The following is a 72,089-nucleotide window of genomic DNA, read 5'->3' on the forward strand; positions in this document are numbered from 1 at the left end:
CAAAATGGAATATATGAGAATATGTAATACAAATTATAATCGTATTATAAATCCAAAACAAAGCAATTTTTTTTTAATTGTCTACTATATCTAGTATCTAAAAATGTGAGGCAATTTTGGGTTGAAAATGAGATTATATTTCTTGAACTTGCAATCCTTTTATTGAGAAGTTAACAGTTTAGCCTTTTTTTACATACTACCAGAAGTCCAACACCAAATGTTTTAATATTTAATTATCCCTTGTCATTGCACAGTAATGAGGGGAGCAGGAAGGTGAGGTTATTAAAGTAATTAGCACCTGTAAGAATGAGAATCAGGAAAATATAACACTGGAGCATACTGAAACAAGAATAATAAACTAAAGTGGCTGATGAAATCACTCTGATTTGGAAAAAAATGTATCTAAGGAAAAAAAATATTTATCCTTTTGTATGTTTTAAATAAAAATATAACTTATGCATATTAATAATATTATTTTAACAAAAAACATTTTGTAACTGGAACATTATGCCATGAAAGCTCTCAGAATATTGAATCTGCTCTACTGAGTCCACTAAATTGTTTGTACCTTTCTTTTGCTCAGTTTTCCGATAGGGTTGAAAACGACTGAGTTTTCAGAGTCATAACTAATTATTTTCAGAGATTTCCTTCTATTCCACAGGTCAATTCTGTCATCTTCTTGGAATGGAATTTTATATGTGTGTGCCTGAGTATAGAAGTATAACCTATTTGCTGGAGCATCTTTTTTTAAATGCAGTAGTTTAAAATATCAGCTCTTTTTGATTATTATCAAAGTGTCAATTTGAGGATCCAATACAATGGAAATTAACACAATATTATAGCTAATTTGCATATGTGAATTGAATTTTTATTTGCTTAACACAAATCAGTTTGGATATCACAGTAATTATACTGATTTATTAATACTGGATAGTACGAAGAAATTCTTTATTGTGAGGGTGGTGAGGTATGGAAACAGGTTGCTCATAGAAATTGTGGATGCCCCGTCCCTGGAAGTATTCAGGGACAGGTTGGATGGGGCTTTGAGCAACCTGGTCTCATGGAAGGTGTCCCTGCCCATGTCAGGGAGTTTGGAGCTAGATGATTTTTAAGGTGCCTTCAAACCCAATCCATTCTATGATTCTACTATGACATTATATAATACATAGATTTATGTATTACTATAAGTACATTACAGTTATAATAAAGTGGTCCATTTTGTCCATCTGTAGTGATATCAGGGCTTGAAAAAAATTCGGATTTTTCATTCTTTTTCTTTTTTTATCCTGTTTTGCTTTTCTACAATAAACAGAAAATTATTTAGAAACAATAAAATAGCTTGCAATAAACATATCAGACTTAAAATTATGTTACTTAAAGTGGTGAAAGACTTGGACCACTAGTTACTCCTGTAGTAGGAGGGAATATCTTGGTCCCACTGAAGTCAATAGTATCTTTGCTATTCATTTCAGGTACAGCAGGAATTCTCATATAGTCTTTTAGAGCTTTGCCAAGTCCTATGACATGAATATTATCTCAACAACCAGACCAAATTTTGTTTTAATTTTTTTTTTAATTTTAAATTTTCTCTTTGCAGAAAGATATTGCTTTTTTCTTCTTCCAGGTCAGAAACGTATTTCCTTGGATATGACAGATCTTAGACACATGCTAAAATACAATAGAGGAATTAAATCACTTCAACCTTGGAAATCACTTACCACTTTTGAAGGTGATAAAGTCAATGCTAAACCCATTGTAAGTAATATCTTAATGAATTTCTGGCACACCTTTATCTAGTTTGCAAAATAATATTGTCTAGAGTGTTCTCTCCTTGAAAGTTTACTTTTCAAAAAAATGTGTCCATTTTACTCTTTTTTTTTTCTGTATGTTGTTTTTTTAGGGAAAAAAAACCCCTTACACATATTTTCATAAAGATGAAGGAAAAAAGCTTCTTAAACTAGGTCTCTGAAGACAAAACCACAAAAATCCAAAAACTACTTCAGTTCATCAGTTTCACACATTCTGTAAATAATCAGAGATGAACAGAGACAGAATTTCCTCATCTATCTTTGACATTTTTCCAGGTATATTCCACACATTTCGCTGCATGTATCCTGGTTTTGATAACTATGCTTTGATTATTTCTTGTAGTTAGTTGGTTCTTTGAAGCAGTGACATTTTTAGTTTCTAAATTACATTATTAATTTAGATATATGTATATATTTAAAAATATATATTTATTTTCTCTTTTCTTTATGACTTAGGGGACAAGAGGATGTTGTTTGTTTAAACTACATGCCCCCATGAGTTTGTTCTAATGTCTAGCATTCACTACAAAAAATATTAATCTAAATTTCCTTTTTCTTCCTACTATAGATCTCAAGTATATGGAGACTTCATTTCTCTAGGCACTGAATACTGATTATCATTGCCTATTATAAATAGCAATCACTTTTATACCAAAGAGACCAAAAATGTCTTTTTCATTTTCTTGTCTATTTTCTTAAATCTCATCAAAGATTACCAGTATGCTTTTTATCATTATTTCTGAGAGACTGCTAGATATGATGCTATAATGATTGCTACTATTTAGTGCTTCAACTGCAGTTACTGTTACTTTAGCCACCAGTCTCTCTGGATTACTCAAAACTAAATGACTTAGGACTGTTTCACTTCCCTTGGGCTGTTTTACCAAATAGCTAAAGGGTTTGAGAAAATAGCTCAAGGGGTTGGAAAATGTCTCCTCAGAACTCTCTTATATTCTGACATTAAATCAGTTTGAATTTGAATTAGTGTCATCACTTATTAAAAGATAATAGATATTTCTAGAAAACTAAACACACAGAATTTTATTTTTTTTTAATTGGTGTTGAAGAAAATAGCCCAGATATAGATAAACTACAGTAGGTTCTCCACAGCAGTGTACATACAAACAAATTAAAAACTGAAGGGCAATATTTTTTTATCATAAGATGAGGGAATACTGGACACTGTTCACTGGCACATGAAAGGAAGCCAGAGTCACACAGGGCCCAAGAAGGAAGAAATTGAAACACTTCAAGAGCAATTCAGAAAATTTGTGTGTTAGAACAGCATTTCCTTGGCTTTCATGTTTGATTCAAGGCATATTCATACAGACATAAATTTGTATTCATACTGTTGAATTACAGACATGTAACTGAACCCATCCACTGACATCGTGCAGTTTCTGTACATGACAGAAACAGATAAGCATCCAGAGAACCATTCAGATCCCCCATGGTCGCAGCTTAACGTCTGCTTGAAACACTGATCAAATTATTGAGTCCTTGTAGACATCTGCCTAGCTTGAATTCATTAGATAATTCTGATATGCACTGGAAAAACAAACTGAACACAGGTGCTTCTTACGAGGAGGCCTACTGCAAAGCACTGCCAGTCAGGTGTGTACAGTCTGTGCTGCACTAATGCCTTAGATATGTGTAGGGGGAAAAAAAAGATCAACAGCAAAACAGAACACAGATGAGCTGCTAACAACTTCTTTGTAACACAACTGTGGAGGGAGATGACTGGAATCCCAGTAGCAGCTTCTAAGAAGTTTTTAAGATGTGGAGAAAATCGAATAAGTTGGCCTGAAGTGATGTGATTAATGAGGTCCTCTGTATCTAATCATCTAAATTAGAAAAACAGTTTGCAGTGAAGATGCTGCAGTATCCCTACAGCAGTAGTGCCGGATTGTGGGGAATATCCAGCATGGGCATTCTACACCCTGTGCATATATGAGCCCCTGGTGGAACTTCTGCATGACCTGTCATGGAGTAGTCTAGGCAGGATAATGTTTTCTTTTCCTATGGGAGCTGGACCACTGAATTTCAGAAATATCAGTCAGTGGACAATGAGGAAAAAAGAAGTTTGATTTTCACAGTGGATTTGACACAAATTTAGGGAAAGCACTGCCCCAATTTTGGGAGTAGAATTCCTATCCCTCCTGTGTCATTTGGTTGTTTCTTCAAAGACTGTATAAATGTTCATTATAAATTTGAAGCCATTCTCCCTTCTGCTGTCACTACATGCCCTTACCAAAAGTCCATCTCCAGCTCCCTTGTAGGCCCCTTTTAGGTACTGTAAGGATGCTATAAGTTCTCCCCAGGACCTTCCTTTTCTCTAGTTTCATGAGATCTGGTGGCTGGATGGCCAGTGTTCACTTTTGTCTGGCTCTTCTCTGGATTGTGAGTGAGTACCTTCCTTGAATTCCTGTCATCTTAAATTCCTTTCATTTAAGTGTCCAGGTTTTTTCCCATACAATTTATCTGAATCTATTCATAAGCCGTTCCCAGACTGTCCAACTTGAATTGCTCTCTAGTTAATTAAAAAAAACCAAAAACCAACCAACCAACCAACTGTAAGAGACGGTCCAAAGATCCCTCATCTGCCTCACGATCATCGCCAAGGACAGAGACTGAGCACAGGAGTCCTGGCCTGGCTGAGGTGGGATGTCTGCCAAAGTGTTGCCTGCGGGTGTGCCCACTGGGAACTGGTACGCATTCCTGAGGAAATTAATGCAGGTCCCAACGGACTGCGCTGTTCTTGCTGCCCAGGCGGGAAGGACTGCGCTGAAGCAGAAAGGAACGACCTGTCTTGTACACCTGTCCTGTACCCGTTTTCCCAAAGCAACAGGCCCCATAACAATGGGTGGAGATTTCCCCCACCTCTCGGCCAGTTGCCCCTCACTTTTGAAAAGGACTATAAAGGGACTTTCTAAAATAACTGAGACGAGATCTCCCCACGGAAAAAAGACAAATCTATTGGCAGAAGACCACAAAGACTTCATCTCATCCGCTGGTAGATATTCCCCCCTTCTTTCTTCCTCTCTACCCTTTTTCCTTGTTTTCTTTATCTCTCTCTTTCTCTATCACATTACTGTGTTGTGGGCACTTAATAAAGGTGCACTGTTTTGATTAAAACTGAAATCCCTTGTGTCCTTTTGCACTCCGAGATCTATAGAAGAAACATCATGACGCCTGCTTGTATTAGTGGATCATGACGCCAACCAAAACCAAAACCAAAACCAAAACAAAAAAAATTACTCTCTAATTTGCTAGGCAGGCCTTAGTCTCATAGTTTCTGCTATGGTTTTCTGCTTCCTTGCTTTGGCCATTTCTCATTTAGTCAGTGTCATAGACCTCTCAATAGGTTGTTTCCAGAGCTGTCTAACTCAAAATGATTCAACTATAGAAGTGAATAGGAATAAAAAGCATTCAATGTGGATCTCTATGCTTAGCAGCGCCAGATTACTTAAAATTTCCCTTTTCAAAAAGATATACTACTTTTCCATATTTGTTCACATACTTGACATTCAGCATGGGTGGGGTGTGCCTTATGAAAGGTCCTTTTCTTCCCTCTCTGTGTCCCTCACTTTCTTTCTTTTTCTCCCTTCACCTCCCCTTCCCCACTTTTATTATTAAATCTGGCAGGATCAGAACAAAAATTTAAACTGTCCCCAGCCAGTTCTATTATTTCTTCACCTCCTTAAAGCTGGTTCTTACATTTTGAAATTTGACATGTGCAAAAGCCTATAATCACCTTATTACATGAAAAGAATTTCTGCAAGTAAGCAGCAATTATCATCTACTTCCAGTCATAGATATCTGGTGCCCTTTAGAAATACTTTATTCTTCTATAAAAGGCATTAGAACCATTAAAATATGTTCCAACAGCAAAAGCTTGAGGGTTAGTAGCATTTTTATATGCATGAGAAGAATTATTTTCTTATCCTGACCATATCCTAAAATTTCTAAAGAAATTTATAAATTTTTAAAATATTATTAAGTATATTATTAAGTATACTTTTCAGTGTGCTTCTGGCAGACCTTTTGACTTCCTAAATTCTACTTTAAGTGTATTGTTGATTATCTACATGTACACATAATTTTCTCTCTTGATTACTAAGCATAGTCTTAGGTATGCTGAGCTCCACAGAACTTGTAATATAAAACTTATCAGATGGAATTCACATTGCAAACACAAATTTCTTGAGATTAAATGATATATGTTACATAGAGAGGAAGAAAGCTCTATGGTGAATTATGATTAAAACCTTTAAATCATTTTCCCCACCTCTCTTGATAACTAGCTTTGCAATTTACTGTCTGTCTTGGTTATGTTCCCAGCAGGTTATTAACAATTAATTAGCAATACATCTCAAATGCTCTCTGCTCCACTGTACTAATTGCATGGCACCAGAATGGGACTCCACTTGGTAAATAAACTGTAGCCATAACCATTTGTTTTTAGATGACACATATACACAGTTTACATACATTTTTCTTGTTATATTCCAGTCTTTACCCAGATGTACTGCTAGGACACATAAAGACTATTTATGAGCTTTGGGTGAAACTATTCAACTGTTGCACAACATATAGAAAATTAAATTTCGCTTGTGTCATACCCATCTCATCATTCCCCTGAAGGTTTCTTTCTCCCTTTCATTTTCATTCTATATCGGGAATCTTGTTCTTTGCATTAACAAAGAAACTAGGAAAAGTAACATCCCAAGCTACTGCTGGATGATTAAAATAAAGGCACAAAACTGCAGATTTTGAGCAGGGTCAAAAATAACATTTAACTGATGAGACATTGTATTACAGGAGGGAAATAGCACAAGAAAATTTACTTTCTTTTTTTTTCCTGTGAAATTTTCATCACCCTTTCTTCTATATTTTTCAAGTTATATAAAACCACTTAATCTTCAACCAGACCAATATTTGTCTCTTTAGTAACAAGAATAGCAGAAATAGATGCAAATGGTGCAGACTTAGATATATGCAACAAATGCTTAAATTGAATCCAAGAGGTGATTTGTATATTTCTCTTCTTTAAACTCATCTGGCTACAAGAAATATAATCAGTTTAAATACTTAATTACTTCATTGTAAAATATTGAACTTATTTTAGTTTCATTTATCACATATTTAATAAACTACATTTTTCCTTATGATATTTAATCATTAGATCATCTTCAATTCATGTTTTGTCTTCTATATATTGAATTCAATTGTATTTATTTCATTGATGTCAGTATCAAACGCTTCATTTTTATAAATAATAACAATGAAAGATTGAAAGAAAGGCAGAATACATGGATATGAATCCTGGTTTTTCCAAACCATGTTGAATGTGTTAACTTGCATGTGTCTAAAAAAAAAATCCAGAATATCCCAAATAAATAAAAAAACCTGACAACAAAACCCCATAAATGTTAAATACATGAAGATACAGAAAAAATGGATATCTGCCACCTTAACATAAAATACAGGGAGCACTTGTGATTCATGTAGCAGCTTACTCTTCTGTTGACCTGTTTTTGGTATTTAAAGTCAAGTGTAATTAGTCACCTTTTTTATTAATGAAAAATTTTAATTTCCATACTTGTGCCTCAGGCCATTGACTTTGATACTAAGTCTGTTCTTCTGGAAATATTACAGGCTTTCTGCCCAAAGTACACAAAAGAAGATCAACAACTTCAAATACATTTAAAAGTCTTAGCACTCTAGTATGTCCAGGAAAATAAAATCTATCACTGAAGTGTTTTAAAAACCCTATAGCACTTAGGAATCTTCCTACATGACTTCATAAAGATTGGTAATACTCAAAGTATAAAAAGTATCTTGGCAATCATGAAACCAGCTATTGAACAGATTTTTTTTTTAATTTTTTTTTTTTTTTTATTAATGTGTAGTTTGTCATAATTCTCTGCACAAATAAAGCTGCTTAATTGTTACAAGGCTTTTGAGAATAGGATTTACACTTTCATTTTCACATCCTGGTCTCATGAGAAGCTCATGGAAGTTCAATTTTAATATAATTTGAATATATTTATGAAGTAAAATCCTGGCTCCACTGACTTCAAAGATGATGGATTTCACCTGTAGCCTTCTCAGCAATTTAATATTGTCCAGAGGTTTTTGCTTTTTTAACAGTAACACAGCACATTCATCCCATACCCCCTAAGTGGAGCACAGAAATTACAAAGAAAGCTAACATTTTGGTGATTATTTGCTGTTGTTTTGCAAAGTTTCTGTAGAAAGCAACCATATAACAAAGCTTTCACACTAACATCTTCCCAGAGTCAACATCCTGATGTAACTTCCAAAGCAGCCATGGAATAATGATATTTCTTCCCTGTAGACCTTTCTTATTTTTTTCTGTATCTTTCAAAAACCTTATTTTACTTATTCTAGTAAAATTATATGCTCAGTAAATTCTTCATAGCTTTGTGATTAACCAGTAAATAATTGCACTTGATGAATTTTTTTAAAAAATATCAGAATTTGCCAACGTATTAGGTTCTAAAACTCAAGATGTGCACATTGCTTAAATGGAATGACCTTTTGATCTCCAAGACAGATTGAGATTACATTGAAAACCCATGTTCTGTTGAAAGGATTGATCACATTTTGTTTAACTTATGTAGAAATTGAAAACTTGTTTTTAGTCTATAGTGTATTACTTAATACTGGTCAGCTTCCACCTCTCACCAATCGATCCCATACATTAGTGAGCTCGTGACAGAATACAAATTCTAAATTTGTGGTATTCAGGATGTTAAACAAGATGATGGAATTCATTATACATGGCCTTAAAAATAATAAATAAGCTTAGATTTTTATGTATGTAGTAGTGTACAGACATACTTGTAGTATGTCTAGAAGAGAAATTAGAAAATGAAGAAAATATTGATTTGAATCAAAAACATATTTCCCTCAAATACTATTTATAGAAATAGTAAGGGGCGAGGGGCTGTGTTAATAATTATGGATGAAGGGAGAATACTTTTACTTCTGTTTTTCTGTGAGAAGGCTATCATCTGCAAATCTTCTAACAGCACTAGTGAAAAAAGTTCTCATCTGTCCATTTCATCTTTGATCTTTATCTGGAGGGATAAAACAATACTTCCTTAAGGCTGAACACATCAGAAAAATCTTTTTCTGGTTCTTAGATATAGTTTAAATTTCCTCTGGAAGTTGTTCTCTAAAAAAATTATAACACCAGTCCAAATAATTTATGATACATTCATAATTCTGCTTAGAAGAAGGCAAGGATGAAACACAACAATTGTTATACATTTTCCTAAGGGTATGGTGGCATCTTAATTCTAGCAAAGGGCAAGGAATGTCTGAAGCCTTTATTTCTTTGCTGCATGTGTTACTTACTTCTCATGAACATTCAGCTGGTCACAGAGTTTAATTTATCTTTTTTTGTATATAAATAGAGGTATTTAAATTCACCTCCAAACAGTGAATTTAATGACAAGCTACTAGATGTCCAGGCATAGCAGCATGTTTTCATTTTAAAGGAAACAATATTTACTGTTAGCTAGTTCTATCAATGCTGTTGTTCAAAGTGCTTCTCATTTTAATTAAGGGAAATATTTTCACAAGGTCTGGGAGTAACAGCAGCATTCTGTTCTGCTAACAGAAGGATCAAGAGTGTTGGCACTTAATTCTACTCTTCTTAGTTCCATAGATTTCCAGTACAACAAAATGAGTTTATGAATACAGTGTGATTCCAGATGGTAGTCCAAACTTTAGGCTTAATTGAGTAGTCTAGACACAAATCTATGCTGTCATATGAGACCCTTTATCTTGTCAGAGACATCTACATAGAACAGGAAAATGAGATGCAAATCCATAAGGACAATGCATGTTGAAGACTGGTAGGTTAGCAGAGCGAATATTGTGATCAAGCTAAATTAAAAAACAAAACATGTATTTAGCATGTTTTTAAGTGCAACTCTTGTTCCCCAGACAATAATAAGGAGAACAACAACTTAGTAACTAACAAACAGTGGCCATAGGAGGCCTGTATGGATGAACAGAGAGATTCTGATTAAATTCAGACCTAGAAAGAAAACACGCAAGAGGTGAAAGCATGGACAGATGACCCAGGATGAATAGAAATACTATGAACATCAAGGCATCATTTTAGGAAAACCAAAGGCCATCTATCTGATGGATGAATCTGATAGATGTGAAGGCCAACAAGAAAGGATTCTACAAGTATATAATTAAGTGTATATATATATATCAAGCATATATAAAAATCAGGTATATATCTATATAAAGTATATACATCTTTGTATGTGTATATTTATATGTTTATATATCTATATATCTATATATTTTTTTATATATTGTTATACATAAAAAAGAAAGACTAGGGAAAGACTGTACAGCAGTACAGGAAAAGAGACGTAGTGACAAAAGTAATGGATAAGAACAAAGTACTCAATATATTCTTCAAGTTAGTCTTTACTGGTTAAGCCAGTCTTCAGGAGTCCCAGGTGCCTGTAGCCAGAAGGAAGGTCTGGAAGAAAGCGGACTTATCCTTTTTGTAGAAGGATGACCTTAGGGAACATTTAAACAAATTGGACTTATGAAAGTGCTCAAGGCCTAGTGGGATGAACCCACAAGCACTGAGGAAACTGGCTGTCCTGATTTTGTCTGAGACAGAGTTAACTTTGCTCCTAGTAGCTGGTACTTTACTGTGCTCTGGATTCAGGGTAAAAATAATATTGATAACACACTGATGTTTTAGCTGTTGCAAAGCAGCACTTACCCTAAGTGTCAAGGAATTTTCAGTTTCTCCTTCTACCCTGCCAGCAAGGAAGATGGGGGTGCACAACAAGTTGTGAGGGGACACAGCCAGACCAGTTGATGCAAACTGGCCTAAGGGATATTCTGTGCAAGAGGTCATGATGAACAATGAAACCGATGGCCCACTGCTCCGGAACTGGCTGGGCAGTGGTCAGCAGATGGTGACCAATTGCATTGTGCATCACTTGTGCTGCATATTTTTTTTTAATTACTTTTAATTTCCCTTTCTTTTCTGTCCTATAAAATCGTCTTTATACCAATCTATGAGCTTTACCATTTTTATCCAATTCACTTCCCCATCCCACTATGGGGAGAGTGAGTAAATGGCTAAGTGGTGTTTAGCTGCCTGCTGGGTTAAATTGCAACATTAGCCAATAAAATTTTGAGGCAACTTTCCATAACATTTTTAAATTCATGGTGATCAGGACAACATGCTGAGAAGGGGAAGAAAGAAAATATCACTGTTATCTTGAGGAAGGACAGGAAGAAGGATCTGGGGAAATAAATGACAGTGACCCTCACCTCAGTTCCTAGGAAAGGGATGCAGCAAAACACTACGGAAACCATTTCTAAACAAGAAAAGGACAAGATGGTTGTGTGGCATGGATTTTTAAAGTGGGAATGATGTTCAACCAAACCAATGACTTTCTACAATCAAATGAGTGATGTGAAGGAGGAAACAACAATAAAGGTTGTTTATGTTAACCTCAGCAATGCCTTTGAAACTTTCTCCTGTGAAATCCTCACAGACATGCTGATAAAATATGTACTACACAAATGGACAGTGAAGTGGGCTGAAAACTAGATGAACTTCCAGACTCAGAAAATTGTGACCAGCAGTGTAAAGAGCATACGAAACCCAACCAACAATGTTGTAGCCCAGGAGCTGGTACTGGTTCCAAAACTTTTAATATTTTATTTACAGTGTGAATTCATAATGAAATTTTTGCATCAAAACAATTATTGTAAAATGAAGATATATTATGTAAGGAATTTTGATAATGTTATTATAAGAAAGTGTGTTCTGCAAATTCTACTTGATCAGTCCTGAAAATGGTCAGACATCATTAAAATTATTTGTAAAATAAACTATTTACATACTTACTATTTGCTATGTAAAAAATCATACCAAGCAACTTAACTCATAACTATCAGCTGATGCAGATGGGGGAAAATTCACACCATACCAGGTATTCAAGAAAACTCACTACATTTTTTCTGTATGTTAAGTTCTGTACAATTGTCTGCTTGTAGAAGACAATTGTATTTTATTTATGGTTAAAAGCTCAGTGTAAGAAAGCAAATACTACTATTTTTCTGCATTGCACCAATGTTCTCAAGGTTTTTAAAATTACTTTCCTTCCATAATTCAAATATGGGATCTCATCACTTTACTTTTTTGGAGATGTATTATGTTGAGTCTGAAACTGAACAGTGTTACACCTGAAAGCCAAAGCATAACTGTCTTAGTTTTTGACATCTTTATGAGCACAACTGTTTTCATTGGAGAGAAGAAAAAAAGTTTTCTCTGAATAGAAAAGGCAGACTTTGCTTTATTTGTTCCTGATTCTCATGGGTAAAGCAGTGAATGGACGGAGGTTTATGACACAGTTTCCTAAGCATATATTCCTCTAAGGATGTAGATATAAGCCTTTTGAAGTCAAATCCCAAGGGAAAAGTATGTCAGAGGACATTAGAAGCAGCTGGCTATTGTTCATACTTGATTTTCAAAATAAAACAAAATTGTAACTCAGCAAAACCACACAAACCCAGTAAGTTTATCAGACATTTTTTTCTTTTTCCTCCTGATAATATCTAACTTTTTTTTTTTTTATATGGAAGGTCAATGTATTTCGACACTTATCCTCTTCTGATTTACCCAGGTAAAAAACAGGAATAACTTCATCAAGATCAATAGTCGTACTATTGTAGAATCTGAAACATATTATATCCCATAAAGGATATTCTACTGCATACACAGGGCACTATTAGTTAAACACACTATTATAACAGTTTGTTAGAACACATTGTAGAAGGCAAGAAGAATAATTGTTCACTTTCACTGTCAAATTTACAGTCACAGCAGTGTGTGTTCTGCCAGCCTGACAGTGGAAAGAATTCATTGATTTGTTCAGATCTGGCAACTCTTACTAGAACTTTGTGTTGCTTTCACAGAGAGAATGTCATGAATGCAGCTTTCAATTCTACCAGATTGCTTGTGAACAGGGAAAGGAGGCACATACCTGTACCTGGCTTGTACTTTCTAAAATGAATGGATAGCTTACTAAGAGAAAGAGAAAAGTGAATCAAATCCTTAGGATACCAGTTACACTGCAAGGCAGTGTGCAATTTTGGTGCCTGGTGTAATTTCTATTGTACTTCACAGATGTTACCTGCTTAGTATTTTATTTCAGCTTCATAGGAAACTAAGGGAGAAAAGTTAATGACTTGGCAATAAAGGATAGACCACCAGATATATGACTTGAATGCAGAAATTTTCTTTGTGTAATCTAATAATTCATGCTGTTCATATGTTATTTGGAAGCCAGTGGATCTTCTCAGAAAGGCATGAAGCTCAGTTGGATGTGGCTGTAACACTAGTTTTATCAGGTTAGATTTCACAACCTTGCCTCCAAATTCTATGAACTGGTCTGGGGGACCTCCAAAAGCCAAGTCAATGTTTGTCAGTTGTTCTCAGACCCTGAATCAAGGGGAATATGGAAGAAAGAGAACAAGGAGGGAACTGAGACTAATGTCTGATCTTTATAGAAGACAGATTTTGAACAGTGGTGTTAATCTGTGTGTTCAGCTTTTCTTCACATGAAAGATGAGATAGGATGAGATTTATCTTGACATTTCTAGGTCCGAGGAGGAGGAGGAGGAGGAGCAGGAGGAGGAGCAGGAGAAGGAGGAGCAGGAGAAGGAGAAGGAGGAGCAGGAGAAGGAGGAGAAGGAGAAGGAGAAGGAGAAGGAGAAGGAGAGACACAATAAGTATAGATGAGAATGCAAAACTGATCAATCCAGCCCTTATATTTCAGTTCATTATAAAATCATCTCTAGGCATGTTATTTAAACTACTGAACAATTAAAGAATTCAAAAATTCATAAAAGATACAAGAAAAAGTAAAAAAAAAAAAAAAAAAACAAAAAAAAAAAACCAAAGAGGCCATATAAATATTAGTAACACAATATTTCTCTTTATCAGTATTTATTCATTGTGCATGAATGAGTGTTGTTATTAGGGGAGTGTGTTCATTTGTAGTATAAGAAGAGAAAATCTTCTGATATGTTGTCTTATGGGAAAAATTAAGCAGAACTTGAATCACATTTTCAGCCTGTATATGGCTGCAAGAGTATTGTGATATCACTTAATAAATTAGATTTCCAAATCTTCTTTAACCTATTAATTGTCAGTGAAGTAGAAAAAGGACATATATACTGAGTTCCAAATCAATGTCCCAGAACAGCAGAATGGAAGCTGCCATGTAAATATTTCTGCCAGCATCTTAATAGCAACAAATTTTGTTATTTCTCAAGGTCAGAAAAACATTCTCTGTAAAATTTGGATACTGATCATATAATGCATTGTTTTCTTTCCTCCTGCACAGTAAAATTATTTATTTTCATCACTATTAGTATATAGGTGTATACTAATGAATCTCATTCTAAACAATAAAAATTTTTTTTTTTTTTAAATCTGACTCTTCCTTACATTTTCTGTAAAGTTTAATCAATTTTTATTTTAAGGTCAAGCACAACAGTGTTTCCAGAGGGGAAAAATATGTGAGAAAATCAGCATGAAATGTCAAATATACTTTTAGAAATTAGTCTCTGTCCTCAAAAATTATGTATGATTTATATTTAATGTTTTACTCTGCTGTTCCTAGTTTCTAGATGCCTAATGCCCTCCCTGAATTTGGAGCATATCCTATGTGTTACATCTCCGAGATTAATTGAGAAATACAAATAAGGAAATGAGGTTCCTACTCTTTGATTGGAATGATATAATCCTTTTTTTGTTTGAACTGTTATGTGTCTAAAATGAGGAATGTAGTCACTCCTCTGTTAATTTTCAATCAGTGGCAAATGAAACCTGGCCATGGAAACACAGAGTTAACAGATAGATCTGCAATAGAATTACAGAACCATAAAATAGTGTGGGGTGGAAGGAACCTTTAAAGGTGAATTATTCCAACCTCCCTGAAATGGGAAGTGACATCTTCCACTTGATCAAGTTGCACAGAGCCTCATCCTGTGTGACCTTGAATGTTTCCAGGGATGGAGCATCCACAACGTCTCTGCACAACCTGTTCCACCTTTCACCATACTTATTATAAAAAAGCTTTTCCTCATATCTAAACAAAATTGACCCACTTTTAGTTTAAAAACATTTCCTCTTGTCCTATCACAACAGGTCCTGCTACAAAGTTTGTCCCCATCTTTCTTATAAGACCTCTTTAAGTACCAAAAGTCCTCAGTGATGTCTCCCTGGAGCTTTCTCTTCTCCATGGTGAACAACCACAACTCTCTCAGATTTTCCACCTAGAAGAAATGAAACAGCCCTCCCACAGTCATCTTCATGGCCTTCCTCTGGACCCACTCTAACAGTCCTTCTAATGCTGAGGTTCCCAGAGCTGGATGCAGTACTCTATGTGGGGTCTCATGAGAATGAAGTAGAGGGGCAAAGTCACCTCTGTCAATCTTCAGGCCACTCTTATTTTGAATACAGTTGGCTTTCTGGGCTGCAAGGGCACATGGCCAGCTCATATCCAGACTTTCTCTGACCAGTACCCTCAAGTCATTCTTGGCAGGGCCGGTCTCAATCCACTCACCTCCCAGCCAGAATTGTTACCCGGGGTTTCCCTGAATCAGGTGTAGAACCTTGCAGTTGGCTTTGTTGAATCTCATGAGGTCCCATGAACTTGCTCCTCAAGCTTGTTGTGGTCCCTCTAGATGGCATCCTTTCTTTCCAGCGTGTCAACTGCACCACACAGCTTGGTGCAGGCTACAAACTTGCTGAGGGTGCACTTAATCCCTTTGTATATGTCATTGATGGAGACATTATATAGTACTGATCTCAATACAGACCCCTGAGGGATGTCACTTGTCATCAATCACCATCAGAACAAAGCTGGAAATTTATTTCGGATGCAATTTTCAAAAATCACAGAATAGCCAAAGTTGGAAGGGACCTTTGGAAGACACCTGGTCCCACCACCCTGCTCAAGGAGGGCTGCCTAAAGCTGTCTGCCCAAGATTATGTCTAGACACTGTTCAAATATCTCCATGGAGGGAGAATCCACAACCCAGGCAACCTGTGCTAAGTGACATTTACAGTGAGAAAGTGTTTCCTGATATTCAGATGTAACCTTTTTTGTCTCAGTTTGCACCCGTTACCTCTTGTCCTATCACCGGTCGCCACTGGAAAGAGCCTGACTCCTGACTCTGTCCTCTACAAGTATTTTCTTCAGGTATTTATGCACATTGAAATTATTCCACCTGAACCTTTCTATGCTGAACAGTCCCAGTTCTCTCAGGCTTTCCTCATAGGAGAGAGGTTCCAGTCACCTCACCATCCTTATGACTCTTTGATGTTTCACCTGTACTAAGGAGCCCAAAACTGGACACAGCAATCCAGCTGCGACCTCTGCAGGGCTGAATAGAGGGGAAGGATCACCTGCCTTTACCTGCTGGCCTCACTCCTCCTAATGCAGCCCACTAACCTTGGTGGCAATGGCATATGGTTGACTCATCTTCAACTTATTGTCCACCAGTACTGCCATGTCTTTTCCTGCCAAGCTGCTCTCCAGCTGGACTGTGCCCTGCATATACTGCGCTGAAGTTTCTCTTCCCCGTATGCAGGACTTTCCACTTCCAGGGTACACCATACCATGAACATAGCCTCTTAATTTGAGATTCTAGGATATTTGAATCATGAGCACTAAAATGATAGGTATGAGTGAATATATAAAGGATCCCCTACCCCTCCCAGAGTATTGACTGAAAGCAATGTGAAATACCACTGATCACTTCAAACTACTCTGAACACTTCGTTTCTGCAACCAAGATCAAGTCTGGGTTCAGATCCAGAATGTAGACATGTAAATTTTGGCATCTACATTTAAAAGTTAGTACATGAAAGATATTTTTAAATTCTCATTGTATTCAATGGACGTCTAGGTGTGAATTCAGTTGCTTAAGCATAGGCATTGGTGGAACATTGTATGACTTAGTTCACTCCATTCTGCCCTCAGGTGCTTAACCAAAAGAGTGCATCTCTGCTGTTAAGCCTGCATCATATCTGCCAGGTTTGTGTGGATATTTCAAGCACTTAGGAAGCTGAAATAGCACTTGGTATTTATGTTTAGGCAATTGAATCCCTCTTTATATATACACCATGTATAATAGGGCCTTAGACACTTGGCTTGCCTGTTAAACCTATATTAGGTTTAATTTGACATGACTAAAGCATAATTAATGTGCTAATGAAGGTGGTGTGTTAATGAGAATTAGTATGAATTAGTGCATGAACTATTCAATGCAGTCTTTGGAGGCTGTTGACGAGAGAAAGGGTTGCTGAGACTGTGAATTTATTCTAGACTCCATGGAAAAAATCCCTAAACTAAATTATTCTATATATCTCATTCAGAAAAGTGCTTATGAAATGCTACAAAAATATTATATCTATAAATTGGCTGAAATACTAAAAATTTAGTTGTTCTCCCACCCAAGTTCATGTGTAAGCTCATGAAACTTAATGTAAGTGCATCAAATTAGGCATCCTGTGTGCTCAAGTGACTTGTCTTCACAAAATTGCACATCCAAACATTGGAGGTTGGCTTTCAGCCCCCTTTGAAATTCTGGTTGACTGAATTTCACATTCTGAGTTGTCTTGCTTTTGCTGTTTAATAAAACATATGGACGCATTGTTCCACAAGATAAATTCTGATTTACAACTGAATCCCCAATAAATATTTTTAAAAAGTGTCTGGGGGAGAGTAAAATGAGACAGTAGCTGGATGAGTGACGGGAGTTCACCACTCGTCTCTTTGTATTTGAAGATCTTTTATCCTCTCACCACAGCAGGACTACAAATGTTTTTTTTCTTTTCACAGGGACTTTTATTTTTCTGTCTGCTTTTACTGCCTTTACACTACAACACTAGATAGCTAAGGAAAAATAAAAAAATCTAGAAACATCCCAGCAGGAAAGATCAGTGAGCACTACTCTCAGTCAGTAGGGGTATCTGAAAGTACATGGTTTGTTCATGGCAACTAACTGCTCCCAAGGGTGCTGCTTGACTGTGTGCAGGAGCTACCCCTCTGAGACACATGAGTTTTACAGTCATACTGCTGGACAGAGTGGTTTTACCTATCTAAGAAATGGAAAGGAGAACAGAGTAAAATGCTGAAGATTTTGTCCACGAATACTTAGAAACGAAAGTTCAAATCACAGATTTGAACTTTCAGAATCACAGAATGTATTGAGTTGGAAGGGACCCAAAAGGATCATCAAGTCCAACACTTCAGTGAGTCCCTGTCCATCTGCCAGCCAAGCATAGCAGTTAAATGATCAATAGAGTAACCTTGCCTGTTATAGGATGGCAGGGTCCATCTTTCAGCTGCATCAAAGACACGGTCACCTATGAGCAGCTAAAAATCCCACGCAATCTGAAGATTCATCCAATTAATCCAGACCTATTTCCATCTTGATGTGTAGGATATGCGTTGTTGAGGGTGCTGCCTGCATTTGATTTGCAAAATCTGACTCTCACAAGCCATTAATCCACTGGTAAATAAAATAGTCTTTAGAACCATTACAGCATCTTTTTGAATACTTAGTTCTTACTCCTCTCCTAGACCCCCCTTCCTTCACAACCAGAAGTGTGCATTTAAACTAAGATTATACTGTGTGTTGTGAGGACAACCTGGCACAATCATACGTTTCTCCCAAAAACAATGTCAGCAGCATTTTTCACTTCTGGTGGTAGGGGAAAGAATGTATCTGTTTCTCCACATTGTAGTGGAAAGCCATAGTTGAGCGTAGCTTCACTCTTTGCTCATTGCTTGAAGGAAAAAAGACAATTGTTCATCTTTCCAGGCCTTCATTATGGTACATTCCCCAGACATTCAAAGGAAAGAAATGGGTGGAAGAACACAAGACAAGATGACTTTATTTTTTTACATCATTATTGACCACCAATATTTTTTTATTTCACGTCATGACCAGCAATCTATTGCCAAATTATTTCATGTGTGTTTTTTCCCCTTTTGCTTCTCTTTCAGGTAGAGGGAAAAATTTTACTGTCTCAGTAATCACAGAATCACAAAATGGCTGAAATTGGAAGGGACCTTTGAACGTAAACCTGGTCCAACCATCCTGCTCAAGCAGAGCCACCCAGAGCTGGTAGCCCAGAATCATGTCCAGACACCTTGTAAATGTCTTCAAGGACAGAGACTCCACAGCCTACCTGAGCAACCCATGTTCAGTTGCCCTCACAGAGAAAAAGTGTTTCCTGATGATCAGACGAGGCCCTCTTAATTTCAGGTTGTGTCCATTGCCTCACCTATCTACGTATTATTTATCCTGTCCTAACCTAGGTAAGCATATGCCTTTTTATTGCTAGCAATGTATGTATTATGTACTTTGTATTATTCCTTTCTGGAATGTTATATAATGCAATTTCAAGCTTACTAGGTCAATAAGTAAAGACATTCCTTGAAAGTATAATTCTAGTGAAAATTCATTTGTTTATAATTATTTGTATGTGGAAACTCACTGAATGTCACTAATGCTTTTGTCTTAAAATACTAAGTATTGAGAAAGTAAACATGCCTCACAACTCTATGCATTGATATTACCTTTTCTTGGCTCCAGCAAACTCCTAGGCAGATAAAATGGACTTTGTTATTCCTCTGAATTCTAGCAAAATAGACTTCAGTGATATTTGACCCATCATATTGTTGCTACCTCTGATATGAAGGAGGATATTTCTTCTTTTACTGAAAAACAGTGGGAGTTTTTGCAGCTAATTTCAATAAGGCCTACACAGAAGCAGAAATTCTAGCTGGAAACGTCTAACATGTACATCTATTATTCTGTCAAAAACAACAGAGATCAGTGAAAACATAAACTTCTATGAGGCAAAGAAGAACAGAGGAACTTTCCTAATGAAATTTCAAAGACACCTTCCATTATAAGATATTGATGTTAACTAAATTTAAATCATTAAAAAAAAAATCAGATTTGGGGAGAAGATGTTGGTAATTACAGGTGGGTAATGTATTCTGTTATTTCCGTAAGAAATGGAATTCTGGAAAAAAAAGAACTGTGGTCAGGCAAGGTTATAGATTTATCATTCCTCTGTGTGTATTCAGCTATGCTCCTTTCTTTTGATATTTATCTATCCCTTCAATAGCATTTATTTCCTGTGCATATACAAGAAGAGATCTGTGGGTCTCTGGCATCCCTAGTGAGCATCTTTGCTCTAAAGGAACACTAATGAGCTATCTACTGAATCAGTAAATCTGATTGTTCATGCAAAACGGATTGTTCATGCAAATTGATTAGGATAAGGAAGTTACTTCTATTTCTGCTTTATGAATGACAGCAGATATAAAAAGATAATACTAAATACTCTATCTGAGGAACTAGGGTACAATCTTACTGCAATTGAGGTTGAGAACAATGCAAAATATACCACCTTTCTGAATATTAAGTTATCTGATATTTTTCATTATTCTAATCTTATTTTTTTGGAAGAATTATATTAGATTTATCTGTATCATTTGCTGTGCATATGCAAACTGATATTAAAAATTTAATCATCAAGGTTAACATAGTCTACCATTGACACTGAATTTTATAATCAAATAATCAAATAAGTTCTCTTTTTCCAAGATTTATAGGCAAGATCTTTTCAAATGCAATGTGATCCAAAACCAATATGCAACAACTGATATCCAGTTTATATAAGTTGTTCACATTGTGAGGGTCACAGTAAGTAAATATCTCCTTTTCAGACAACAAACTGGAGGGAATTCAAAGTGAAGTAATACAATGGTTGGCACTCTGATGTAAGAGGGAAAAATAGAAGCACAAAAAGCAGAGAATTCATGCAATATGATAACTTTCTTCAAAATAAAGATACATTCTGTTAACTCCATAGATACCAAAGGAAACTGAGGATACTGAGCATCTTGTGAAATAAAGCTAGCCTCTCCCTATAACAGAGTCTACTTTTCTACATCATGTTCTAGTTAGGATAAAGCTATGATAATCAAAATATTTCAGTGGTAAGTACTAGTCGATATATATTTCTGTAAGTCAGTTGAAAAATAGCATAGAATACCTTGAGGATTATTTTAAACTAGTAAAGTAATTATTTAGGGTCATAGAGATTTTTGGACATTTGGAGTTTAGGACTCTTCATCCATGATATATACAGTTACTATTCAGCAAGCAAAGAAAGAAAACAGATTCAGGAAAGGAAAACGTGAATGACACAATTGTTCCAGTTTCATTTATAAATGTCAGAGGACTTTCAAAAAACATAGGAACATTTTTAGGCATAGTCAACTTTCCACCTTTTCTTAATATGGTAATTAAAAGTGCTTTCCCCAGCTGACTGAAGGACATTTTTGAACCAATGTTCAGCAGCAACTTCCTTCTCAAACTCTTACCTCCTTTATGCTATGCTAATACAGCACTCAGAGCTGCTCTTATTCACTGAGAACTGACAGTGAGTTTTGATACTGATCTGTTGCCTAGTCAAAAAGTGTGCAATTATGGATGTTTTACCAGGATTTTTAGATTCATTCTACAATTAAGAGGTTTAAGAACAAGTTGTTTATTCAACATCTGTGTTTGGAAGCCCCAGATGTTGTCACAGTCAAATGACAAATAACTCTGTCTTCAGAGAAAATAGAATGGTTCTAATTAGGAATATCCCTAGAGAATGTTGTGAAAACTTCTTGATGTTTCTTGAAAATTGCTTGATTTTTATGGGTGGAACAACCTTCCTATTTTCACTTGGACTCCAGCTCAAGTAGAGTCCTGTTGCACCCACAGCAATTGAAAAACACTAAGACTTAAATATTAGCTTAGTTTGAAGTCAAGCATAAGCACACCGATAAACCATGACTGGATAAGCACTTATAGCCCCAATGGTCCCATGCTAAAAAGTAGCTCTGTCCCCCTGTTTAGCACAAACAACTACTGTGTCACAGGAGCTGTGCCATGAAGTTTAAGTATAGGGTAATGTCAAAGGCCTTGAAAATATGGGCACAGGTTGAAAACAGGACCTGGAATGATGAACAGGGGCTCAAGAACTGGTAAAATCAAGATTGATTTTACTGTGAGAAAAGAGGCATCTAAGCAATTGGAGTACCAGACTGTGACATCTGGTGGACTCGGAAAGTAATATTTCAACCACTGCGCAGTGTGTAGTCCAGGGACAGAGCCGAAGGCTGGGACCTGAAGAGATTCAAACATCATATAAAAAGAGATCACAGTATCACAGACTGCTTGGGATTGGAAAGGCCATTGGAAGATTATCGAGTTCAAAGCCCCCGCTAAAGTGGATTCATCTAGAGTGGGTTGTACATGATCACATCCAGGTGGGTTTTGAATATCTCCAGAGAAAGGGATTCCCCAGCCTCTCTGAGTAGCCTGTTCCAGTGCTCTGTCACCCTTGGAAGAAAGGAATTTTTTCCTCATATTCAGATGGATCTTTCTGTGGTTTAGTTTGTGAGTGTGGGGTCTGGTAAGAAATAAAAAAGATGCTGAATTTGGCTCCACTTTACTTGCACCAAGAGTTCTGTGGCTTGGTCACTTCAATGACTAACAACAATTGAGGGTCACAGTTGTTGACATTAACTTTAGGACATCAGCTCCATGGTACTCTACACTCTCAGCTAGTTAAAACTTTTGGAGATCTGCTACTTTGAGCTAGTGACATGGAATAGGAAGCATGACCTGCAAAAATTAACTGTTAACATAAATTATACTAATAAGGACCTAGTAAAGTTTTTGTTTACAGGTTGCAACTGGCTTGATTTATCAGTTTTATAAATATTTTAGTGATCTAAAATTTCCTAAGTAATATATGTGTATCTGTTATATACTTTCTTATTTCATTATAATTAGTTGTTATTTGATTCTTGGTCAAAGGGAAGCTGTTGACCATTAATATGGCAGTAGCTGTACCTGAAGTTCAGACAGGCTTCACACGGCATCTGGAAACTCAGCACTAACCAGCACAAGTTAAGAAAGCTCATACACCTGAAAGATGCAAACTTTAAATGGTTTTGATCAGATCTATTAGATTCAGTAAGTATGGGATCTCCAGTTCTCAAAATGGTTGGGGACTAGATTTACCTCAAAGAAGGCCTTGGACACCTTTAGCTAGAGCAACCTCATATTGAAAGCCTATATCCTCATAATTTTCCACATTTTTTGTTTTAACTTAAAATGTCCATGCATTAATTTAACTGAAACAGGTATGTTACCGCATACAAAAGAGCAAATGTAGTAATTTTAAATTCTTGTGATGGTGTATTGCAGCTGCTTTATATGTAGGGCCATATAAAATTACTTCGTATTTATAAGGTTCATGTGAATGCCTGCAACACAGCTCTTTAAAGAATATTTAAAAATCAGGTCTCTGTGGTACATTTCATACAGTCAGCTCTGAACAACACAATCAGAGCATTATATATTTTCACAGAGAATCTGACAGAGGTCTTTCTTCAGTACTGTTCTCTAGCATCATTTTTTTAAATGAAAGCTTAGCTACACATGAAATATTTTATCCCTTCTTTTATTTCCCATCTCTTATATATTACCCAATTTTTGTATCAATTTCTTATACTTTGTTTAGCAAAATAAGTTTTTCATTTTGTACATATGTGAGATGCACAGGCAATATCTGAATAAATACATAGATAATATATAAATACATTTACACATTTATTTTGGTGTCCATATTTTGCCTGAAAATCTGATGGCATCTCTTAGCAGAAGCATCCAAATATTACAAAGTAATGGTGGATAACTACTCTTTGTTCCTATATAAATAAGTTATCAATTTGTTAACAGCTGAGCACTTTTCAAGAGAAAAGTCTTCACTAAAAAATGAAATAAATGGGGCTTTTAAAAAACCCACAAAAAAATTACAAATGGATTTTTATGAACTTCAGAAATAAAAACTGATACATATTTTGGAAACTAATGAAAAATCTTTTTTTTTCTTCTTAATTTATGCAGTTCTAAATATATTTTCTTCCACTATACCTTTTCATGCTCAGAAATTGTTGCACTCAAAACCTTATTATAGGCAATAGAGAACGCACTTTAAAACATATGTAAAATATTTTCCTAGCATCTACCTACTTTCCCTGATGTTATGCTCACGCTCCCAGTACTCTTCTTTTTTTATATATATACCTTCACAGAGACGCTGGTTTTTAATGACATTTGCATTGAATAATTATTGCTTGCAACAATTAGTGCAATGGTTGATGTTTTGAAATGATAGACAATTGGTTAAATATAGCACTTATACAGCACAAATTAGTACTATTTCAGATTGCTACATGACCATCAGCTGACTTTCTAAGAGAACATAAATGTACTCTGCACTGTTTTCACAAGGCCCATGTGGATATTCCACATGCCATCAGACACCTTACATGAAGCTGCATGGCTGTTAGGCAAATAGTTTTGGGAGGAAGATTTAAACGCAGAAAAAAGCACCTCACTTTTTAAAGGGTTTGCACTTCGCTAAATAAGAAAACTAGCTTGGTAAACTTTCAGTAGCTGCCTTCCCAAAAAGGGCTCATGTAAAGAATACTGTATCAGGAGTTCTAAAATGTCATGTTTTCATCTCTCAGAAACAAATCAGAGTAACAGTGTTTGATTTAAAGGTTGTGATTTATCACTACTGGTTTTTAAGTGCTGTACTTTGTGCTTAGAAAGTAATTATTTTACAACATGGTTTTCTTTGCCCCTCCATCTGGTTGGGATTCACACTTAGGGGCTTCAGTTATATACCTGTGCTGTTTCTCTATTAAGATGTCACACATCTGACTGCAGGGTAGGAAGCAACTAAGTGTGTTAATCAATGAAAATAAAATATTCATTTGACTGTGGCAGGAATCTTTGTCATCAGGTTTGTCTGATAGACTCTCTTCGAATTTACTTCTACTTCCTCTCTGTTTGTTTTTCTGAAAGACAGATAGTGGGAAAGGTGAGGGGAAGAGTTGAGAAGGGGAAGTGGAAGTTGAGGAAGGGGGAGGAGAAAAGAAACAATACATTACGCGGGCATCAGAATGAACAGACTCCAGGCTGTTGATAAGTGTCAGCAAGGTAACAGTCACACTTTAACTCCCAGGAGAGACCTGGGAATTAAAGACGTATTAATTCTTTGACTTTTCTTGCAATGACTGTGATGGGGAAAGTAGCCTTGGTCTTAATCAACACTATTAGAAACCACATAGTGCCTTTCATGTGGTGCTTCTACAAAGTAGATCTTAATTAATTCTTACATTATCTGAGATTAGTTTACAGAGTGATTTTAAAAGAAACTCTAAATAGAGCTTTTTTAAAAGTTGGTTGGTAATTATTTTGTGAAGCTTTTTGCCTATTAATGATAGTAGTTGTAGCTGAAGTTTGTTAGTTTTAATGCTATAGTGGTATTTTTCTTCAGTATGGTACAGGTATAAGCTCAGTCTTACCTGGGTTTGTTGCCACTGTATGAGCCTCCGACTTAGTAGTTTGCCCAAATTTTCCTAGTCTAGCCCTTCACTGACTAAAGTAGCAGTATAAGCTCCTCTTACCATTCTCACATATTTAGTTGTGAGTGAGCCTTTTTTTCCCTCATGTCATCCCTACATTTATGCATGGGCAAGGTTTCATTAGGCTTTTCAAAGACTCTTCAAAGGCTCTTCAAAAACTCTGTATGTTAACCAAGTATCTGCAGAAAATGCTCAACCATGGTGTCCCTTTTACTTACCTCTCCTCTGATTGTAAGATCCATAAACTCTCAGCCAGCTGGTTGACAATCCCACAAAAGGTCTCCATAATTTGAACTGCTGTTTCAGAAGTATGGACCAGGTGGACCTTGTCTCTCCCCACCATTTCTTAATCTTCAAATAGGTTTTTAGGATCACAAATGCTGAATCCCTACTGACCACATGACCTGTGAAACCAAGAATTGACCTGTAGAATCCACCTGCTCCTCCCCATGTCTTGCTCTTTCACCAACAGGATGGAGTAGGAACCACTTGGACTGCCATGCCCTCCTTCACTTTTACTCTCAGAGCTAAATAATGGCTTTGGTTACACCAGAAGTCTCTGCTGGCATTATTATTGGTTCCTACATTAATAAGATGAAGTGACTTCATTTGAAGGCCAGATGAACCTTAACAAGTTCTTTGCAACATCCCTATTCTGAACACCCAAGCAAATCTTTCAGATCTCTAGATCTGAAATTAAGGTTGTCAGATGCTGTTTTCTCAACTGATTTCAGTGACCAGTTCTCATCTGACTCACACCCTCTTAGACATAACCTCTTCCCTCACCTTTGGGATCAGGTCACAAAACCTATGGAGATGAATATCTATGGGAGGAGAAGGTGGCTTTTTTTCCTCTTGATAGAAATCATAATATTCTAGATTTTCTCTTTCTCAGGAATTTCTATCTGATGCTTAATCTGGTCTTCCACTTTTATACACAGTTGGGGGTTCAAGATTTTCTCTCTGCAAGGTCTCTGTGAGACTCCTTTCAATCCTTTCATTTTGTGTGGTGCTGCTCAGTTTAATATTTAAATCTTTTTGTATATTTACCATTATTTTCACAAAAAAAATCCAGACAAATAATGGTAGCCTGGAGTAGCAAAACTTATCAGCAAAATGTACAAGTAAAAGTCAATTTGATGGTCATAGTATATAAGCCAGTATCTATGAGATGTGAAAATGGAAGCATTAAAATGCAGGGTTCAATATATTTCTTGTCAGTAGCAACAGGTTGAATAAATATGCAATTAATGAACTCATCATGCTTCATCTTGTCATTATGGAGAAGTACAAATAAGTCTCTCAACCCATCATGCTATGGAGGAGATCACTTGATTCATTCAAAATATCAACATAAATAATGCCTTTAGAGGAGATGATCAACACAAATGTCAGGTTTGCATGTAATTTCACAAAATAATCAACTTCACAGACAGAAATTATAGAGATTCAATTAACATCATGCTACTCAACATGCTACTTCGAAAACTGTATAATATTTGGTAGCATTTACATAAATATTATCATTACCATTCTAAACTCTGGTAGATTAAAATCCAAGCTCTTGCTAATTCACAAGTCTTGCAGGGAAGAACAAATCACAGAAAAAATGGAGATGTTTATGGAATCTACATTTGAGTTAATTAACTTTGACTCCTTTCTCAGTTCTCTCAGGCTACGGAAATAGATACTGTTGTGACATTGTTCATCTCACATAGTTTAATAATTTATTTCTGGACAAGACAAATTGTGGCACAACTTATTTCTCTGCATTTACTGTAAAAAAACTAGCTGCACTTCAAATTTGATTCATCTGGTTTCATCCGATTAAAAGTGAAATATTTAGTAAAGAATAGTCTTCTGAACTCTCTATTGTATTTATCTTCATCCAGAGTTTGGTTCTTTGTGTCTGTTCTATTCCAGGATTGGATGAATCACCCTGATTACATCTATGGTTTTTTACACATGGATAAAATCTAAGTGATATATCTAGAATAAACCCCAAAGAACTAAGGATACGAGTCCTTTTATCTAGTTATCTTTTATCACTGTGAGTGACTGAGCACTGACACAGGTTGCCCAGGAAGGTTGTGGAGGTCATTCCATATAGGTATTTAAAGGTCATGTGGCTGCAGTTCTGGGAAACCTCTTCTAGGTGGCCCAGTTTGCACAATCTGGTAGGTTGTGCCTGTTGTACTAGTTCCTCATTAAGAAAAGATCAATTAGTTTTGGAATAATCCCACACAAAGAATGATAGTAGGGACTATTTGTGAATACGGAAGGTACAAGTTTTTTACCAAAAGAATACACTAAAATAATGGATGCAGATAACATCTTCTTACTGTGCACAAACCACAGCATAAGTAATAAAAATAATTAAGATTGAGGATTATAGAAGGATTTTAATGATTATATCTGATATATACTGATGCCACGTATGCCAGTAAACCAAAATTTAGATCCTTAAATATCTGTTCAAGAGTCACATAATTTTAAACATATGTAGGGTCAATAAACTTCACCAGTAAATCCTCTAGATTTCTTAAAAATTCTTAACAAAATATATAATTTCATTTTCCTATCTCTTTCATGTTTTGGTTCAATAACCAGAGCCCTCAGCCCAGTATTTCAGTATCCCAATTTCAGTTCTCTTCTCTTTCTAAAAAAAGTGTTTCATATATGATTGATCTCTCCATCCTCTGAAAGTGCTGCATCTTGTAAGAAGGAATTAATGGGGTGAAAATACAAATCTGATTCTGCAGTTGGTTTTTCATGGCAGTTACCTGCTAAGGTGAGACAAGAACTTTAATTAAATCTCTGGTGGGTATATATCAGAAATCTTTACAGATAATTTTATGACCAATCCAGGCCTCAGCTTTGATATTTTTGATCTTAGTAGAAAGATGACTGAAATTTGAGCACTACAGCAGTTAGTACTGAAATTTTGAAATCCTTTTCAGATCTAGCCTTAGCTTGTTTCTTGTACCTTGAGTAGACAAGAGTAGTCACAAAAGTAAACTAGGGAGGCTTGATGCATAAAAATGTCTCTATGATTAGAGGAGGAAAGTCAGTTTTTCAAGACAGGCATACAGAACATATAAAATTAAGCTCTTGAACAGCCCTTGAGTGAAGTTCTTTCTACCCTCAGTAGTGGAGAGGTGTATGGAGACCTGTTGCACAAGAAAATTCTGTCCTGCACACACACAAAATGTTGTTTCCCAAGTAATTTGAAAATTAGGCAAATATCTAGCAAGAATTTGTGATGATAAATGGAAGCTAGCTATGTAGTTATGAACATTTTTAAACATTACCAACACAATGGTTTTACCTCAGTCAGTTTCCAAAAACAAAAAAAGAAATTGTCTTCTCCTGGCATTCTTCCCTCTTCCTTTATTCTTCTTCCTTTGGTCATTACATCATTAGCGAAAGTTGTATAGATTCCTCCTAAAAGAATCTAAACCAGGATCTCCCAAGCATCATTTTAATAGCAAAGTTATGTCCAATGAAATAGGTATAGCCTTAATGATGCACATGTTGTGAGCTCATATGAATAAAAGATTAAATTATGATTAGGAATAAATTAGCTGGATACAGGTTAAATAGAAAATAAACCAAAATCCCCTTGCATTATAGCTATCAGAGTTCTATAATTGCCTGATAAATCTAATATAAATTGGACTTCCCAGAATGAAAACCTTACATGTTCCTCTGTCCCAAAGCTCTGGAAGACCAGCCATTTGAACAAGGAAAATTCCCCCTTGTTTATGTACTTTCTTGCTTTTTGAGAATCATGTAAGCTAGTGAAAGGAAAAAATGTACTGGGTTTGAGAAATGTGGATTATATTTTGTAAGGCTTCATGGAGAATGAAAGTGTAAACAGCATAAATACATTCACGATTAGATATTTCTCTTTGTTAAACAGCAACAGAGTAGTATAAACTCTGATACCTTCAGGGAGGAGGAAATCCCAAGGAAATAATTATTTCCTTTATTTGCATCTAACTGTTAAATAGTAAACTATCAAAAACATCTTTAGACTGACTTTTTTTTTTAATTTATTTTATGAAATCTGTTTATTTGATGTGGGAACCTTTTTGGATAATTACTCATTATTGATGAAGAACAAAATAAGTCTTCAAGTGAGGTCATATATAATTTATAACTACATATGTTTCAGCAGCTGCAAGTATTATGCTGCTATACATGTTTTATATTTGCAACGTTCTCCTTTATATTAGAAAATACGTCTATTTCTAGCTGAGAAAATCTTTTCCCCTCAAATCTTTACAGTTGGTATAAAAGAAAAATTTTTAATTTACTCATGAAATCAGATGAACCACATGAAGCCATGTTTTACATAAGAAACAATACTTTATGCAGAAAAAGAGCTGTGAAGATTGTGGAGTGACAGCTTCCACTGCTTTAAGTGGAAGTCTTAAAGCTTCCTCAGCTTTAAGACATCTGTGGAGAACAAAATGTATTTAAAGTATTTTCCTAATAAACTATAACATAAGGCCAATAATAAACTTTAAAAGGTGTAAATTAATACAAACTGTGTGATCAAAAATTAAGAAAGTATAGCCACCAAAGATTTGTGTGCTTAATTGCATTTTTTCTTTGTTCATTAGTTGACATGCAGTGTTTACTGTTACTGTAATGAAAAATATCAACATTTAATTTTCTTTTTCCACAGAAAACATTTATATATGTCATTCTCAAGTTATGACATTATATGTAATAAATAAATATACTATTTATAAATCAAAACAAAACAAAAACCTACATAGAAGAAATATAACAAGTTTAGAAATAGAGACTTTCTGAGAATATGGAACAATTTTAAAGTGTCCTTGTGAAAAGATCTGATAAGCTATGACTGCATAACTTTTTCTCTACATTCAGGATGTGCTAGTACTACTTTTCAATACTTATTACAATACTTATTACAATAATATTCTAAGCCTCAAAAACTCAGTGTACTGATGAATAATTGCAATGGGAAATGTGAAATAGCCTAAAGCTGAATTAATTATGGTTTTTATATCTGCATGCTAAGGATATGTCCATATAGGTATGTAGTTAAAAGAATACAAAAGTTGAAAAATGAATCATTAAGATGACTACGAAATGTGAGAATAAAGGTTACACCTGCAAATACAATTCAGCCCCCAGGCAGATAAACATCATGTAATGTGGCATAATTATACCATTAGAAGCTATTTTTTGCTATAGGACAGCCAACATTTATTTCTGTTTTTCCTAACTTTTTTTGATTGCTTTGTAACTCTAATATTCACCAATGCATTATTTTATGCACAAAAGAGAGAAAAATCATAGCACTGAAAAATGTTAGCCACCCCCTGAAGTCATTGACAGGCTCAGGATCTTTACAAGAATTTCATTATGCTTATCATATGAATTAATTGAGTGAAATATAGCACTAAGGTGGCTGTTAACTACTCCATTAGCCTAGCTTTACAGAAGGATGGAGATATTCGGAGTTGTGAACCACTATCACAGAAACTCTTATAAATTAAAAAGGAACATTAAATTCAGGAAGAATCGTTTTCCACTAAAACTCTGGAGACAAGTTTGTCTGATATGAATGACTTCTACACTCCTTATTATTATTTGACTTTCTTCTGACACTACCTTTCTATGTTCAGTGTCTGCTCCTGTTTTTTTCACTACTGCCATTCCAACAATCCCATGCTTGGCGTCTCCATTTCCTGGGTTCTAATACATATTTACTATCTCCTGCCACTGCCTAATTTGGTCCCTGCATGTCTCCTTCATTGCTGTACTTGACCATCCTCTTCCACAATCAACTCCTCTCTTTACTGAACTTTGCCATTTCCCCTCTTTGGTAATATCCCTCTCTCATCTTCTCTACCACACAGGCCTACACATCTCCAATTCAAATACAGAATTCCCTATTAATTAATGAGAATATTTTTTCTTTTAATCAATCTACTTTTCAGCTATCAAGCAAACTTAAAAAAATGCTACTAAAACAGAAGAATGGTAAATGTAAAAAAGCAACCAGCATGACTGTACTTCAAATATGGAGATCTTTTCTTCAAATTCCATTCTAAAAAAAAAAAGTGCAGTCACTGCTGTGTCATTAGGCAAATATCCAGGATGGGCATTTTAAGTTTAAATGGTTTAACATTGGCAAAATTAAGAGCAACTGAAAGCATGATTTTCCTACAGGCAGCATCAAGGAAAATAAAATATCTACACTGCCTATAAATGGAAGATCATCACCTTGCAATGAAATAATTTTTTTTTAGAATTAAGGAATTATTGACAATAAAATTGCAAGGTATATCTGAGGACTATCTAATTCAACCTCTTGTTAAAAGCAGGGCTAATTTCAAAGTTAGGTCACATGCTCCTATCTTTTCTAGATGAGTTATGAAAATATCAAAGGGTGGAGATCTCACAGCCCTTCTGGGCAACCTCCTCTGATGCTCAGATTCTTTCACTGTCAAGCATTTTCTCCTCAAGGTCAACGACAATTTCACTTATTGATTGGTTTTGCTTATTATTCTTCTAGCTACTTGACAGGAGAAACTCTTTTCTTACAGCCCTGATTTGAGTAAATGAGAACTATAAGCCAATCAGTCCACTCCTTTATCCTTTTATTCTCCAGTTTAATCAGACTCAGCTCCCTTACACATTTCATTGCATTCTCTGGTTTGTCAACATCTGTCTTATACTAAGGTATCAAATATGGGACACCATTTTCCTATCACCTTGAAGTTTTCCAGCCTCATAAGTACCAGAACAAGGGTACTCCACTTCCCTGATATAATGGCTGTACAACATCCTTGCAAAAGTAGCCCAGTATGCAGTTGACGGTCATCACTGAAAATGCACAATGCACTTTTAGTTTACAGAGTTCACAAGATTCTGCTTCAGTTACACTAAAAACTTATATAATTATCCTAATTCATTCTTCTTGTATTTACTATTTTTAAAACATGTTTCATTCAAGAGCTTTGGCCAATTTTCCCATATATATGAGTATAAAATTATTTTCACAGTTTAAATATGAAACATTCAAGACTTTTTTAAAAAATCAATTAATAAATAGTATATGCTATTTCCAACTACTTTTAGTAAAACCTGCAGTTTCTAAAAGCTGCAAGAAGTAGGGTTTTACAAACATGCAGGTGTCCTTTGCTATCTGGCAGTGCTCCCAGGTTAATACCTCCATGCAACAGGCTATGGGTTCACTGTTGTTTTTTATAGACACCACTCTACTGCAGATATCATAGCAGCCTGTCAGGATTTAACCTCAGCAGACTGCTCAGCTCCATACAGCTGCTCGCTCACTCACTCCTCCACAGTGAGATGAGGAGAGAATTGAGAGGCTAAGAGTGACAAAAAATGGGAGTAAAGACAGTTTTATAGGTAAAGCAAAAGCTGCACACACAAGCAAAGCAAAGCAAGGAGTTCATTCACCACTTTCCATTGGCAAGCAGGTGTGCAGCCATCTCCAGGAGAGCAGGGCTCCATCAGGCGTAACAATGACTTGGGAACACAAACGCTATCAGTCCAAACATCCTCTCTGTTCTGCTTCTTGCCCCAGCTTTAAATGCTAAGCATGACACCATATGGTGTGGGATATCCTTTAGATTAGCTGGGATCAGCTGTCCTGGTTGCGTCATCTCCCAAATTCTTGTTCACTCCCAGTCTCCTCGCCGGTAGGGCAGGGTGAAGAGCAGAAAAGGCCTTGAGACAGTGTAAGCACTGCTCAACAATAACTAAAAATTTCTGTGTTATCAATACTCTTTTACTCACTAATCCAAAAGACAGTAATATATATAGGGTTTTATAAAGAAAATAAATTATGTTTCAGTCAAAACTAGTACAGGAATACAAACTGAAATCCAGAGAAGGCATGGGTAAGAGCCATCTTCTATATTATTGTCATAATAAACATATTTTTCCTTGTTTTTCCTTCTGTCTTTCAGTAAGAACTTTATCTATCATAGATGAGGAATTAGTTTTCAGGCATAATTTTGATGTCATATTTAGCACTAAGAATATTTTGAATCTCCCTCAGCTTACAGAATAAATATCTGCTCCTCTTTTTGAATAAAAATAAGAATGTAGGGAAGCTTCTGGCTAGCTCAGTAACAGATGCTGTTATTGATTCTTATCCAGTTGTTGGCACTGCCTTCCCTCCCCACTGTTACCACAACAAAAGAAAAAAAAGGAAAGTTTAATTTAGCTCTTAACCTTCAGCCCCTCTGAGGAATGTGTCATCATTTCCATGTGTTATGCCAATTGATTTCATATGCATTATTTTGATTTCATCCCTGAAGTGGTTTTGCCATGTTTAAAGCAATTAAAGCAAATAGAAAGTAGAATTGCAGAAATCTGAATGAAAACTTTGACATCAGGGAATAGGTAATTATATGCCTTGGGGCAGGATCCAGTGGGAACAGACATACTTGAAGTGGGACTTAAGTGACATTTATTTGTACATCTCAAACTTCAGTTTTCTGTTTTCTTCTTCAACAGCTGTCTGCTTATTATAATTTGACCTTTGAGCAGTTTTAACAGGCCTAAGAATCGTAATGCTAAGCTATATTCAATCTTTGAAACAACTATGCTTCTACCTGAGTCCTGTGAGAGGCCTTATCAAGATCCCTGTGAAATACAGAGAAGGTTATCATTTAAAAAGTATCTACATGCCTATATGACATATGTGGTAATCAGAGCTCACTGAGCAAACAGAAAGCTTGCATTCAGTCCTTTCCTCTATTGCAGGAAGTTTAACCCATCAGACTTAAGGCAGTGCACAAGACCTAGAAATACTTCCATCTATTTTACTGAGACTTTTATTGAAAGAAACAGGAAGAGTATCTTATTCTACAGTCTATTTGTTAGGGAATTTTACTTGTGTAAAGAAATCTTGGTTTGCAGTCACTTAGGTCTTACTATATATACACCTTCAAATTAGACTAAAAGTCTCAGCAATAGGTATGAATAACCATCTATCTGTCACTCAAAACCTCTCCTTCTCCTTCTGTTCCATTAAGAAATACTCTTTTTCTCATCCAGTAAATTCCTAATCTTTAGCAATCACCCTTGGTATGTTTCCCCATGTTTAGTGAGAACTATGATACTGCATAGATGGATGTGGTTTATGTGCTTTAGATAGCATTTTCGAGGACACATGGGACCTTTTACTCAGTTTCTGTCCCATGTTGGTCAGACGTGATCCAATCTAGTCTGGCAGCTGCTGGCTTTATTAGCACAGTGCTTTCATCAGGGTAATACTGTGAGAATAAAGAATAAAGTAAACCCTGCTTCTTCTTGAAGTACATAACTCGTTATGCATTTCTGTCATGTGAAAAGGGCAGATTTCTTTGACCCTCAGTGTTTCATTTGTGTGTCAATGCGCCAGGAAAGCTGAGACCCTCATGCCTAACCAACCTGTCACTGTTAAATTGCTGAATTTAAGCTCTTTACCTGATGCACTTGGAGGTGGCATGTGCAAAGGTTTTCTTTACATGATTTACATATAATCTTAGAATTTTTTAGGTTGGAAAAGACACTTAAGGTCACCAAAAATTAGTCTAACTACTAACTTAGAAATGCCAAGTCCAGCACATAGCCATGTCCCTAAGTGCCACCCCTACACATCCTTTAAATACCTCCAGGAATGCTGGCTCGATCACTTCCCTGGGCAGTCTGTTCCAGTGCTTGATAATCCTTCAGGTGAAGAAGTTTTTCCTAGTACCTAGTCTAAACTTCCCCTGGTGCAACTTGAAGCCATTTCCTCTTGTCCTGTCTTACACAGTATATAAACATAAAATGTTTAAACTCATTAGGCAAATGTTCCAGAGCAATAGTGCATGTCAAACTTTGAGTCACAGTCTACTTGGTCTCTTTCTCACTTACTGAAAAATCATTTCCTGTGCACAAATTAATCTATGATCACAGAGAGGAAAAACACATTGTGATCTGATTTTCTGTTACACCAATGAGTTATTACAGTGAGAAATAGGGTAAGGTGTGTTTCTCACTGTGCCTGATATTATAAACATGCATTTCATCTAATGAATTTCTAACGACAAATATGTGTACAATACAAGATTAGAACCCACTATCTCTTATGTCCAGGCTCTCAGAAATCTGTTTAGGTGTCATAATACACAGACTGAACACAATTTATTGAAGGTTTTTTAGAGATGTTTCTGTGCAACTTCTCCTGAAATCAGCAGTATCTCAAAGATAAAAATATAACATCAATTAAAACAATAGCAAAGCCAAAGAATAGTAATATTTTTTTTAAAAAAAAGTTCTTTTGGTTTTAATTATATAATTGTGAATGTGGAAAACAATGATTGCTTTGCCAGAGTTCATTAGAACACCACAGGTTAATTTCTACCTATTTACACTGAGAGTACTACCACTTGGTATCTGAAATTTAGGTTTTAAATATTTTATCATAGAACAGTGATAATTTTGTATAAGATCACTTGTAATAGCATAGTAGTTACACATACTGACATTTGTAAAGCTCTGAAAACAATTCCAATCCCAGCTTTCAAAATAATATTATTAGAATAAGATTTGTGTTAATGAATACTATCCATTTAATGGTTAATGTTCATCATTTCCTTTCTATTAAACTTAAAAAAAATGTTGAAGCATATTAAGTATATGAATGCTTATTAAATAATTCAGTATTTATGTAGCAGGAAGACAAACACTATGCACGCATAAAGGACAGATAAACCTGGGTGTTCTTTTTTTTTCCAGAAAGAAAATGCTGAGTTAGAAACAAGACACAAATCTGAGTGCCTTCCAACTCCGCTCTATAAAAATATATAGCCATTCTATCAAATAATTTTCTATGAAAGTTCATCTGCTTTGTAAGGAATTAAATGAAACACTAATTTTGGAGTTCTAACTTCTTGGCATGCCTACTGCTCCACTTACAAATTTTATAAGAAAAGAGAACACAGCATACACATGAATATATACAAAGTTATTTTTGTCTAGATAATGATTTAGCAGTCTAATAATCCATATTGCCTGAGTAATTCAGAAAAGTCTCATTAAAATGAGTAAAACTTGTGTATGAGATTTTTTTCTGGCTGGGTTTGGTTTTTGGCTTTGTTTCTAGTTTGGGCTTGTTTTTGGTTTTTTTGGGGTTTTTTTGGTTTTTTTTGGGTTTTTTTGGTTTTTTTTTTTTTTTTTTTTGATTGGTTGGTTTTGTCATGTCTGTCCTTCCACCTCTCTCCCCCACAATTAGTTCTCAATTTTCAATTTTTTTCCCTGTATTTATGCTCAGTGTTTCTCTGGGTCCCTATGAAGAATGACTATTGCAGGCTCCTTTTAGAAGGTCTCTGACTTCTTTGCTGGGCTCATGGCAATTTATTCTTTCACCTCAGCCTTAGGCACATCTGGATTTAGTTTTATAATTTCTTACCACAGTGTTTTTGGTTCACCATCCCACAGCTATTCATCTGAACTAGATCCAGTCAGGAGTTCCCTTGTGGTGTCTGAACAGACACACATCTGATGAGTCTCTAATGTCAAGCATATGAACATTACAGGAGTTGGTAAACAATACTCGTAACCTTCAGTTCCAGAAATTTGTCTCAGTTACTGCAGTAAAGAGAGTGAAAGACTGTCTTGTTATGGAATTCCCTTAGAAACATGTACTCATGAATGGTTATAAGATCTGAAGCCCCACAACAGCAAGTTGGGGTATTTTTTCCTTTATATCTGGTTCAGTTCCTGCATTTATTGCTTTTACTGACTAGAAGTAAGCACAGAACATTTATTTTCACTTTGTTTTTTTTTTTAACCTTGGGGCTGCAGAGAGCAGAAAAGAGAACCCATGTTATTTTCACACAGTATTGAAGTACAGGAGACAGGCCACCATCACTCAAAAAAACCTCCTCGTAATACAAAGTTATAAAAAAATAAACACATACACACTTATACAGACCACATCTGAGAATGTACTTGAATGTTTGCTGGTACTTCCAGCCTGCATAAATTTTAAACCACCCTGGCAGTTTTTCCTGTCACAACTTCAGCAATTGCAGAAAGATGTTATTCATCTGGTTTTTCGTACAGCTAGCGTTCCAAAGGAAGTTCAGGAAAAGAAGTTGCTTCTTCAAGGATTTATAACATTAAAATAATAATGAAAAATGCATTTTAGTTACTGCCTTCCATTTGCTCTAAGTATTATATATCACAATCTCAGAAAATTATCTTTTTTATATTCATCATAGTTTTTTATATAAAACATTATACAAAGTAAAAAGTGAGGTTTTAGATCTCTTGGATTTGAAAGTCTGTTTCAAATCTTAGTGGTTTTGTAGAGCTTCAGAAGACCTATAAAAACAAACTTATTATCTAACACATATACTGAAGTAAAATATAATTTTGATAATTCCAGCAGTATGGGATTTTCTATCCTGTATTTTAACAGGAACATTTTTTTTCCCTTTCCAATGTCTACAAGTGCCTTTAAAACAGTCAATTGAACCCAGAAATATCCTATCCCAAATACAAATATCCTACTATAAGATTCTATTTTACCTTTCATATTTTCAAAATTATTATAATATTCATAGTTCTCTGATCATGATCATAAGTCAAGAATGCTGTATAGGATTTGAGATTTGCCCTGGTTAGAGAAAGATTCCCAGGCATCCAAGAGTAAATGATCTAGCCTAATAATTGAAAACTTGAGCAAATAAAAGACAGATAGGAAATAAAGCATCAGATATGCTGATAAGATTTAGATGAGCTCTGAAGGCTTTTGGTTTATCACCAGTGAACCTTGTCTAATCAAACAATAGGGCATGGATGAAGAGATGTGTGGGCTGCAGTTCTGACATCCCAACACACGAGTCACTCAGGGTTGCCTCTGCCATTCTTGGATATGCTGACAGTCTTGAATGGTACTGGATGACTGAGTCTTCCTTTTTATTAGGAAAAAAAAAGCCTTTATTGACTACTAAAATATGAGACATGCTTAGGTCATCCTTGCAAAATACTTCTAGACCAACATCAGAAAAATTTTATGCAAAATACAAGCACTGGTATTTGTCATTAACTTAATAACCAGATGATACCCTGGTGTTCCTTATTCTTTGGTGCAAATTCTTTACATTCACTGGATGTGATTTTGCTGTTTATTTATTTACGTTTTCTTTTCTAGATGCAGAAGGGAATTCTTTTAATTTTCTGATCATCATGTCATCCGTGATTCAGACTATCAGTCCAATTTCTGCCACAGCAGGTGATTTTCATAAAAACATGCACTGGTTTTAAAAACTCTGAGGGGAAATTAAGACTGCTCAAGCCGCACCCTCTTGATAGTGAGGGGGAAAAAAAACCCCAAAAAACCTAAGAGAGATTGTATGTTGGAGTCCCAATTTACTAAAAAAATCAGGAATTTCCCTTCCACATTGAATGGGTGGTCTTGTTATGGATCAAGTGAGAGCATTAGAGAAGCCTTGCCTTAGGCTCAGATTTTGGCAGCAGCCCTACTTAGGTGACCTGCATCTAAATTGCTCTGGCTCACAAGTTCTAAGGAATGGCAGATCAGGTCTCTCATGAGTTATTTATTAAATAGACAGGAGACAAACAGAAAAAAAGGCCTTAAACAGAGTTACTTACTACACAGGATAAACAAAAGAACTACTAGTAGATTACATGAAACAGTGCACAACATTAAGGTACCTATATTAAAGCTAACAAAGAAATAGTTTAGATTAGGAGTCAATGTAATTTACCACCAAATTGATGATGGGGTACACAGAGTCCTTTACTCAACTCTTGAGAGTGTTACACAAAATAGGCACCCCAAACTTTGGAGAGAGATCCACACATATTTCCAGGGAATGTGCAGAACATTTCTGCTTGGTGAAAGTTTGGTGTAACTTTTATAGTTTGTAAAGTGAAGCGTCTGTCAATCAGAAATTCAATCTTATCTTCCTATGATCTTGCTTTCAAGGTAAGATGTTTATTGTCAGCTTGGAAAGTCATCTCCATGGTGCCGAAATAACTCACTACCAGACAAGCAGTTCTGATTGAACTGTTTCACCAATTAGCAAATTCATGTGAGGAGGAAGATGCCTTGAGCTATGGAAACAGTTGATAGGCAGAAAAGATATGGCCTCCCATGGTAGAGGAAACATCCTGCTACGGGTATGGAATAAACAAAACTCCACCCCTATCTCTGTAACTAGGAAAAAACCCTTTATCAGTATATGGCTTTACAGCTGCATTTAGCAGATCTTAACAGGATTTCCCCATAAACCTAGTTTCTGGCAAACACACAGTAAAACTGTCCTCTGTAAGCACAGATTATCTAACAAATGGCTGCTGAGAAAACAAAATATGATATTACTAGAAGCTGTAATTGTTTCCTGCATTAAAGAGTACTTGCAGGACACCATGATATTGTAATGTTGGGGGATTGTATTATTATTATTGTTACTATATGATTAGTAGTAGTAGTACTGTTAAATGGATTTCTTTAAAGGCAGAGCAACCATAAATACTTCCAATCATCATTGAATAGGAAGAGAACCATACAGATTCCTTCAAAGGCAGCCATCAACATAGTATTTAATTTGCCACCATATATTTTTTATGTACTTTACTTTGGAATGCTTAGTGAAATAGTGGAAATGATAGGTTGTGGAAATTTTTGAAACAAAAAAGCCAAGAACAGAAAAATAGCTTTATATGGCTAATGATTTTTATTGGCTTTAGTTTGCATTCAGGTACTGGTTTTGGATCAAATAGAATTTTTTTCTACATATTTCATACTGTAGTTTGGTCATGAAAGAAAAGTAGGTGGTAACTTGAAAATCCGAGCCCAAAACAACCTGATTGTCCTTTCTTTGCTTTCAAGAAAGAGCCTTCTAAGTCATAGTTTTACCACTATACGATTAATATTTTTATCTATTTGAAGCCTGTGATATATATATATAGATAAATGCATATATTTGTGTGCATGTGTATATATATATATGTATATGGTTGCTGGTCTTCAGTTCAATAGTCACATGAATCTCAGAAGCAAGAGGTGAAGGTGTTGCTTATGAGACAGAATATCAGCATTCAGTCTGTTACGATTTACTGTGTGAATGAATGCATGAAATTGCTCTTAATCTGTGTCAGTTCAACTCTGAAAGGTGTCTGTTCCTGTTTAGGAGCCGGTGTCCCAGACACTAAGAGAAGAACAAGACATTTCCTGCTGTCAGAGACCTGAACAGATAAAGTCCTCCCTCAGTACCCTCATTTGGGGTGAGCTCTCTAATTTGCAGAGACATACTGTCCAGCTAGCGCTAGGAACTGTACTCTACTGCAAGTAATTTATTTTGTTTTACTGTCTCTCTCTAGCAGTCCCATGCTGTCCGAGCTCTAGGGTCTCTTCCATGTCTTCTCATGCATTTAATGTCAAAGTTTGGTTTGCTCATCCTGGTTGCCACTCTCATCATCAGTTCACAGTGCTCCCTTAAGGTTGTTGAATAAGTGTCTGGCATTGCCTAATCACCTAACTTGTGAAGCACTTTATCAGGAAGCAGCTGAAGCAGAAAACTGGCTTTGTTTTCAAACAGCAAACAATTTTCATAGAATCAGACCATAGTCATAAAATTGTTTGGGTTGGAAGGGTCTTTTAAAGATCATCTAGTTCTAATGCTCCTGCTCTGGGTAGGTACATCTTCCACTAAGTTAGGTTCTCAAATTTGGGTCTAAGCTGATCTTGAATCTTTTCAGGTATGGAGTATTCACAGATTCTCTGGGCAGTTCTTCCAGTGTTTCAGTGCCCTCATAAGAAATAATTTCTTCTTTCATCCTACCTGCTAAGTCCCTGCTTGCTGGCCCTGTTCACCATGTTCCTAATCAGAAACATATGGACTAATTTTAATAACATCTATTCCTTTTCAAATAAAACTGGATAGAATATTCAGACCTACTTTTCATAATGATATTTTTTCTAGATGAACTTAACAGCAAAAGTTAACGAAAAAAATATGGTTTCCTGTATTGATTTACTACATATATTTCTCAATTACTCTTGCTTTAAAATTCTAGTTCCATTGAATTCAGCAGCTCTACTCGACTACTATTATGTTAAGATTCAGAATGTCCAGCATTTAATCCTAACAGCTCACTGTTGAAACAGTGAGAAATAAGAATAACATGAAGCAAAATTTTAAAATACTAATTTATTTTCCTATAACAAGCTCAATTAATGTAGTACATGATCATTTAACAACTGATTTCTGTTTTAATAGTTTTCATGCTCCCTGATTTTCTTTCTTTTTTAAATGTTGAGACAAATGATGGCTTTTTCAAAGTACATATTTCACAGAATTGTTGCAATTTCAAGTACACAAAAAACATAGTTTTACCAATGTATATATCTATACATAAGTACTTTTAATAGAACAAGATTCTAAAATTACAATGAATCCTTGAAGTGTTTGTATGTTTGGTGAGTAATGAATGACTTTTCATTTTCAGCATTGCAATATCTCATGAAAGAATTTTTATCTTTGCTCAGTGGGGTGAAAATCTGTGCTTCACTTCCTTAACTCAGCATTGGCATCATCTTTCTGAAGCTGTTGGAATGGATATTCTAAGAAATTGCTTGTGCATTAAGTTTAAATTAGCTGTGATTATTCAGAAAATAATGAGACTGAGAGTAAATCATGCCATTAGCAAAAGCTTTTGCATTAGTATCATATTTTCTACTCTGTTTACTGCTAAATGTACAGTTTACCTAAAGAAGGGCTAAGAGGAGAAATACTGATAAAGGAATTAGGAGTGAGCAGGTAAAATGACAGGAATATTACCTTGCTAGAGCATAAGCTGTAGTGTAAGACCATGGTTTTTTCAGAAGTAGGATATATGACCTTGTGTGTAAAATATTTTTTAAAACTAACTGTAGGATAATGATTTATATCTGACACTTTCCCTAAGAAAGAGATGTGTCAGGTTTTTTTCTTGATGAATAGACAGATGTGAAGGAAAATTTGAAATCAGGCGTGATATTATTTGTGCTGCTTACCATAGAGTGTAAATATAAAGAGAGACTTGCAACAATTAGAAAGAAAAAAATAGCAGTAGTTGGAGAAAAGTTTGTACTTCAAGGATTTTACTAATTTCACCTATACAAACTATAATTTTCTAATATTAACCACAGATATGCCTTGTTTTCATCTGCTAGTTTTAAAGCAAGATTAAACCACTATTTTTAGGTGTAATGTTAACATTTGAGCTATATCAGAAAAGACCAGAAGCACGAGACAAACTCAGGAGAAGAGGATGTCAAAACCAGACAGTTTGGAATAAAAGGCCTTAACAGAAGGAACACAATTCTGGAGTGTGATCTAATAAAGACGGTAAGCTTGGGAACAAAAAAATTTTAAAAGGGAGAAACCTCACAATACTGGAACTGAGAGACACTATAAATGAAAATTAGAACCAACGTGAGATCAAAGTATTAGAGAAAAAAAAAGAAAAAAACAGTTAAAATTAATATATGAATGTATTTACAATTATTGCTGTTTAAATTAATAAAGATACTACTTCTCATGTAAGTGCAACATTTGGTCTTAATAAGCTATCTATGTATTAAAATGTGAGTTGTCTGTAAGAAAAACCTCATTTTGGACTCTTTATTATGGATTTTCTACAGGAAATAAACTTCCAAATCTGAAATATATAGCTACATATTAAAAAGGAAAACAGTGGGGTTTTTTTTAATTTCATTAAGTCACTATAATCTGTGTCTATCATTCCCAAGTGGGGATGGTTGGGGAAGTTATGGAGAATGCTATGGGTACAGGGGAAACTCAGAACAGGCAGCAACAATAATCCTTCAATTGTTATTCATTTTACATTTACAAAACCAGAAATTCCTGTAGTCTGATCCACAGCTATTCTTAGTTTCCTACGGTTTATCACTCTATGAGCCATTCCAGTATCTCCCTCTACCATTAATGCCTGAATTTGAACAGGCTACCTTTCCTGCTACCAACATGAAATTGTTATTTTTAAATCTACTGAGCAGGAAATATTTCATTAATACTTCTACCCCAGCACTCTCCTAAATTCTAGTGGTTCATTACTCAGGCAGATTTAAGCTAGTATAAAAGCATATTTCATATGAGCAACTCAAAGGAGGTTATTCTCCAGTATTTGACTTCTAAATTCGATGTCTAAATGTCATGACAATTGATTTATAGAGACATATAGACACATGGAAGTAATTGAAAGTTCCCTAGGCTAAGACCTGTAGATGAGAACATAGAAGAGACCTGTGGCTGACATAGCACTACTTGAAGATCAGGACATAATAGAGGTATTGGAAAAGCCATCAGATAACTAAATATGGGAAAATGGGTCAATGCCATCGTGTAGCTTTAGAACTAATTCACATAGTTCCTTAGTTTTTCTGATTGTTTTTTCTCCACAATTTCAAATAATTCTTAATTGTACAAGCTCTGTCATGAGTCTGACTCAGTTCCAGATTTATTCTGGTTAGAAGGTCACCTTGAAAGTTCTTCACATAAAGTAGGGGTCTTGACTCTCGCTGTAGCCACTGTGGATCTATTTGGGACATTCAGAGATATCTACAAATCAGTTCAGTTTAGGTTTTTTTGGCAGCTAGAAATCAGTTCAGCTGCCTGAACACAGTATTTTTGAGACATCTGAGGTTTTCTAAAAGGTTCAGAGACAGTTGGCACATGTGATTGTGGAGACAGAAACCTGTCTGAAGTGGCAGCTGGAAGCCAGGTGGGATAATATAGGACATCTCAAATGACATTTGGTAGGAAATATATGGGCGACTGAACTGAGACCATAATGTCTGTGTGGCTTTTCTTCAGTTGCCTTTTATTTTAGCACATTGAAATTATGTATGCAATTAAAACCAACAAACAAAACCTGTGATATGTGGATAGTGTTACAAATTCTCTGAACATTTACCATGTTATAATATTATGACTTTCTTTTCATATCCAGTTTTTCAGACTTCATTTATAAATCTAAAGAAAAGAGTAGTGTTAGAGCAAGATAAAAAATAAGGAAGACAGTCAATGGAGAAAAGATATGTTTGAAATGTAAAATGAGATGGCAAGCTGATGAAGCAGAGAAGCAAGGGAATGTTGTTCCAAATGGCAGTAGTTAAAATCTTCTAATACCTGCATGGTAAGCGCAGATGGAAGAATAAAAGCAGAGTAGATTGTTAATGAAGGGAAAAAAAAAAAGATTATTCAAAAAGGAAACATTGAAGAAGCCTGATGGGGATCTTAAAACACGGTTAGCAGAATATAAGTAGGACAAAGTAGAGAAAAATTGGATTGAATGCAGGAACAATAATTATCTTTTCACATGAATGACTGTGGTAACTGTTCCTTGTACATATATGAGAAAGGGATAATTGTCTTAATTTCTTTATATTAGAAGTTTAACCAGTTTGGAAAGTCACTGGAAGAGAAGGTGATAATAAAGAGCAGAGAAAATGATGAGTCTATGATAGTCCAGGAATTTACCTACAACATAAAATAGAAAAGAAAAATATAAATAAAAACTGGACAGTTCTTATATATGCTCATGTGGTAAACAGTAGCAAATTAGGAGAAACTTGTGTTTTGGAATCTGAATGAAACTTGAATGGAAAGCACTTCAACTGTAATCTCCCCTCTGAAATTCAAAGCATTCTGTATTTATGACATTTATCTCTCTTTTCCCGGATCTTTTTGAGACCAAGATGTAAATACACCATCTACCCACTGATTACTCTTCCTATGAAACAGGACATTGGTTTATCTCATCAGTTGAGCACTTATGCAGTTAGTTGAGTAATTATGCAGTAATTATATAGTAATTGTGTAACTTCACTTTAACACAATCTCCATAAATGGTTAGAGGAAGTATCTTTCCTGATTGCCCCTTTTTTACATCCTTCCCAAGATATCCTTTGGTGTCATGAGCTAGATGGACCTGTGGATGACTTTAGAAAGAGATGGTCTTCTGTTCTTTGTTACTGTTGCCCAGAATTGTATCATTTTGTAATGTTAATCTCCATACAACCTAAAAAAACTGTTCATAATTTTCCTTCATTCAGGAAGACCTAATAACACAGTCACAGTCATAATCATAATTCTTACATGATCAACTTCAGTTTGTACAATACACATATTTCTAAATTTATTTTGGTCCTAACAAGAAGGGTGATATAATACAAAACATTTAATGGATAATGCAGAATCTCCTGGCAGTTAAAAGTACTTTCTTGACAAACAGCTGATATGGATGCAAGTGATCCATGCAGACGCATCCTCAGGATGTGGAAATACTTCAACCAGAATGATTCCATGTGTAATACTGGGTGAACATACAACTGATAGATGAAATGCAGGTAATGTATATTCAAATCTCAGATACTGATCTCTTCTCTCTAGTGACCAGTGACAGGACCTGAGGGTATGGCATGAAGCTGTGTCAAGGAAGATTTAAGTTGGATATCAGGAAAAGGTTCTTCACCCAGATGGTGGCTGGGCACTGGAACAGGCTCACTAGGGAGCCTTGTTCACAGTGCCAAGCCTGACAGAGTTCAAGAAGCACTTGGACAACACTTTCAGGAATATGATGTTATCCTTTGGGGTGGTCCAGTGAAGGACCAGGAGTTGGACTCAATGATCCTTTTGGGTCCCTTCCAACTCAATATTCTATGATTCTATGAAATTATATGTTCCTTAGTGTAAGTGGTGTCTAAAATTTAGGTTTGTCCAAAATATAGGTGTTTATCAGGTAACTAAATAATAAAGCAGTGAAGTGTACTTCATAGGTTCAATTTGGAGCAACACATTTAGAATTTCAGAAGTCTGAATCTGAAAAAAAACCAAACCCAAACAAACCCAAAAATCAAAACATGTTCAAAATTTTCCTTGTCAGCAACATAATTTCGACTGGTGCTTGAGCAAGATGTGAAAATAGGAACAATACTAACTAGGAAATTTACTAAAGGAACAATGAGCCATTTGAAGCTAAGCTAATGTTAAAAGTTAAAAGAAATGTGAAGTACTAGTGCAAGACAATTAGATCTAGAGTAAACAGTAATTTGGTCTCCAGCTCAAAATACCAGATAGCTACAAAGAAAGCTCATCTGTATTGGAATGTCAGGAAGGGATAAGTGTAGCAAAACCAATCTGAGCAATAGTAGGGATGTGACATTGCACTAAGGCTAGTCCAATTGGGATATTTTGCATTTTGTACTCCCAGGAAAATTCTGATAATATGATGAAGAAGGCTGGAAAAGGCGGCTGGGTAGGCTCATTTTCCAGTTGGCCTGTTCCATATGGAAGTGTTAGGAAAAATTACAAGACTTGTTTTTTATGAAGAAACTAAAATAATCAAATGCATATAAAAGTTGATATCTGGCACTACTTACCAGAAGAGAAAATTTTGTGGAAATTATGCTATGTTTTTTTAAGCTTAATAGTATTTTTACTGGTACCATCCAAAAAATCATCCATGTATCTCCTAGAAGACTGTTTTGACAGACAGCCACATGTGTTTTGTTCGCTCTCCAAAAAATTGCATAGGAAAATAAAAACTTCAGTGTGCAGACAGTTTTATACGTAGAGTATCTAGGGAGAAAAAATTATGTGAGGAAGGGGAAAGGAAGACATTTATAAATAAAAACCTTAAAAATCTTGGAGTGCAACTCTGTTAAGGAGGAAAAATCAAATGGTAGCAACATGCATAAGAGAGAAAACAGACCCAGCAAAATTTACACATCTTAAGAAGAACTGAGTAAATAGCCCTAAGGAAAAAAATAAGTCTTTAAAAACTAAAGGTACTAATTCTTGAAATCTTTATTTTGAGACAACACTGCACCACACCAATTGTCCGTCTGAGTTTGTCTTCTGGGACCATATTATTCATCAACTGCTACTACCCCAAGATCAAAATGTCTTATTGCTATTTTGTACATGGATGGAATTGACAAAAAATTGTCTCAGATTTTCATCTTAGACATTTGCACTGAACAGAAGATGGGAATTCTGAGGTATGAGTTACTTTCATAAACAAAGATGGTACCTCAGGGTGAGAGAAATTTGCACTGGGAAATGTCTATTGGCTATACCAGCTGTCTTGGCTTACAAACTCAAAGCAGACATCTACATTTTAGGAGAAAGAAATCTGTGTATCTGGATGCTTACATTCAGAGGACCATTTTCTTTGTAATGAATATATAATTTCTTTTCTTGCTTATTTCTATATTTTTAGTAATTAATACAAAGAAAAATCATCATATTAATTAAAAAGCCATGAAAAAAGAACCCCAAACCTCCAAATATTCAGAATTTTATTTCTTTTGTTTCCCAAGCATAAATTTACAATCCTCTAACATAAACTGAAATTATATAGGAATTTAGAAAAAAAACATTGTAGTTGTAGATACATTGTTTAGGTATTTGACAATTTTATTTTTTGGTATTGCAACACTTTAACAGTCAGTGGATTCTTCCAGATTTGCAAGGGTGAACTGTTTCACAGCTGTGCCTTTCGCATATATATTCCATGCCTCAAATGATGGGATTCTTCATTTAAAATAATTTCCTACTTTGTCATGTTGAATAGAAGTCATCAGATAACTTTTGATATTGTCTTTTATTTGTTAGTTTTCTTTCTCTTATGGTGCCTGGTTTCTTTTTTTAGTAACTGCTACTTTAGAGGGCAATCTTGAAGAATGAGTATAACCACAAATATAACAGATGTCTCATAAAATTAACTTCAATTGCTTCTATATGACCTCTGCTGAGGAAGTAAGACTCAAATTGAAGTCAGCAAGAGCAGCTGTAGATTCTGCTGTTAGATAACAGTGACTTGCATTCCCAAGGATTGTGCCCATAAATGAGAATTGTGGTCCTGCAAACAATAAATGTGATTAATGCCAGAATAACTTAGCAAGCATAGCTTGAGCCACATAGTGATGTGACATCTTGGGTCAGAAAGAATAGATTCAGTAACAACAATTAAAATTTATCCACTAGGTAAGCAAATCTCAGCAGTACTCAGGAGAGAACCATATACTGAGTTTAATGCCATAATGATTTTATCATCTTTGGGATTGGTTTTTTTTTCCTTCTCCTCCACTTCTTACATTCTCTCTTGCTGAGTGTCTCTAAGAATCTTGTCTATTTAGGCAGAATATATTTATTTATATAGATGTATCTGTTTTGCTACCTTATGAATAATCTAAATGTGAAAAAAATTGAAAAGTGCTCTCTTGCCCTTTTATCTCTTCTTACCGAGTTGACTCCAGGGGAATGAGAGACGGCTGAGAAGGACATACTATTGAAATAACTACATAGCATATTGATAAATGTAACTATGGCAAAATAGAGCTGGTATAATCACAATGATCCAAGTATTTGCTCAGCTTCTTGAGCAGGCTTTACAGATCTTAGAAAGGTTTTTGCTTTTGCCATTATATTTCTCAATATATCTTCATATTAGGTGAGGTGACTGAAGAGTAGAAATGCTCAGACTTTTGAGGCCACAGTAGTCATGAGAGTACAAGGAGAAAGCCCATATAACTTACAGATTTCGTTGGACTCATATATCAAGACTATTACCTTTCTTTTGACATGTCTCAATCAGTTCACTGCTCAGAATTTTGTACGCATGCAAGAAAGACAGAGAGGTTACACTCCACTAAAGTCTTTCTGACCATATCCTGTCACATATTTTGGCCAAATACTTTGAAATGTACTATTCACTGCATCACAGATAAAAGCTGGTTCATACATATATTGATTTACATTTTCACTTTAAAAATTACTTTATATGTGGGCCAGTTTCCAGAACTGATAAGGTAAAATTACAGATTCAACATTTTTTCCTCATCTCTTGAATTCCTAGTATTATTGTTCTAAACTAGCATCAACCCCTGTCACGTAAAACTATTTGCTGGTGTCAGATACAATCAATTTAATAGAGTATGGAGCAGTCATCAAATCTTACTAGAAATCATATTTTTATTTAACAATGAAAGTCACTTGTGCACATCCATTCTGTTTTAACTTAGTTTCTCATCACATTTTTAATGGTTGTTGGTAATTTTTAGGCTTTCTTAGGATTAGAAAAGAACATGGACCTTTTCTTGGAAGAACCATGGTCAGTTTTGTTAAAAAATTAAGGCAGATTAAGTCTCCCAAGACAGACTACCAACATAAGAAACTGCCATGTTTCCAAGTGCTCCAATGACATTTTAAGGTACCATGGCTTCACTGTGTATTTAGACTGACTGTTTTGCATATCTTTATATCCTCCAGCAATAAAAATTAGCATCCTGTCCAATATAATGAACAATTCCTGAAAAGATATTCCATTACTGCTCGAGCCATCAACAGAGAAAAGCATAACATCCACATCTTTCCTTATAATAGGTGGTATAAAAACAAAAAGTATAATGCTGTACACTAGATGCAACTTTCATTCATAAGCAATTTTAATTCATCAGGCAAATTATGGAAGGGATTCTTATAAAGCATGGGGAAGGAGTACGGGGCATAGCCCTACAGCCTGATAAGTACAATGCTGTCTCTATTAGTAAATTGACAGGGTTTTTATTAGCATATGCTAGAATTCTAGATTTGCCAAGCTCTGTCGGAAATTCTGTTGGCTTGTTTGCAGCTTGTTTTAGCTTGCTTAGTTGTAACAGTTGTCCAATGACCAGGTGGCTAAAACATAATTTGTCTAATTTGTCTAATTTTTGCTTAGCTTTCTATAATTGGATGCCCTAACACTTCTTGTTAATAATTTTGATATAAATGCAAAAAAGCAAGTAGTTAAGCTGTGTAAAATGACCTACCTATAACCCCAGAATAATGATGCTGAATAAAGGAGTGCAGGCATCAGACGACATCAGAGGTTTCAAGTACCTGAGTGTAGGATGGTATGGGAAGTCACAGGGTTGCCAATAACTCAACACTGCTCACAAACTAAGGAAATGGGTGAAAAATCATTTCAGGGATTATGAAAAGGGCAAATATAAAGCATCTAATATTTCTGCAGGCACCAGGTTGCAGGGTGATGAAGAAAGAGAAAAGAAATTTAGAAAAGACACAGAAAGGACTCAAACAAAGCTCAGACAGAATATTAAAAAAAAATTCCCAATGCCCAAACCAATCAACGCCTAAGACCCACAACATTGAAACTGTGCCTCTGTTGACAAAAATAATATAGCATATCCCCCCATTAACATCACACCCCTCTTTAGGAAGAGCTCAAGGATGGTGCCAAACTGATATTCCTTTTAGTGTAGCTAAACGTATCAGTTTGGGATTAGGGAAATAATGAGAGACTGGGCATAACACCAGATTAAGACTTTTCTTGCATAGCAATTTTATTTGCATCACTGCTAGTAATTTGGTTTTTATTTGTATCAAAGTAAGTTAACTGTGGACTGCCAGCACTGGTTTACTATATCTGGACTAACAGTATCAATAATTTGCTGCATTTCAATTGCACAGTTAATTTTTAAAAATTAGACTGACAATAAATTCCTGATTTCACATAGAAGGTGTTATGATGGTTTAGCCCCAGCTGGGAACTAAGCCCCAGAGAGCTGACTGCTTACTCTGCCCCAGTGATATGGGGGGAGAATCAAAAGGGTAAAGGTGAGATAATTCATGGTTTGAGATAAAGCGAGTTTAAGAGATACAGCATGCCCAAACAAAGAAAAATGGACTTTGTTCACTATTTCCCATGGAGAGGCAAGTGTTCAGCCATCTCTAGGAAAGAAGTGCTCTACTACACATAATGGTAATTTAGGAAGACACACATCTTTCCTCCAAACCTCCCTCGTTCCTTTCCTCCAAATTTTTCATGCTAAGCATGACATCATATAGTATGGAATATCCCTTTGGTCAGCAGCAGTCAGCTGTCCTTGTTGTGTCCCCTCCCAGCTTCTTGTGCACCCCCAGCCTCCTCACTGCTCAAGCAGGGTGACAGACAGAGAAGTCCTTGAGGCTGTGTAAGCACTGCTCCACAGTGAATAAAACATTCCTGTGCTATGAAAAATATTTCACAAATACAAATCCAAAACAGTCCCATAGGAAGAAAGTTAACTCTTCCCCAGCCAAAAATAGTACAGGTGTTGTTTTACTCTGTCCTATTACAAACAAGGTTAAACAAAATTAAAATCAATAGACTACAGAAATTTTAAGCCATCCTTGGCATGCTTGGTGTATGTATGGCAGTGAAACTGAGTATATATGGATAGGTACAGTTTCAAATATGCTGTGTTCCAATTAAAAGTATTTTCCTAGACATTTTCTGCTTTCTTTCAGAAAATATTTTGAGGTGAGCAAGAAAAAAAACATAATATCAATTCATTAATATCTCTGGTAAAACCACAGATTAAATTTCAACCCAGCAGCAAAGCAGCCTAGAGCAACATATTTAAAAGTACAACTAGACTGTGAGTAGTTATTGTGCAAAGTGTTTATGCTTAAACAAACATATTTGTTATAACTGACAGATTTAAGTAAGATTCACAACCTGAAATGTTTATTATGAGCAATTCAAGGTGGGTAAAATTAAATAATGTTTCCTACATTAAACTATGTGTGCTCACCCATTTATCTTAATTTCTGACTAAGATTTCAATATCCATTTGTTAAACACTTAGTTTTTCAGTCTAGACTACCCAAGATCTTGTCAATTTATATATACAAATGCATTTTGCATTAAAACATTAGAACTTCCTCATGAGGGGAAGAGGAGGGGCAAACACTGATCTCTACTCTCTGGTGACCAGGGACAGGACTCAAGGGAGTGGCCTGAAGCTGTGTCAGTGGATGTTTAGGCTGGGTATTAGGAAAAGGTTCTTCACGCAGAGGGCAGATGGGCACTGGAACAGGCTCCCCAGAGAAGTGGTCACAGCACCAAGACTGACAGAGTTCAAGAAGCATTTGGACACTGCTCCCAGCACATGGTGTGACTCTTGGGGATGGTGGTGCGCAGAGCCAGGAGCTGGACTCAGGGATCCTTGTGGGTCCCTTCCAACTCAGCACATTCTATGATTCTGTGATTTCCTAGCAATAGTTTGTCATTTTTGTAGGGTTGAAAAAGTTTCTGTGATACAATTTTACTTTCTATAAATATGTAGATGGATAATAGTGTTCAGAATATTCCCATGGCAAATTGTAAATTCCTGTTTCACTTTGTGAGACGAACTCCTGAGAAATACAAAGTCTATAAGAGTATATACTAGACCTCATCTTACAGGAGATTTTTTTATATTTTTAAAGTCCATTTTTGTCTTTCCCAGTTCTAAACACTTTGCCTATTGTTTTTTATTCCTACTTATTGATAAGTTTATTAAAACAAAAGGATACAAATTTTGTTTGTGTGTGTGTTTAATTTTAGATATTCTGAGGATCATCAAACAGTAAAAAAGTGATCTTTCTTCTCTGTGGTTTCCTTCATGCCTATACGTCAAAGGTATGACTCAAGAATAGCAGTTATTTTTTGTCTCCCTTTCATCATGGAAATTAAAATATGTTGTAAAATGGTGTTTTAAAGTATGTGAACTAACCTTTTAATTTTTTTTTCCTATAACAAAAGAGAATTAATCTTACTTGGAATTTTATTAGTATGTTTTTATTGATTGATGCGATATTAAAAACACATTACCATGTGTTTCTAATATGACATTACCATGTGTTTTTAAGGATTAAAAGGATTAATTGTCTGAATTTTAGATGTTTTCCACAGTTTCTGATGAGAAGATTTATATATTCATTCATTAAATGAATGTAAAATTCAGAAACTGTTTAAAAAAATGCAAGTTGTAAAGTGTATGCATCTATTTTCATATTTTCACTACACATTTTTTATTAGTGTAAATGAAACCAAATATGTTCACAGAAGATAATAGTTTCTTTTTTCTTATTCTTTAATTTTCCTGAATTAATTTATGCTAAATTTGTTGCCAGTGGCTTTGCCAGATATATTTCATAAATGATTTTCCACCAAAAAAAAAAAATATATATATTTGGTTTATGTTGATTTTTTTTGTCCTGGTCATGACTTTATAGGTGCTTTAGCAGTGCCACAAAATAGTACCAGATAATGAAATACCTGAGCTGCTGCATGTGTAACTTCTGAGGAAACATTTTCCTTTCCACTTACTCATATCTTCTATGAATTGACAGAAGTGGCCTATCTTAAACCCTTTTCTAAATTCTGTCATTCAGCCACTTGGGGTTTGGGTCCTCAATAATGTTGGCAGAATTAGGGAGACCTGGGTGGAAAGCCCAAGAAAAGCCTTACACAAAGAATCATATAAAAATAACTGTACAATAGTATTTATACATTTTCTCCTCCATGTTTAAAGTCATTAAATTCTGTAAGGATATGTTCACAAGTCTAAATTGTACACCTACTGATTTCAGAAATTAAAGTGCACAGCAAATTGTATCTTCAAAGGTGTTTGGTTTTTATGTATGCCTACTGAAACTGAACTTCACCATTTTCAAAATAAAAGTCTGAAAATGTAACATTTCAAAGTATATTTCAACATTAAGCAGCTTCAGTTATAATTATGCATCATAACCAGGTTGGTATTTTAACTTTTGTCTCCACATTCTGAATGTCTGGGAAGTGGTGAGTTTAGTTTTATAACATATTTTAATGTTTTATTCATGTTTGGAGATAAGTTATAAAAATGTCAAATTACAATTATTACAATATTTCTTTCCAAAGTGTGTGCATTACTATAATTATTTATAAGTTAAAAAATATGGCTTACAGAAGCCTAAAAAAGATAACAATATTTTGTGAGAATTCTGAAAGCAAACCAGGTTAAATAAACTTAGAAAACAGCAGAGTCCTGATAAACAGTTTTCCATATAATATGACAGAAAATTGGCTTAAAATGAAAAACTATTCTGTAAAATTATATGCATTCTCTAACACAAGAAGCTCATTAACATCATTCACCGATCTAACATCATCCACCACTGCAGGGCACATCTGAGTCCCTCAGCCAAAACGATGGTACCTTGGGGAAAATGTTGCTAAGAAAGGGTAAAAACTCGGTGCAGGCACAGACTCCACCAGTTCCCTGGGCAGTCTGTTTCACTATTTGACAGCTCTTTTGGTGAAGATATATTTTTCTTAATAGCTAGACTAACCCTCCCCACTGGTGCAACTTGGGGTCTGTCATCCTGTCAGTTGTCACCTAGGAAAAGAGACTGACCCCTCCTTTTCAGGTAGGCGTAGAGAGCAATAAAGTCACCCCTCAGCCTCCTTTTCTCCAGGCTAAATAGTCCCAGCCCCCACAGCTGCTCCTCGTAAGGCTTGTGCTCCAGGCTCTTCACTGGCTTCGTTACTCTTCTCTGGAAATGCTGTTGATCAATGCATGTCCCAATGGCATGGAAAAAAAAAAAAATACAGACAAAGGAAAACCACAACGTTATTTTTGAGTTTTGTTTACTTATGGTAGGTGTTGCAGAGGAAGGTACAAGGTAACATGCAGGAAGAAAAGATGGCATAATATAACTGAAAAAAAATAAAAAGGAGTGAAAAAGCTAAATATCAGGAAAGTTTATTCCTAAATTAATAGGAATTGTAGTTCGTTCATTTTCAGAGACAGGAAGTTTATAGTCCTATTTAAAAAAAAAATTCTTTACAGTACTTCTGCATATTCTCTGTGTTTATATGAATACCTTGTCTTTTATTGGGCATTGAGATACCTTGCATTTAATTACACTTGATGAATAATATTTGACAGTGACTAGAGATGCACCATTTGTTTGTAAAATGTCCTTAAATATTCTGAGAACAGTCAGATTTGTCAGCAGAAATGTTAATGAAAAAGATAGTGTTGAGAAAATGCTGTGGAACTATATATCTGGAAAGACACTTTGATTTTTTAAGGTCAGATAGCTGCTTTATCTTTAATGTATGTAACAGTGAAATAATGTGTAATTAATAGGGGGACTAATCTTGCCTATAGCTATAGAGAAGTTACACTGGTAGTGCACACCAGTCATTCAGGTACGTACAGAACCTCCGGTAGAAAGTGATTCAACCCTCCTCACTTTGTCACTTAACATTTAGAGTAAATGTTGCTTTCTGCAAGATGCCCCTTTCCATTGACTTTAGAGGACATCCAGATAAATAGCTTACATTATGTGCCTAAGTTTTAGACAGCATCTTGGTAGATGAATGTCACTTTACCCAGCTAATGAATATTAAACATTCTCAATTACTATGTATTTATGAACTAATGCTTGATACTGACAGATGCTTTGAAACTTAAGCATGTTGACAGGAAAGTCTGTAAGGGTGTGAAGCTTCCAGTTCTTGCCAGAATGCTTGTCAAAGTTGTGGTACCATCAAATAAATTACCTTGCAAAAATAAGGGCAAATCTACTGAACTGCATTTTGTTGCATAGTTTTGACTTCTATAAAAGACTTTTTAAATTTCATGTATAATGGTTTTTTTAATTTAAAATTCAGAATAAATTTATATTCATACTTATCAAATAAATATCTGTTTAAAAAACTTCTAATAGATGTAAAGGTATTTTGCCATGACTTGAGAACATAGATATATAAAACACCAGACTTTCTGTGCATTATTGCTATTAAAGATGTTGTTACTGTTACCATCATTTAGATGTATGTGGCAATAAAAAAAAAAATTTAAAAATTGGCTGTTCTAAAACCAATTAAACTTTCAATCATAACGATGATGACATAGTAGCATTAAGTTCTGATGTAGAAGTAACATATTAATAAAAAAGTAATGGGAAAAAAATTGCACTTCACACAGAAGTGTAGCTTCCAATTTTTCCAAAACCAGTAGTTCAACACTGTACCCTAAAAGACTGTTTGGCAGACATAATTATGTATTGTGTTAATGAAGTGTGAATATAATCAGAATTTATAACATAATTGGGGGCTAGATCTGCCCCATTTTTGGGGGTCAGTTTCTGTTTAAAGTCCTTGCACATAAAATTGAGACTTGAAAAACTCCAGTTCACATGTGTCTAATTCCGTAGATACCTAAATCTTTGCCAGCAGCATCTCCTAAATTTCTTCAGACAAATCTAGACTTTGCTAAATAACAGTAACAAAAATTAAATCTAAAGGAGCTTTTAATTCACGGAACACTGTGGGATTTAGTTTTTTTATCTCTTGTCCCTTTTTTATAAGCATTCATCCTATGCAGTCATAGGAGTCATTCAGTAAATTAGCAGAGAATCTCACCAAGCCACAAAGCCACTGAGGTCAGTTACAAGTTGAGCAAGAAATAATGAGGAAGTGCCTGTGCTGAGGTATTCAGTGATCTTTTGAGAGAAACCTAACAAATCCAGTCAAGAAAATTACATAATTAATCTAAAACAATGGGGGCCAGGTTCTGATTATCTTTTAAAATTTGTAATGAAAGGAAATAGCTAAGATTGAACTGGTTTCCCACAACACATCATCTCACCCACTCAACAACAAAATAGGAGATGTGAGCCCAATGAAAGATTGAAATTTATTGAAATTAACATTTTTATCTCTTTATAGAATTTCCTAGTCATCAGGTTATTATTAGAAGGTATGCTTGGGAATGGAGGAGTCTCTGCCAAAGCTGTTTGCTCAAACAGTGGAAAAGGCGGTTGTTTATGTTTTCGTTCTTATGCTGCCGTGCCAGGGGGGAAGCCTGGGGAAAGTGGGAAGCTACTGTTGTATCAAAATATATTATATAAGATAACTTACTTTTCCTGTCTTAAAGTAACAGTATCAAAATAGAAATACAATCAAACACAATATATTTTCCCCTTTTTAATTTGAATGTGGACCCCACAAATGACAAAACCCTCATATTCTGCAGAAACCCCAAATAGCAATTTTTTTTTTTTTTTTTTGTCATTTGTAACTGGATGATCAAATAATTCAATCAGGCTATTCTGGGAAGGGAGTTAAACAATTGGCTCTGAACTCATCTCCGAAGCAATATTTAAGCAAATGCAATTTGCTCTAGATTATCTCATTCCATTTCCTTGTATTGGTGTTTGGAGACAAAATCTTATTTCCTTTTTATTTATGCATTTACTTTCTTTTCATCTCCCACTGCTTCAGTACCGACAGGCTGAACTAGTATGCAAGGAAACCAGACAGGTCTCCACTGACAGTGAAAAATTATTTGACATACAGAATAACCACAACTTAGAAGATTATATATTCATTACATTCTGTCGTCTGATGGTATTTGTACTGGCAGGAAGAAATGAGACTCAATCATGGACATCTATAGAATTTTGCTTTTCAGTAAGCTTGAATAACTGTTGCCAGAATTGTCCCTTTAACACTTTATAAAGCACTAGGTGACATAGTGGCAAGGATAATATAAATTGTAGTTTGTTAAAATATTCAAATAGGTAAAATGGAATGTGTGAAAAACCTAAATAAAAATTGGCAGCCTTTCTTCCTTTAAAAAAAAAAAAAGCCACTTGTTACAGTTAGCCAGCAGCCTGACAAGATTTTATAGTGGAACTTTTGAAAACACACCAACACAGATTTTCATTGAAGCATTGTGTAGCATCACTTTTGAGATATGAACAGTTCATCAAATACAGTTCAATTTGAAGTGAGAGGACAATAAAAATAAGAAAATAATGAAAAAGGTTATTTTATTCTCGTGTAAAGATGTGATGCAGAAACCTAGGGAATAAAAGATATAGTTTTTCAGTTTTACAAATATTGACTGCTGTGTTTGCTTCCTAACTTGAATATCTGTATCTGTGGCTTGGCCAAACATCCTCACGAGGCACTGAAAACATATTATTTTAATCCAGTCATCTCACTTGTTATTAAGCCAATTACTGCTGTTCATCAAACATATTTGCTCTCTAGTGTTGCAACATATCCAGCAATTTTTAACTATCAAATTTGCCTATTTTTTTCCAGAAACTCAGTAAAACATATAGTAATCACTCATATGTAATGAGACTAATTCATAAGGCTGTACATGAAAAACCATTAAATGATCTTACATATTCATAGCTCATCCTTTGAAGGATGTGTCTTGCATAACAAATCAAAAATATTGAAATAAAATTACTGGAATTTTTGTGATTAAACTGAAAGACAGCAAAACATGATAACATTGTTCTTTAAGACAAAGAGTTTAAAGAAATGCTGGAATTTACTTGAAATTTTGAAGTTCTGAGCAAATGATAAGAGTACAGCATTGGTTGTGATGTGTTTGGCTATATACCATATCTATCAAAATCACTGTAACGCTCTAACTGATTTTTACTGAATTCAGATGAGAAGTTTTCTAAAACTTTCTCATCTGTGGTATATCTTTAACAGTCTATGAAGGCAAAGTTACTGAATTTAATTTTTTGGTTTTTTAGTTTCCTGGAATGATGTAAAAATAACAGGATGCAGTATTTTAAGGTATACACTTATACCCCTAAAACTCCTGCTTAAATTCTGACCTTTCCTAGGTTGTAGATGTAGGTCCTAAATAATTATGTGGTACAAAGAAGATGAAAAACCCTAAAATTGGGAAAGAAAGGAAAAAAAATAGCTGTAAAAAAGACTCAGACTTTCTTCATAATTCTTCCAAAACTTGTTTGTTACGTCTGCCTCCTTCTTATCCCTTCCTGGACCTCTCTTGGCAATTCTGCTTTCTTTTCCATTCTACAGTCTGGCTAGAAAGATGTTGAGGCCTAAATGTGAATGATACATAACTGTCTATAGAAGTTACCCAGTCACTGATAACATTTACATGCAAAAACAAATAGCCTGTCCACACAAGAGAACAGATGCAGAAATATGCAGCTAAGCCAATAAAAGTTTATGTCCTGTTGTCTTCTGTGTTGCCAAAAATAGTTTTGAGTTATAAAGTAATTCAACACCTTTACACTGCATATGGAATTAAAAGAAATTCATTACCAACAATAAATGGACACATTCAGTATTCCATTCAAATTCTACTTGAGTAGTGAGCCAATTTTTTCTCCACTTGCTTGTTTTACATAAACGGTGAGGTGATAAAGTAACTATGACAATCTAAAATAACTCAGAAACTGTTACTGAACAACTGCTGTAACTCTTAGTGAGATAGTAATCCTAACTCAAGAAGTGAATTTCTCCTAAATTGCAGAATATGCTACGAATATTTTTCAAAAAAATAACAAATGAAGGGGAGATTCAGTCTCCTAAATATACGTGTCTAGCATAAGCTAAGTTCCTCTTTGGCCTCCATTTACTTGCTCACATACTTGCTGCAGAAGTACATGTATTTCTTGTACCAGGGTGACTGGCTGTCCCAGATTTGATGACATATTCTAAAAGCTACTTGATAGGTATCAGCTTGAAGCTGAAAGAGGGTAAGTTTAAAATAGATATCAGGAAGAAATTCTTTACTATAGGGTGGTGAGAGACTGGAACAGATTACCCAGAGAACTTGTGGACTCCCCATCCCTAGAAGTGTTAAGACCAGGCTGGATGGGGTTCTGACTAGTCTGACCTAGTGGAAAGTGTCCCTACTCATGGAAGGGGAGTTGAACTAGATGATCCTTAAGGTTCCTTTTAACCCAAACCATTCTGTCATTCTGTGATCATGCCTTCACTTGCATGCTGACAATAGAATCACTACCAAATAACCCATTTGATATTTGTTAGAAAATAAAGGTTTATACAAAACATAAATAAAGGCCCCATCAAACATACTGCGTACCTCTTGTTTAGTCCTCAGAGTAGAATTTCAGACACAAAGCTGCATGTAGAGCTATAATGTCAGAAAAGTTATAAAATTACCTTTTTGTCTCTTTGCTATGGAAAATATGTGGTAAAATCCATATGATCAACTAAACTGATAAAAGATTTATACAGACAAAAATCACACATTCTTCTTTGAACATTAACTAAATGTAAAACAGCTACACAGTAAGACATCCTACTCTCTTAGGTAGATTTGCCTCACAAAATGTGGGGGTTTTTTTAATATTTAAAAAGCATTTGAAAATATAAAGAGTTATATATAAATCACAGAAATAAAAATCATAATTTTAGCTAGGTAGAAGCTTGTCGATCTATCTAGTTCCTATCTATAAATAAAATCAGATTGACACTTGATAATTGAATTCTTCATAACTAAAATTATTGACAACAACTTATTTCTCCTGTTAATTATATGTTAACGCCTTCTGTCTTGCAGTATAAATTATATTTTGGGGCTTGGGATCTTTTTTTCTGTGTGTTAAAGGTGAGTTTAGTTTTAAGTGATTATTGGTGTCTTTTTATTTTGGGAGGTATGTAAAAAAAATTTAAATATCTCCAGGTAGAAAGAGAGCTCTTATCAGAAATAGCAATAAAATAGCTCCCATGATGTTTCACAAATATCTATCTGACACACCTTGCAGATGACCACAAGTATTTTTTTATTAAGGTACATCTACAAACTAGCAATTTTCAGTTCTGAAAACAGAAATTCTCTGTCACCTTTTGCAATGAATTCAATAAATGAAGAAGTTATACACAAGACTCCTGGATACACCACCAAAAAAGAAAAAAAGTGAGAGTTTTAATGGCAGATATAGTGCAATGGGCAATTAAATAAGATAATAAAGATACCTACTTTCTTGAAAAATACGGTCTGGGGCTGTGTTGGAGTGTAAAACACTAGGCTGAACAAGGGGACAATTCATCAACTATACATTACACCTGACAAATATTCATAGTGTATTTAGTATTGTTTCCCACTAAATATTGCACAGAATATTTAAAAGCAAGTGTCAGTGACACTGTTTGTTGTATTTATGGAAAGAAAGCCTTCATTTCCTGATGAATAGATAAAGCCACAACAACCTTTAAAAAAAAAAAAGAAAAGAAAAAAAGAAACAAGACTGTTCACATGTTGAAGACTGCCCTTTCTCCATAAATCTACTATCAAAATCTTTCTCTTAGGTTTTCTTTTTTTTCATTTGTTGTTGTTGGAGTTTGTTTGTTTTTTAATTTAGAGTAAAATCCATGAGTGCCTGCTGTTATAGCTGATGAAGAACAGACATGGTAAACTTGAGGAACCATCTGTTGCTTAATAAAACACCATAGCAGTGTCAAGAAGTAATTCTGGCTAACAATATATTCCTCTAGAAAAAAACCAACAAAAAAAATTGCTGCTGCAGAAACTAAAGACAATAATTCTTAAATCTTTGTGAAAGATTGCTTGTGGGTCAGAATTAAAAATTAGAAAAAAGTAACTTGTGGAATGACAGTATGATTTCCATCTCCTTAGAAAAACTAATATTTATTCTTCTAAATTTCACTTACAAATTATAGAGATGATAAAATGATAATAATAAGACAATATGTGCTATGCCATACAGGCTTTTTCTGAAGACTATCTATAGCATGTTCAGCTTTGTAAGTTCATTATGTGAAATAATTGTTTCTTTGTGGATCCTAACACCTTTATTTTTTCAGAAGGTTACTTTACAGTAAACAGAAAAATAGATACAAGATCTTAGGTAAAAGTATTGATATATAATAAGTGGATTTCATTATCTAACTTCACCACAGTATATTCTGTGAAACAGGACTTCAGTAGTTCATGACACAAATAATGTGTGAACAGGATTTATACATGAAGTATTTAAGAAACATATATGTTTGATGTATAACAGAAGGAAAATCATAGAATGTTAAGAGTTGAAAGGGAATTTGAAGATCATTTAGCCCCAAATATCCTTCACCCTGCCATGGGCAGGAACACCTCCCTAGAACAGGTTGCTCAAGGCCTTATCCAAAACATTACCAGGGTTGGGATATCCATGACTACCTGGACAATCTGCTTCAGTATATCACCACCATCACAGTAAAGAATTTCTTCTGTTTATCTAACCTGAATTTCCCCTCTTTCAGTTTGTAGCCATTATTACTTGTCCCATCACTGCAGTTCCTGATAAAAGAGTCCATCTCTGTCTTCTCTGTAGTCTCCCTTCAGATCCTGAAAGGTTGTCATGAGGTCTCCAAGCAACCTTCTCCAGGATGAACAGCCACAACTTTCTCAGCCTGTCTTCACGGAGGATGTACTCCTGTCCTCTAATCAGCTTCTGGCCTTCCTCTGAAATTGCTCCAACAGTTCCATGCCCTTCTTATGTTGGGAGCACCAGAACTGTATGCAGTATTCCAGGTAGGGTCTCACAAGAGCAGAGTAGAGGAGGAGAATCACCTCCTTCCACCTGCTGGCCACTCTCCTTTTGATGCAGCCAGGGATTCAGTTGGCTCTGTGGGCTGTGAGCACAAACTCCCGGCTCGCGTTGAGTTTTGCATCAACCATCACCCCAGAGTCCTTCTCCACGGGGCCACTGTCAGTCAGTTATCTGCCCAGCCTGTAGGTGTGTCTGGGATTGCCGTGATCCAGTGTAGGACTGTTGAGGAATACATTTGGTGCAGGTAGCTTGGAGCGCAGCAGCAATGCAAGTGGCAGGCTGAGCTCTGGGGGCAGGACACAGGGCAGAGGAAAGAGGTCTTGGACTCCTGATTATTTGCATAACAAAGGGCACGGGAACCTGTGACCCATCCAGGTGACAGGACACTCAGTGATGTGTCAGGAGCCGACACCCCCCAGCCCTTACTGTACTTAGACTGTAAGAGTATAAAAGCACAGGGCTTCCCTTGTTTGGGGTCCATTCCCAGAGACACCCAGCTCAAGCTGATATTCTGTGATTTTATCATTTAGTTACAGCACCAGGAGTAAATTATTTTAAGGATAGGGACATTTGAGACTCTCCTATGGAAAACCTAAAGTCAAGCTGGTAAGCAAACCTGTTCTAATTGTGTGAGTGTGGGGTGTGTAGCTGCAGACAGGCTTCAGTCCCAGCTCAGGTGGTGCCAGAATGACTGCCAGAGTGGCTCCTGGATGGTCACAGAGGGAATTTTCCTTAACAAGGACCCTGCATTTCACTTTATTGAACTTCATGAGGTTTGCATCAGCCCAGCTCTCAAGTGTGTCCAGGTTCCTCTGGATGGCATCCCTCCCCTCCAGTGTGCCAACTGCACCACACAGCTTGGGGCCATCAGCGAACCTGCGCTGCTCATGTTGTCAACAAAAATGCTGAACCTTAGTACCAGCCCCAGTACCAACTCTAGGGGACCCTACTCATTACTGGACAATGATCTATCTATTCTGCTTTCTGAACTATGTGACAGGTAACAGAAAAGAATTTTTCAAATGTATATGCATTTCAGCAATCCAATTGTAATATTTTGGGACTGTTGGATCTCTGTGTCTTGGAAGTTCAGTCATGCTGTGGACATCTGCATGCATAGTAGGAGGTATCCAAAATTATTTGGAACTAAGATAAATAGTGTCATAGACTGGAATGTTTTAGTGAGGCATCACTGTGTGAATTTGGCTCAGTTGTGCTTAGAAAATTGTTGGTGATCTGTGAGAAAGCTAAGGCCACATCAAAATTTTAAACACATTTTTGAGATGGTAATAGTTGGCAGGTCAAGAATTAAAGAGAGAAGATGTGGACAAGAAAATGTATAAATACCTTAGAAATAAGTAGAGAATCAGAAAATGGCATGTCAGCAACATGAAGATCAGCATGTTCACTGTAAAATGCCCACACAAGTCAAACCAAGGCTGGTTTAAAGGAGAAATAATGTTATTTATGCATAATTATATAAATATATAATGAGAAGCAAATGACAAAATTACAACTACTACTGTAAATTTCCTAGGAGGAGTGAAATACTTTCAGTTTTTGTTTATTTCTATGAATGCACCAGAACAATCACATCAAACATTGTGAAAAACACAACAGCTTGACCCAGCTCTCTCTGAAGTAATTTACCTAAATGTGGATTGAATCAGAACTGGACTAATTAGTCAATGAACACAAAGTAGGTCATTTCTACATAGTTAATCATTGAAGAGGATCTTTAAATAAGGAAATTCACAGCAGGGTGGGATACATGGGATTTTTTTTTCCACTTGCAGGTTCAAAATGGCTAAAATGCATCTAGTATCTAAACAAGAATCTATTAAAAGAATATGTTTGTGATGTTATTAAAAAAAAAGCAAACTCATGGTTTGTTAAACATTGCAAAACAACTTTTTCCCTTAAGGAGCGATATCACGTGAAGCTAAACATTGTTACTGAAAACACATTAAAATAATTATTGTCTTCTTCTGCCTGATGAGAAAATACTTTTGTGCATTTTTATCCAAAGCTACTTATTTTCTTGGTAAAATATTATTCTCTCTATTATCAGCATGGATTGATTTTCAATAATTCAAACAAGAATAATGGAGAGGAGCAGATAGACTGTACTTGTGTTTCAGAGATGACTGAAATTCTCTACAAATCACAAGTGAACACATAAAGCACTCACATAAATTTAAATATTTTTAATTTGTACATTGAGAACTTATGGTTTAAAAAATATCAGAACTAGTATAGCTATAAAATTATTTTTAGAGTCTTTTTAACCAAAACTCACCAAACTAATTAGTTCCTGATACTAGTATATTGAAAATATATGTATTTAGAATTACTTTAAAAATACAGCATATGTATGGGGGACGGGAGGAGGAAATAAAATTTTCACACTGAACAACAAAAAAATACAGCAAAATTGTGCAGCCATTTGGAACTTTGTTTCTCCCAGAACCTCTTGATTTCTTTCCTGTTTTCCCATAATAAAAATGCTGTGATGATGGGAGATTTCATATGCCTTCAAAAGGCTTTCTTTACTTGTCAGGTGGGGAACTTTTTAGAGCTGTTGGTTCTGAATGCTCTCAAACTAAAATAAGAATCTATTTCTCATCTTCTGGTTTTGGGGTAAGTTCTACAAGCATTTCATAGAAAGGGTGATACCATTTTGTTTTGTTCAAAGAAATAAGGAAATATCACTCATTACTTCTTAATGAGGGAGTCCAGTACCATTAGTATGTGTCAGATGTGCTTTGAAAGCATTATGAATGTAATGTGTCCAAAAAAAAAGCAGAAGAATGTGTTGGTGTTTTTTTAATTGAGAGTGTTGAATTTTGGTTAAACTCTTAAAAGATTGACATTTACAAATACAAAAATCTCAGGCAATGAAGAAGCTCCTGAAAGTACACAGCTTAAACATTTCCACTGTTATGCAGAAACAAGATTTTACAGGATCTTTTGCTCTACAGGATCTTTTTTTTTTTTTTTAATTAGATGACATTGTTCTGCTTGTACTAAGTATTATTGTTTTATTTTGTTTCCATATACAGGGTTTAAATTTGTCATGTGTCACAGTGTGTTCTCATAATGAAAAAAGGGATATATATATGTATAAAAACAATATTGTCTGTTTAGTAAAAATGCTTTTGTGTTTTGTACAAGGTTTCAATCTCCCTGTAATATAGCTCTTCAAATTCATGCTGGCAAAATTCCAAAATCTGCTCATTTAGTTGATTATAAAGCAGTCATTCTGAAAACAAAAAACAGTCCTCTGAGACTGTTGTTGAGATCTGATATTGGAAATTCTTAAATTGCAGGCAAAAACAGTTGTTCATAGAGCTTTAATAATTTTTTAAATAAAATATTTGTGCAAGAATAATGAAAATAAAGAAGTGCAGGTATCAGTAAGTTTTCCATAATTATCACTAGGAAGATAGGGTAGAAATACTCACATGCAAAACAGATAATCTGGCAACATATTAGGCACTCAAATTTCAAATTTTAATTCATTCAAATGGGTATGGTTTTTTCTTACAAATTATGGATATATTGTATCTACATATAAATCACAAATGAAACTAGCTATATATTCTAATATACATGAGCAAATATAACTTGAAGTGAGAAGGTAAAGTTTCACACCGCTCAGTTTCTCTTCAGGATTCTGAAAGGCACTTTGAACTAAATGAAGCTCAGTCAATGTGTTTCACATGATTAAAAGGATGAGCAGAGTCATTAACAAAACTGACTAATGGACTAGAGGGTTCTAAAACTCCCAAATGCCATCATGATGAAATGAAGGCATTTTCATATTAATTTTCTTGCATAGATCTTAGCTGAAGGACCAGGAATCTGTTATTACTTTGGAACTTCCCAGACTGTGTAGGTGTCGCAGGTGCAGAGTGATATTTCTTATCCTATAGCTATCACTTTTCTTTTGCATTCTACTATAATAAAAAGGGTAATATCTGTTTCATATTTCACAAGTTAAAATATAAATTCAAATAAACAAGAGGGCAAAGATGTATACATAATCTACCTACACACAATCTTTGACCAATTAAAGGATATTGCCATTTATCTAGAGCATAAATTGCCAGTTACTTAAAGTTCTGTAGAATATAAGTTCAGTTTCTTATGCAGATTTTGTTTCTAAAGTTAACCCATGTTCCTGGGTTAAATATTAGATTTTAAAAGTAATAGATAAGCATTAAATACTTAATTAAATAAAGACACATACCTTCATACTCTAGAATAAATATTTGTTCTGATGCCAGATTTTGATTCTACTTACACAAGAGAGTATGATTTATCAAACAGGAAGTGCATTAAATAAGGAAGATGGCTTCTTAAACATTATGAGCTTATTAACTCTGAAGTGAAAATTTATATTTTTAGTAGCAAAGACTGCAAAGTGTTTTCCCATATACTCAATCTCCATCTTACTACTATGTAAATTCAGAAATTGATTATCACAAATTTATAGATCATAACCTTCAAAGTTTTTGGACTTATTCACCTTGTGGCTATGTTTGTATCTGCACCACATTAAGAGTTAAAGATTCTCCTGTAATTTATTCATAACCTGTGTTTCCAGCTGGTGCAGTTTTAAATAGAAATAAAATACCAGTTTCCTTACCTTCATTGCTAAAGTAGTAATAGCTCCTAACAGAAAAGTTCTAGCATACCATGTTTGTAATAGTTTGCAGCAGCAATAGTGTCCGGCAGGACCAGGGCAATGATCATTGGCACTGGTGAGGCTGCAATTCAAATCCTGCAACTCGCTTCTGGGCCCTTTGCTACAAGAAGGACATTGAGGTGCTGGAGAGTGTCCAGAGAAGGCCAATGGAGCTGATGAAGGGTCTGGAGCACCAGCCTTATGAGGACCAGCTGAGGGAACTGGGGTTGTTTAGCCTGGAGGAAAGGAGGCTCGCAGGAGGGGGGGGGGGGGGGGGTGTGTGTTTGTGTGTGCTTGTGTGTGTGCACAACACGATGACAACACCTTATCACTTTCTTCAACTACTAGAAAGGAGGTCTAAGTGAGGTGGTGGTTGGTCTGTTCTCCCAGTTAACAAGTGACAGAACCAGAGAAAATGGCCTTAATTTGCACCTGGAGCGGTTTAAATTGGATATTAGGAACTTCACTGAAAGTGTGATCAGGTATTGGAACAGGCTGCTCAGGAAAGTGACGGTATTACGATTCCGGGAGGCATTCAAAAGGTGCCTGGATGTGGCAGTTGGGGACATAGCTTACTGGTGAACAGGGTGGTGCTGGGTTAACAGTTGCAACTGATAATCATAGAAGTCCTTTCCAACCTTAACTATTCTATGATATTATAAATAATGTATCCTTCCATCGATTCCATTATCCAAAGAACTTGGCAATTGCAAGACAAGAAACCTACAAATGAAAAAATTATTTTATTGGGCTGTTTTTTCACTCAGTCTTGGGGGATAGGTGTTCTATACTTTATAATCTCTACATTTAATTTATTTTAAATGATTCTACCACTGTGGATTGGGAGAATGTCCAAATCAAATTACCTAGATGACATATGAATATATTTTCAGAAATCCAGTTACATGGTGATTTGGTGTGACCATTAGCAGAATAATCTGCAAATGGGATACCAATCCATGACTTTGCTGGTGGCAAATACAAGTATCCAACGATTTTGGTAATCTGGACTGGAATCAACACCCAAAAAATTGCTCATAAATTATAGCAATATCATAAATGATTATTGTCTTCTAAATGAAATGAAAATCTCAATATAAACTGTTGTAGGTGAAAAATAACTTGTTTCTTACTAAGAAGTTACTTTCATTATTCATTAAAATTCACTGTAATTACACAGTATACTAAAAATTAAAAGCAAAACAAGAGAGAAAAATATCCCTAAAATACATTAAAATTGAAAAATAAAATAAAAAACCCAAACAAACAAAAACCCAAAACCTTTTCATGTATTGTCTAACTTGGGATGTGGAAGGAGTCTATAGCAGCTAAAATTCAATTATCATTATTTTTATTCCCCTAATAAAAATTTACAAAATTCCTGGTGTCAACAGAGCTCGTCTGTACATCTCCAGAAGTAGACAAGTAGTAAGAACATCAAAAATTTCACTAACTCAGTCACAAAATAAACAGGTATGATTTGCAAAATAAGCAGTCATCTGTTTAATGAGAGACATTATTAGATCATATTAATAAATCACATTTAATAAGATATTTGAGAAATATCTAGTGAATGGAAATGGTGCTTCTAATTTATGAATTATTGGAACAATGTCATGAAAACCTGGAGAATTAAGTCAAAAATCCCACCTCTTCTGACATGACTATAGTATAATATAATTTCTAAATTTCAGGAAGATGTAGCTGTCCCATGACTTTTGACTAATCTGGGACAGACATTTCTCCCAAGGATTTCCATTTTGCATGCAGTAATTAAATATTCAGAGATCCAGAGTGAGATCCCAGCTGGAGAGAAGAAATATCTCAATGAATATAAGTTTATTTTATTCAAAATGGAACAAAATCCTCAGACATTTCAGAAAAAAAAATATTTTATAGTGCTCTATTCCCAGTGTTTCTTCAATCATTGTTAGGTTCTCTGGTTGCGAGGTTGTTGGAGCTATGATATAAGGATGTGATTGTGTTTTTAGTATAGCTTTTTTTTAGGGGAATAAAATAACTTTGTTTTTACCTATGTCCAGAGGATGAATCAAAAAAGCTATTGGAAAAATACCAAAAATCACATAGACTACTAAAGGAGAACTTAATGTCTATGTTCAGAAGAGCAGGCTAAGAATTATTGTCCCTACAAAGCCTATACAAACAAAAGTCTGTAGTCCCACAGGTAAATATGTCCAGAAGCACAGGTGTTACTCATGTAAATAGCTACTGCTGATGAGAGAAACAGGATCATCTCACACAGTTTTCAAGCTCTACAAAGTAGATGTCAACATTCAAACTAGTTATCTTCTCAAATCATGCATTGGAAATCCTTATTTATTTGCTTTGACTAGTTTAAGTGAGATGTCTAAAACCTACACCTAAGACAGTAAGCAATTTGAATTTTATGTGGAAGGTCCCCATTTCTATATCTTTTGAAAGATTCAATTTGCTAGACATCTTAAAAGAACACCTCACACTGAGAGCATTTGTCAAAACAAAATTAGAGAAGGTGTTCCAGTGACGACCTACCCCTCTAATGCTTCTAACATAATTCTAACAATGTCTAGTAATTGGAGCTTTCTGTCAGAAATCGATCTAGAGAAAATCAAGCAAAATGAAACATGACTTGACAGCCTAGTGCTTTAGTCACTGAAGACTTCAGTCTACTGACTGTAGAATATCTTCTCACTGTGCTCTGTTTAATTCTAGAAAGGGGGTGAGGGATATTTTATTTTTAATCTGAAGACTCACAGGAAGAGGAAAGTTTCCTCTTTCCTTAGTTTTTGTGGGTGAGTATGAATAGAAAGTCCTGGGGTTTATCAGTTTCTTGCCACCTGCACATGGAAGCTTTCTGACATGCTGATTTTCATGGTAGGCATTCTGAGCAGTCAAATTCCTCTCCACCCTGCCCCCATTCTCACTCTGTGCTCCACTTTCTTTTGCAGACTGCTTCCAAAAGAAATGGGTTAGCTTTGCTTTAGTACAGAATCACTCTATGGGCTTTTCACAATTGTGAATTCCCAGAGCTGGGAATCTAAGACTTTGTAAGTCTACAACACTGAATATTCAACCAAATGTGGGAACTGCTTTTGGCTGGGGTCGAGTTAACTTTATTCACAGTGGCTGGTATGGGACTGTGTTTTGGTGAACACAATGATGATAATATAGAGATGTTTTTGTCATTGCTGAGCAGAGCTTACACAGAGCCACGGACTTTTCTGCTTTTTGTACTGTCATGATGGCAAGGAAACTGGGGGGGTATGGGAGGTTGCACAGCCAGGACAGGTGACCCAAACTGGCCAAAGAGATATTCCAGACCAAATGGCATCATGCTCAGTATATAAAGTGGGGAAAAGAAGAAGGGAGTGTGGGACACCTGGGGTCATGGCATCAAGTCACTGTTAAGTGTGATGCGGCCCTGCTCTCCTGGAGATGGCTGAACACTTGACTGCCTGTGGGAAGCAGTGAGTTAATTCCTTGCTTTTCCTTCTTTGTGTGCCCAGCTTTTGCTTTCCCTGTTAAACTGTCTTTATCTCAATCCATGACCTTTCTGGCTTTTACCCTTCCTGTTCCCAGTGTGTGGAACAGGTGAGTGGTTGTGTGGGGCTTGGTGGCTGGCCAGATTTAAACCACAACAGTGAAGGATGATTATTAAAATCTCTAAAAAAGAGAATCAAATTTGGCCTTCAGTTTCTAAAAGAGCAGAAATGAAAACTTTGACTAAGCATTGTAAGTAATGACCTCAGACAGTCAATACTATTATATTCAGATTCTAGCTGTAGTGAAACACTCCCTGGGTTCTTCACTTGTTCCATGCATACGAAGGTCATAATAATTTGATTATAAAAAAGTATAATTTGATGAGTACTGTGCAACTTTTGTGACATGAGGTTTTAAGTCAGAATAGGGACATACCAGCAAAGAGATACATCCTCTAACTCATGGACATGGAGTGATATAATCTTAAATTAGCAGCCTCTTTCCAAATAATACAAAAAATACTCAGCACTTGTTAAACACAGCTTACACTTAAACACCTAACAAACTTATTAATTCATTACAGAAGTAGGACCATATCATCATGGCAAATGAATTAGATCATTAAAATAATGTTGAGATATTCTAAAGTTACAGTCAGTAAACCAAGACAATTTTAAAGGGAAAGGAATTGAAATATCATAGTCTATCACTAACTTGTTTCATATTTCAGTGTAAGGTCACAAAAAAAATCACTGCAGGAACATTTCTATTGATGTAAAAAATGGCAATGAGGGCTGAGAAAAAATAAGATTGTCTCCAAAGTACTGTGCTGGCAAGTTTTATTTGTTGACAGTATATTACATGTGAAACATATACCCGAATTTAATTTATTTTGAAAGAGGACGAGAGGAGCTAAAAAAATACAAACTTTATTCATGAGATTATACATACAGAAATGGTATTTTGCAGTAATTCTATTTATACAGAGTAGGTTGACATTGCATATTTGTTATTTGAAAAGTGCCTAAACTGATTCAAGAGCAGACACAGTATTTCAGGGCTTTCACAACAACCAAGTACTCACCAAAATACCAATTTATCTGTAATACAGATATACGAATTTTTGTAATATTTATTTTCTCTCTAGTGTTGCAATATGACTCAGCAATTAGTTCTTAGCTTAGAAATAAGCTAATTATGAGTCAGCTTTCATTATTGTTTGTAAGAA

Source organism: Corvus hawaiiensis, chromosome 2 (genome assembly GCF_020740725.1).
Source record: "Corvus hawaiiensis isolate bCorHaw1 chromosome 2, bCorHaw1.pri.cur, whole genome shotgun sequence".
Classification (NCBI taxonomy): domain Eukaryota; kingdom Metazoa; phylum Chordata; class Aves; order Passeriformes; family Corvidae; genus Corvus; species Corvus hawaiiensis.